At 42.1% G+C, this 72,089-nt stretch overlaps 2 pseudogenes; both read left to right on the plus strand.

Moving 5' to 3' along the window:
* The first annotated feature begins 25,000 nt into the window (after positions 1–25,000).
* LOC142427582 (COMM domain-containing protein 2-like) lies at positions 25,001–29,088 on the plus strand (annotated as a pseudogene).
* Positions 29,089–47,863: 18,775 nt separating this feature from the next.
* LOC142427583 (nicotinamide phosphoribosyltransferase pseudogene) lies at positions 47,864–57,617 on the plus strand (annotated as a pseudogene).
* The last annotated feature ends 14,472 nt before the right edge of the window (positions 57,618–72,089 follow it).

Below are 72,089 nucleotides of genomic sequence, written 5' to 3' on the forward strand. Positions count from 1 at the left end.
TCAGCACGCAGTTTACAGACGCTAAGATAAGCGTAAATTTTTAACTTTGTGAGGCAGAGTGGAATGGGGTATGGAAAATGTGCACATTCTGAGAACAGGAGGATATTGACATTTGAATAATAAAACATTGCGATGGCGCAAAACTGGGTGTGGTAGACAAAGAGGTTACATACTTTAGTGATGAAAGAGGCCAGAACAGCATTTTAAAAATTCTAAAATGGGGCATGAGTTAAGCTTAAGAGTTCTTTACATCAATTATGTAAAGCACATTTGTACATTCATTTCCCTCATCATTCTCAAAGCATTTGCTCTTCACTTAAGCCCCTGGCATCAGTTCCTCATTTTACCCCTCACTCTGCACTCCCCTTTACTCATGAACCCTTTACAATTTATAAATTATTGTCATTTATTACACAGTCCGATGTCTCCACCCACTTTTCTGTTGTCCCTGGCCCAGGGAGGAGGTTATATGTAGATCCTTGTAATCGATCCCCATTCCCACCCTCACCCCTGCCACTCTCCACCCTCCTGGTATTGCCACTCTCACCACTGGTCCTGAAGGAATCTTCCGCCCTGGATTCCCCGTGTTTCCAGTTCCTATCTGTACCAGTGTACATCTTTTGGTCTAGGCAGATTTGTAAGGTAGAATAGTGATCATGATAGTGGGTGGGGAGGAAGCATTTAGGAACTAGAGGAAAGTTGTATCATCTTTCCTACCCTGCACCCTGACTGGCTGATCTCCCCGCGATCCTTCTCTAAGGGGTTGATGTCCAATTGCCTACAGTGGGCTTTGGGTTCCCACTCTGCACTCCCCCTCATTCACAATGACATGATTTTTTTGGTTTGGAGGAGAAAACAATGGGACTGACAGTTCCAGGGGGACATGGGAGAGGGGGAGGTTGGGGGAAAAGAAGTGGTGTTAACAAACCCAGGGACAAGGGAACAAGTGATCCAAATCGGTGAAGAGGGTGTAGGAGGCCTGGTAGGGCATGACCAAGGATAGTAACAGAGAGGAATTACTGAAACCAAAATGAAGGCTGAACATGAGGATCGTTGGATAAGAAGAATGTAAAAGGAAATAGATGAAAGAGCTAGGAGGCAAAGGGCATATAGATTGGTCTAAATAAAAGCATGTACATATGTAATTATATGTATGAGTATGTGGAGATAGATCTGTGTGCATATATGTATAGGTTTAGTATTAAGGTAGCAGATGGGCATTGGGCCTCCACTCAAGCACTCCCTCAATGCAAGAATACTTTGTTCTATTAAACTGGCATTCCATGATGCTCACCTTCCCGACACAATAGCTGAAGACAAAGCAGGTGCATAAGCAAATGTGAACAAAGCTTATGGTGCCCGGCTATCAAAAGCTATAATGAGTTCATTCTCAAAGGTCTTAGCCTTTCAAATGGGAATGCAGTTCTACACTGCACAACGGGACACAGTGAATCAGAATCACCTCTATGGAATCCAAAACAGTTCTAGATTGGTTTTGTTTTGTTAAATTGTTATGAGCATATAGAAACCCTGGGTGCACGGTGGGTAAGGCATTGACCACCTGAAATCCAGCATCTGGGAAGAATGATTAAAGGGTCTGCCTCCAAAAAATGTACAATCCAGACTCTACAATGCCCCTGAGTTAGAATTGACTCGGTGATTGTGTTTGTGGCCTAATTGTATGATTTGAGTCTAGAGAATGTTTCCTCCAATTTTGTGGAGCTGGTTTAACAGCCCAAAACTGAAACGATTTTCAGGAAATAAAAGCTTTTTTTCACAAAGCTTTAACCACTAAGTGAAAGAAGGAGGGGAAAGGACAGCAAATGAATTGTCAACGTCATTCCCTCTGTCCTGGGTGTGTGGCATTTTCAGGATGTGAGTTTTCATTGTTTCCTGCATAGTCATAGGTGACCGTGTCCTCAGACTACAGTTTGATAGATGGATGTGTTGACGGAAATGACCATGAAGGAGACATTTCCTTCTCTCAAGTCCTCAAGGAAGTGCATTGATACAGTGACTGCAATACCAGTCTCAAACATAGCAAATAATGTTTTGATAATCCTTTGTAATTGTTAGGGGTCCTGTAGTCAGTTCTGATTCCCTGTGAACCTGCATAGAACATTCATAAACGCTGCTTGGAGTTAGATTTGGTCAGTAATCCTCAAGGTGCACTAAACCTCCCAATATTCTGAAATGTGGAAATTGTTACGGAGTCGCGCCCAACATAGACCACTGACCCACAAGCAACTGCAAAGTAACAAAGCAAAATATTATTACAGAAAGACAAAAATACAAATAGACAAATCCGGATTTGGGCTACAGCATGGCCACACAGGGTCCAAAGCTGAAGCGTCCGGCAAAATTTTTCTTTCCCTTTTATACACTTAAAACCAGCAAGGCGAGGGGGGTAGAGCAAGGAATGGGAAAGGGTGTGTACACAAGATAAGAGGGATGTGGGTAGTTCCACACGTCCTGCTCAGCTACCTTAGACCAGATGATCTTGCAAAACTTTTTGCTTATATTTACAAGCGAATATAAGCAAGGTCACAGTGACTTGCTTTTCTAAAATAACATATCTCTCTTAGAATGGGGGATGGCACTTAAGCTTTTCAAAATGGAGTAACTTATTTTACTCTATTAAGCCTTAACATTCCCTCCTCTTCTAGTAACTAAATCAAATCCTTCATTCCCTAACTTTTTTATTTGCTAAAACCTGATAATTGGTTTTAAGAACCATCAACTTGATATCTTGTAGCGAGTTCCGATTAACTTGAGAAGGACGTTGAACACAAACAGGCCCACAGTGAGGGCAAGTACGAACAGAATAAGGGGCCCAGCAATGGCACTAAGTAAAGATGTGAGCCAGGGATAGGCTGAAAACATTCGTTGCTACCAGTTTTCTTGACTGGTTAGGGCCTTTTCTCTATCTTGCAGTCGTTTTCGGAGGTGACTTATACTTTTTCTAATTATACCGGAGTGATTTACATAAAACAGCATGCTTCTCCTAATGCCATACACAAAACCCCTTGTTTATGAAACAGCAAGTCTAGGCCTCTTCTATTTTGTAGCACCACTTCGGCTAGGGAGCTTAGGGAGGTTTTAAGAGCAGTTACTGACTTTTCTAGAGCCTGGAGATCATGATTAACTTGCAGGCTGAGGGAAGTAAAGTCAGCCCCTTCTTTAGTCTGGGGTGATGAATCCAATGCTGCTTTCCAGCAACCTTTGACGCAGTCGGGGTACTCAGGGCAACAGGGTAGGGTCCTTCCCAGCATGGTTCTAGTTTACTTAATGCATCTCAGAACTTGGGAAAGCATAAAGACACAGTATCTTCAGAGAGTTACCAATATACTTCAGTTAAAACTCAGTGATTTTCTATAATTCCCCCCTTTTTATTTTCTAGCTAACACTGAAGAGTTTAAAGGCAGCTATCTGCTGAAGCTGTAGTTTTTCCCAAAAGCTGCAGGGCACAGAAGCAGAACATTTGGTTAAGCTGAACTTTATGCAAGGTTGGGATCATCCTGCTTTTTATGTTTGTTTCTTTTGCAAACCTAGAACAGTTTTACCCAGAACAATCGCACCTTGCTTACCACCTAGAACATTCTCAGTTTCGTTATCACTCAGAATAATTTCAACTCCTTTATTACCTTCTCCATCACATCACATCCTCATCACATGCTCTTCACATCCTTATCACATACTCTTTACATTCTTATCACATACTTTATCATTCTTTACTGGTCTGGGGGCATACTCAGTTTTTCTGACTCAGTTTGACTTGACCTTGCACAAACTTTAACTTTTTCCTTATTTCTGCTTGGATTTTCCTAACAATTTTAGTTTTGTTTGCAATAAAAGTAACCTTAGGCCTAGTCGGTGGGTTTTAGAAATAGGGAACTGCGGTCGGTTGGGGTTGAAGAGGGGCTTTCGGCTTTCCTTGTCACGGGCTGGAGTCTGGTCGGACGGCACGTTGTTTCTGATTGCAAGGCCTGTAATGACTTAACCATGTTATGCAATTTGATTTCGCTTAACACTTCACTTCCAATCTTAGGTAACAATGAGGGTGGAAACCCATACATTATTTCAAATGGAGAATAACCATGCTTTTGAGGTGTACATCTCACCTGAAGCAAGGCAAAAGGTAGGAGGCTAACCCAATCTCCGCCAGGTTCTAACTTTAATTTAGTGAGAACTTCCTTAATTGTTCTATTTGCTCTTTCTACCTGTCCAGAGCTTTGTGGTCGGTAACTACAATGCAACTTCCAATTGGTTTTTAGCACCCCAGTTAGTAATTTTGTTAACAGGGCGGTGAACGCCGGGCCATTGTCAGATCCTATGAACATGGGGAGTCCGAATCTGGGAATAATTTCAAAGACTAACTTTTTAACTGCAATGAGGGCAGTCTCTCTCTTTGTTGGATAGGCCTCTGTACAGCCAGAAAAAAGTGTCCACAAAAACAAGGAGATACCTGTAGTTGCCTGGTGCTCGTGGGACTTCAGTAAAATCTACTTTCCAGTGTTCACCTGGAGCTTTTCCTCGGTATCTTTGTCCTGGGTGATGAACTGGGACAGGATTAGCATTTACCTGGGCACAAACGGGCACCTTGCAGCTTCACTTCTGGTTAGCTGGTACAGTCCTTTAATTACATAATCCTTGTGCAGGAGCTCTGCTAATTTTGGCCAGTTCTTGTTCAGCTTGTGAGTAATGGGGAGGCTCGAGGCTGTTAGAGGGTTCTAGCAGAGGCAGGATGGTTTCGGAGCTGGCTGCTTGGCACGCAGCCTGATCAGCCAGTCTGTTGCTGTTAGATACTTGGTACTGGGTGATTCTGGAATTTGAGAGCCATCTGTCTTGAGGAGCCCGGAGGAGTTGCTCTACATTGTGAGGAGCAGTGATGACGAGGTTCTGGTCAAAAGTGTGCTTTGAGGCTTCTTTCACCAGCAGGGCGGTGGTTGCAATTGCCCTCAAGCAGTTAGGCCATCCAACAGCCTCTGGTTCGAGTCTTTTGGAGAGGTACGCTAAGGGCCGTTTTCAGGGCCTGAGAGCCTGTACCAACACATCTTTTGCTACTCCATTTGCTTCTGCAACAAAAAGGTGAAAGGGCTTTTCGAGGTTAGAAAGGGCTAGGGCAGGAGCACTTACCAGTGCAGTCTTCAGCTTCTGGAAAGCCTTTTCTTCTACCTCTGTTCATATTAGTTCAGCCTTTGCTCCTCCAGTAGCTGCATAGAGTGGTTTGGCTATTTCTGCAAAACCCAGGATCCACAGGCGGCAGTATCCTACTGCTCCTAGAAATTCACGTACCTGTTTTTTTGGTGGTGGGTTTGGGTAGAGCTTGGATGGCCTGGATTCTGCTATTGGACAAAGTCCGATTGCCATCCTTTAACTCATACCCTAGGTAGGTGACGATTTTTGCACACAGCTGGGCCTTTTTGGCAGAAACCTTATAGCCTAGTTGGCTTATTGGGTATTGTTTTTCTCGAATTGGAGTGGCAGAGCTCTGTAATTGAACTACAATGGGTGCCCGATGTTTAGCCAGCCCCGGGGGGTTTGTTTCTGCCCACACATTACAGATTGTGGCTTTCCATCTTTCCAGGAGTCCCCCAGGGTCTTGGTATTTCTTTTCGGCGTCTGCTGCAAGGAAGAGGCGAGACTCTTCTTCAATTGGAAACGAAACCAGCAGAGCCCTGACCCCGTTTGTACCTGCATGGAGTCTTCTTTGAAGGAAATAGTGGCCTTCAGCTTGCTGAGCAAGGTCTTGTCCCAGGAGGGGGGTAGGGCATTCTGGAATGACTAAGAAAGAGTGAGTCACAGTTCCTTTTCCCAGGTTAGAAATTCTAGCTGACGACCATGGGTATGTCTTCACTTTTCCCGTGGCTCCAATAATTTTAGCAGTGTCCTTGGAATGGGTTGCTCCGGTGTCTACTAAAAAATTGATTGGTTTGTTTTCCACCATGAGAGTTACCCTGGGTTTAGGTGGGGGGATGCTGAACCCCGGTCCCGTCACTCCAGCTCCTCCACTAAGACAGGGGTGGAGGGTTTCTTGGGTTTCCTTTGTCCTCGGTTAGGGCACTCGTTTTTCCAGTGTCCTTCTTCCTTGCACACAGCACACTGATCCTTTCCTAAACGCGGCTGGGTGGGCTTTCGCTGTCTTTGGCCGAAATCTCTTTTTTTTTTTTTTTTGGTGGGGCGAGGCTCCAGGGGCGGCGGACCCCAACTTCTGTGGCTAGAAGCACCTTTGCCATTTTTTGAGTAAGAGCTCGGGATGCCTCAGCTGGATCTTCTCTGTTGTCAAAAACTTTTTGGGACACCGCCAGGAGCTCAGAGAGAGATTTACCCTCAAAGCCTTCTAATTTTTGTAACTTTTTTCTAATATCAGGAGCTGACTGTGCGACAAACTGCATAACTAGAGCCGCCTGATTAGCCGGGACGCTGGGGTCTATGGGTGTGTACACCCTGTAAGCCTCTTGCAGCCTTTCAGGAAAGGCAGTAGGGCTTTCTTTAGGCCCCTGTTTAACCTCAGTGACTTTAGACAAATTGGTAGGCTTTTTCCCTGCACCTTTCAGATCCTTTAATAGAGTTGAGCGGTATTGGGTGAGGCTCCTATCTCCTGCAGAAGTATTAGGGTCCCAATCTGGTCTCGTTCTGGGGAACACTTCCTCTGGCCAAATATATTTCACACAATAATCAACATTTTATCAGTCAGATAGCATTCTGCAGTGAAGAGGTTCACCAGCCTTTTTCACTATCCTGTGAATAAGTCCACCACCACTGATCTACTCTGTAAAGATTTCACAACACCTCATCGCCTCTTTCCATACGCAGTATTTGCTGGTATTGAAAACAAAGGCAAATCAAGTTCACTTCCCCTCAAACATTCTACAACTTACCACATCCCCTCAAGTTGAGCTTTACTATCGTTCACATTCTGGCACAACCAGACATTCTACTTTAAGACAAAACTACTCTCTTTTCCCCTCTTTTAAAACAAAACAAAACAAAAAACCTATTACCAATCATCCTGTTTTCCCCCTTGCTTTTCAACCCATGCTACGACTTTCAACTCAGTTCTTAAAATGGTTTTCGTTCAGTTGTCTAGAATATACTAAAGTCATTTAGAGACTTAGGTGTCCTGGGTTTCAGAACGAAAAGGTTCTGGGGAGGCAAAGGCAAACGTTTAAAACCACAGGGTGTTGGGATGCAGGTAGTTCGGCAAGTCCTGCTCAGCTTATCTTGAACCAGATGATCTTGCAAAACTTTTTGCTTACATTTACAAGCGAATATAAGCAAGTTTCTAAAATAACATACCTCTCTTAGAACGGGGGATGGCACTTAAGCTTTTCAAAATGGAGTAACTTAAGACAACTTATTTTACTCTATCAAGCCTTAACATAAATGATGGCAGAAAATATGATTCCAAGGAAAATACAATCCAATTGGATGCAGTTGTGTTCTGTTAATTGGCAAACAAGAATAAAAGTTTGCAGGATAAAATTCTAACTACTGTGTTAGTTTGGTTTTTCTGATCTTAACTAGTGCCTGATTGAAAAGCTCTACAGATGAATAGAGCCTTTTCTTCCAAGGTTGCTTTGTTTTAAGTCTGGCATGCTGTCCTGACTGTAATCTAGGAATGCATACAGGGCTGAGGGCCAGGACCTTGATCTAGAACCTGAATCTCTCCTTTGGACTGAGATTCCACCCAACATGGTCCCTGAGTGTTTCCTGAAAGTCACGAGATAAAGAAAGTGAAAGTTATATTAAAAGTTACTGATTTAAATTAAAATTATGAAATAAAATTATTTCGGTTAACATGGTCTACAACAGTGGTTCTCAACTTGTGAGTCACAACCCTTTTGGGGGTCGAACAACCCTTTCACAGGGATCTCATGATTCATAACAGTAGTAAAATTACAGTTATGAACTAGTAACTAAAACAAGTTGAACTGTGTTAAAGGTTTGCGGCATTAGGCAGGTTGAGAACCACTGCTCTAAGCGATGTGTAATGACAATGCAATTCTGAACAAGATTCCAGCATCCATCGTTAAGGACATGGAAATTATCAAGTTTAAAAAGAGAAATCAAATAGACCCAGGATAAGCAAGGTCACAACAAGCATTAAAGGATCCATGGGTCTTTGAATCTGCTGTAACCCCCTGCATCTGCCTGCCACTGACCTGATGGGAGACCCAGCACCATCAGGAGGACGAGAAAGGAGGCAGACATTTCTGTATCAAAGACTCTGACTCAGAAGTCTCTGGGATCCCCTGATTGCAGGGTGGTGAAGGTGGTGGCCTCATTTAAGTAACAAACTACAACAGGCATTTGCCTATGAGTGTTCCTGGCTGTGATAAGAGTGAGGGACTATGAATAGTGTGCTAATGCGCAGGCACCACAGCTCCACCAGAAAGTGTCTCCAGAGCTGGTTGTTGAAACAAGTTGGGTGACAGAGATGGGAGTGATGTGACCCACAGGCATGCCTTGAATTAGTAGGCTCCATAGAGTCCAGTATTTTCAATTAGAAAATTATATGTTTGGTAAAGTGGAGGGGCAGTGAAAAAAAAGAATCCCTCTCCTAAATGGATTAAAAAAGTGACGGCTACAATGGGTTCATTCTAAATTGTGAGGATGGCACAGGAGAGTGCAGTGCTTTGTTCTGTTGTGTGCTCGGTTCCTGTCGGGTAGGGCTGACTCAATGACAACTAACATGACAACAGCCTTAGAAGCCACGAGTAAACACTAAACACAAGCGTTTTTATTTTAATAAAAAAGGGAAGAGGTTTCTTAAAAGTTAAAAAAAAAACTCAGAACAGACAAAAGTGTCAACAAGATCACTTAGGAATTCCTACCCCTCATTTTTTTTTTACATTTTATTAGAGGCTCATATAACTCTTGTCACAATCCATACCTACCCCTCATTTTATCGTTCTTTTGGAGGTGAGCTGGAGGGAATTCTGTAAGGTCCACACAGCATGCCATATGGCAGAGTACTCTCACGAATGTGGACTCTAGTATAAGAGAAACACACTCAATTGTGCGTGGCCTTTTGTCTTTCAAGGAAGTGAAAATCATCTAGTTCTCTACACTGAGAGCTCAGCTGGAAGATCACAGAGGATCCAACAGAGCAAGGCATTGATGACAGTTGAGTGGGTTTCAGACTACTTTGAAGGTCTATAATCGATTGAATGAAAATAAAATTTCATGAGATAGATGAAAACTAAAAATAAAATTTCATGAGAGAGGATGAATAAACACCTTTTTACTGTTCTGTTGTTTAAATTCAAGTTATTGGGTTCAAACGTAACAATAGGGGCCCCAAGGAGGCTGAAGCTAAGGCTCAGAGGAAGCACAGCAAGAAATGCCAGTGCAGCAGCAAGGAGACCTGACTCCGTGTGTGTGTACAAGGTGCTCAAGTAGGTCCACCTGGACTCCAGCATCTCGTCCAGGGTCATGGGCACCGTGAACTTGCTGCTCAACAACCCACTGGAGCGCATCACCTGCCAGGCATCTCAACTGGCACATTCCAAACAGCACTCCACCATCATCACTGCCCAGCACATCCAGGGGGTCGTGCACCGACTGCTGCCTGGCCAACTGGCCAAGAATGTAGTGGCCAAAGGCCACCAGCTCCAAATAAACTGTCCTTCAGCCACATAGTACTCAAAACCCACTTCTGTTTTCATGCCACAGAAAGGTCGAAAAATTTGGCACTATCTAGTTTTGGGTTTGTTTGTTTCAGTTTGGTTGTTTGACTCTTTGGCACACAGTTTATTTAGTTAGTTTTTGTGATGGAGATCTTTTCTTTTTGAACACATTTTGGGGCACTTGATCCATACATTCCACAATTGAACAGTTCAAACAAAAATTGTACAATCATTAGAATTATTTCATACCATTGTCTTCTTTCCCACCACGATTAAATCGCCTTTCAAATGACCTGTGTAGTCACCTTCTGTTCTAGTGCTCAGTTTCCTCCTTCCCTCATTCTTTACTCCCCAAATCCCCTCCTCCTCCCCAACTCAGCAACCCCATCCCCACCTCACAGCTGACATGCCTATAAGCCCTCCCATCATTTCTTATCTGTAGGCATCCACTCCTTCGGTGCTCCACCAACTGATAAACCCAACAGAAACTAACGAAAAGAAACAGTGTGGGAAGGATAAAACCATAGTAATGTACCGACAAAAATACAACCAGTAAAAATAGGGCCACCCTCAACATCTTAAAAGCCAGGGAAGACGTCTTTGTCATAATAGATCTTGCACCTAGAACAGACTCTGGTCGGGTCCAGAGGGAGGTCACAGAAGCAAGACCCCGGGGCTCACATCTGAGATGAAGAGGTGCCAGGAATCTCAGGGAGGAGGCGGCGCGGTGTGGAAAGGAAACAATGGGGGGGGGGGGGTTAGGAGACCCGCAAAGCGACGAATCTGGGAAACCCGAAACCCAAAATCCCAGACTGGGATTTTCTCCTTTCTCCAACAGGGATTCCCACCATGAACCCCAAGCAACCCAAAAGCTGACAAATAGGACCGGCCTCGGGGACACCGCCCACCTCTGCCCATGAGCGGGGCGCAGGCAGCGGTTGGGGGGAGGAGACAAAGGGTCCTCGCAGACCGCTATGTGCAGCAGGGTCACCCTAAAATGGCCTACGCCCACACGCACGTCCCCGGAACCCCCTACCTGGGAGGGCTGGCAACAGGGTGCTCAGGCCGTGGGCGCTTCTCGGCACCACGTGCAGCATCCAGGTCAGCAGAATCTGCGATGTGAGCTGCAGTCCCGGCGAGGACACTGCCACTTCCGGCCCTGTCTGGGCATGACCCGGGGTGGGAGGAGCTTGCAGGGTCAGGGAGGAGTAGGGTCTCCGCCTTCACTTCCTCTCAAGGCAGCTCTTGTCCCGCCCATTTCTACCGCTGCACAAACCCCAGTGCCTGGCGAGCGATGGGCGGGGCCGGGCCGGGCGGGGCGCGGCGCAAAGGTGAGGAGGTCCAGCGCAAATGGGCTCAAGGCAGCACCCAGCGGTCGGAAACGATAGAGATCTACATTTGTTTTATGAAAAATAAAATTAACCAAATATGTAGAAATTATCAACTAATTAAGTTAAAACCACATGCAAGTAAAATTTTGCAGAAGATAATTTAATAATGATTGCAGCAGTACATCAACAAGGAGCCTCCAGAAATGCAGTGTGGATTCACAAGAGAATGTGAAACAAGATATCATTGCTGACATCAGGTGGGTATTGACTGAAAGCTACCAGTTTTATTGTTGGGTTTTGTTGACTACGCAAAAGCATTTGACTGTGTGGGTCTCTGACAGGTATACTTATGTCACTTAAATCTGTCATAGATTTATGTCAACTTGAAGGTGTATGAAAATATAGTGGTGGAATACAACCCGTCGATCAGGTCACAGCCTGGTGATGCCTCCTGGGGGGTGTGCCCTTCTAATAATTAGAGAAACTTGGAACGTCCCTCTCTGCCACTCCATCTTCCTGCCAGATAGAACTCTGCCCCCCCCCACACACAGGGTGGCCCCACGTGGGCTGCTCAGCCTGAGAGCTATTTGTTTGATAAAGTGCTATCATGCCTTAGATCATTCACCTTCATGTCTTTTTATTCCTATCCTTAGTAATTAACATATCTAAAGTGCACAAGTATATGTATATAGTTCAATAAATTTTAGCTCTGTATACACATAAGTTTTCTATTGTTATGAAGAGTTACAGTTTTGGAAATTCACAGGGACAGTTCAACCTTGTCTCATAGGGTCACTATGAGACAAAACTGACTTGATGACAGTAATTCTTTTTTTGTGTACACATGTATGTATCATACAGTTCAGCACACCAAGTCCCCATGCATGTTTGAGCACTCTCCACAACCCCTCCCCATATTGATTATCTTCATCTGATAATGGTGTTATTCTGGGTTGCCTAGAGAAACAAATTCAGAGACTCATGTGTATAAGAGCTTTATGCAATGGAGATCCCCTCATAGAGGGGTTTAGGAGAGGAGACGGGTTAAATAGGGTGCGAGGTAGTACCGATGAAGAACATAGCTTTCCCCCAGATCCTGGATGCTTCCTCCCCCCAACTACCATGATCCGAATTCTACCTTGCAGGGCTGGATAGGGCAGAGGTTGTACACTGGTGCATATGGGAGCTGGAGACACAGGGAATCCAGGGTGGATGATACCTTCAGGACCAAGGGTGTGAGGGGCGATGCTGGGAGAATGGAGGGTGAGTGGGTTGGAAAGGGGGAACTGATTACAAGGATCCACGTGACCTCTTCCCTGGGAGAGGGACAGCAGAGAAGGGGGCGAGGGGAGACTCCGGATAGGGCAAGATATGACAAAATAACGATGTATATATTACCAAGGGCACATGAGGGAGGGGGGAGAGGGGAGGGAGGGGAAAAAAAGAGGACCTGATGCAATGGGCTTAAGTGGAGAGCAAATGCTTTGAGAATAATTGGGGCAGGGAATGTATGGGTGTGCTTTATACAATTGATGTATGTATATGTATGGATTGTGATAAGAGTTGTATGAGCCCCTAATAAATTGTTTAAAAAAAGAGCTTTATGTACTATACAATTTGTATATTAAGAAAACATTCCAGCCCCATGCAAATGAAGACCATAAGTCCGATATTAGCCCGTATGTCCAGTAGCAGACTGTAAATTCCTCTTTAGACTCATGCAAAGCATGGAATGACGCTGAGTGCAAGAAGATTACAGGCCAGTGGGTTGAAAGTCTCCGAGATCCATGTCAGTGGAAGCATCTCAACGCTGGCACATGGCTCCTCCAGCTCCCGGACTCTACAGTAGGTCCATATGTCCTGTCAGTAGGAAAGTCTAGCAGGAATTGGGTGTGTGCCCCACTTCCAGTGAGCTATTTATCTCTAGCTCCTCCAAATGAGGTCATCAAGCTGCGACCCTTCACTCTTTAAGAGTCTCAAGTTGACAACAGATTAGGTAACTACCACACGCATTAATCAAGCTCAAGGTGGAGTTACCTCACCTTACCACCTGTGGCAATGACAAGGTCACAGTCCATGTATGAATGATCTATACAAGCATCCCCAGCTGTCCACACCATAGTATCCCTTTTACCTTGTGAACAGAAGACAAAACAGTAACAAAGCTAGAAAAACTAACCCAGCAAGTTGAAACATGAGTGCTAGTTCTTCAAACACCTGTGAGTAGAGCTCAGGGTGAGATCAACACAAACATCTCATTCAGAAGGGGCAAGTCTGCAGGGTGCACAGGATGGTTGAAACATACGAACCAACCCAGTCGAAGTAGCAGAGGGCAAGATCGTTATTGATAGTTCACTGAACTTGGAGTTATTCCCAGAAAGCAAGTATTAACATAGATTTATTTCCTATTTATTTCTGGAGTTTTCTTAACTTTTAACCAATAAGCTTTCATTACAACTTTATTAAGACATCATGCTTCCACCAGTAGACTGTTGTTAGCTTTCATTGAACGGGTTGCGAATCATAGAGACTCTACGTACAATAGAATGAAACAGTGCCTTGTCCTGCACCATCCTCAGTCTTTACAATGTCTGATACCATTGTTATAGTCACAGGGTTCGTCCACCTTGGTGACCCTGTACTTCAACATCTATGAGGTCCTTTTCCCAAGAATAGTCCCTCCTGATATTGTGTCCAAAGTCTGTGTGAAAGAACCTTGTCTCTTAACTCCCAATGAGAATTCTGGTTGTCCTGCTTCTGCAACAAGTCTTTTTGAAGATATTATTATTATTTATTTTAAGAGGGACACCACTAACTTCCCTTTCAATCTCTCCATTCAGGAACATTATTACTTAACATGATCACTGTTTTTTATCCATCTTAACATACAGTTTGGTGGCACTTTTGAAGACATCAGAGAAGACCACATTTTATTTAGTCTGTTAATCCAAAGATGACAAATCTGGGATGATTTCCACGTTCAGCCCCTTCGAACGCCTTGTGAATAATTGCCAGCCTGCCTTTAGGAACACAAGTAAGGGATGATTCTGGTAGTATATATATTGAGCTTGTATTCAGTTAGTTTAACTAGTAAAATTCGGAATCATGAAAGTTCATCATGTGCTTCAGTATTCCCAATATTTATTCAATTCATGCTTGTCTCATTCATATGCAATCCTTTTATGAATATCCTCTGTGAGGCCTTTGTATGAATTTGTGTAAGTATGTTTTGCAGGATAGAATCAATGGATGTTGGTTTCAGCATATTGTGTTTGTTAGTCCAGGTAGATTAGAGAAACAAATTCATAGACACACATATGTGTATAAGAAAAAGCTTTATATACAAAACTAATTGGGTATTAAAGAAACATTCCAGCCCAGTCCAGATCAAGTCCATACACCCAATATTAACCCAGATGTCCAATACTAGTCCATAAATTTTTCATTACACTCATGCAGCTTAGCAATAATGCTGAATACAGGAAGATCACAAGCCAGTGGGTGGAAAGTCTTGTGGATCCAGTGGCGGTAGAAGCACCTCGGTGCTGGCAAGGGTCTCTACATGGCTCCTACATCTCCCAGGCCTCTGGCTCCATCAGCCTCTCTCCAAGGGGCGAAGTCTAGCAGGAAGTGTGTGTGTTCCACCCCCAGTGAGCTATTTATCTCTTTAGTGCCTACAAATGAGGTCATGAAGCTGCGACCTGATTGACAGGCTAACCTCCACCCCTTCACTCTTAAGTCTAAAATTGACAACAGATTATGTAACTACCACATTGAGTGTGCTTTTTTGGGTTAGGTCTGTTTATTCATTTCCAACTTGTAACAACCCTGTATACAAAAGAACAAAAATAATGTACATTATTGAGCCATCTTCAATATAATTCCTAAGTTTGAGCCCATTATTGAAGCTACTGTGTCAGTTCATCTCCTCATGGGCCTTACTCTATTTGACTGTCCTCTACTTTGCCAAGGATGATACCCTTTTCCAAGTACTGGTCTCTCTTGATATCATGTTAAAAAAAATGTGAGAGGAAGTACCATCATCTTGTTTCTAAGGAATATTCTGGATGTACTATTCCAAGAAAGATTTGCTTGTTCCTTTGGCCAAACCAAAACCACTAGCATTAAGTCAGTGCTGACTCATAGCGACCGCCCTGTGCGTTTCCAGGACTGTAAAGGTTTACAGGAGTAGAAAGCCCAGTCTTTCTCCTGAAAAGCGTCTGCTGCTGGTGGTTCATCAGTTAACCTTTACTCTGCGATCCTCATGGTTGGTTCCTTTAACAGTCCATGGTAATTCCAATATTCCTCAATAGCACCACAATTCACATGCAATGATTCTTTACTATTCTTTACTCAATGCTCAACTTTCACAAGCACATGAAGCAATTGAAAATACCATCACTTGAGTTAAACTTGGTATGACGACATATGGCAGTACATTTGATTTAAGTAAAGACATGGTTACCCAATTTAGCAATATTTTTGGTCATTTGTATGTTGTCTGGCCACACTAGAACATTCCATTGTTTAAATATAGACTAATGTAGGTGTCATGAATCAGAAGAGATATGGCCCTGGTTTGTGGTGAATATTTTCATTTCTTATCTATTTACATAGCCATTTATCCTCCTTTCTGTTTGGCTGTTTGTTTCTCTCTCTAGTGATGTCTCTACCTATCACTGGGAATAAAAATGTCCTCAATCTGTGGCTGCATATACCTCCCAGAACAGACTACACTCTTGTGTGGATTAAGAGAACGGGGCAGTGGATAAAGAGAAGACTTCAGAAAAACTCTGGATTATCCTAAAGGCACTGCCAGCAGCATTGAGTGGGAGGAGCACACCCAGGGTCCTCACTTCATCCTGTCCACCTTGATGAACAAATGCACCTCCAACATGCGAATTCCTCTTTGGCAGCCAGATGAAGCCACAGCACACATATGCTTAACAATGCGCAGTCCTCATCAGCCCGGAGAGCATTTTTTGGGTGTCATGAATCTTATCCACAAGAACATGAAGCATGTGCGGATTTTCCTCGTTCTAGTGGCAACTCTGGGTGGTGAGTGCTTCTGGGATTCCAACATCAAGTCTGTGGATGCAGCATCTGAGCACATGACTCACGGTGTTTCTCTTTATCCCCAGGTGTCCTGGCCCAGGTGCAGCTACAAGAGTCAGGCTCTGGACTGGTGAAGCCCTCACAGACCCGGTCTCTCACCTGTGCTGTCTCTGGATTCTTTTTAACTGGCTATTATGTGCACTGGATTGGCCAGGCTCCAGGAAAGGTCCTGGGGTGGGGCAGGGTATTAGCTTATGATGGGAAAACATACTATATATAATCCATCTCTCCAGTCAAGAGTCAGCATCACCAAGAACACCTCCAAGAGCCAAGTTTATTTAAAACTGAGCTCTGTGAATCACGAGAACACAGCCATGTATTACTGTGCTAGAGACACAGTAATGGGAAGTCAGTGTGAGCCCAGGCACAAACCTCCCTGCATCAGGCCATGGTTCCAGGCCACGCAAGAGAGGAGTCAGGGATGCTTTCCGCTCAGAAGCTGCAGTTTCCCCCACATTTTCAGCACATCTCTAGGGATTATCATGTATACACTCTGGGGAAACTTCATGCATCTGAATGTCTTCTTTTCATTGGAATGGGCTTTGTCTGTCTTTGACCATATATACAACAGAGTTCACAGTTATATGTCTTGATAAGATATGTCTGCAATTGACTGTACTAACTAGTATTTGTTGTCAAAGCCAGAGATATTCCAAAACACCAAACACCACCAGAGTCTATGCCAACTTACAGTGATGCTATTGTGAGTTTCCGAGACTATAACTGTTTACAGGAGTAAAAAGCCATGGAACGTCTGGTTGTTTTAAACTGTGTACGTGCAGATCTCAGCCCAAAGCATAACTACTTTACACAAGAGGGATCCTTAAAGAAACTTTAATGCTGGAAAAATCTCTCTTGTGAGTCCCAAATTTTCTCTAAGCAATCGGATGTATTCATTCATATATGCTCACACATGTATATTTATGCAATAATTTTAACTTACAGTGACCTGGATAATATTGTATGTGTTGATAGTCTTAGGTATGCTTGAATTGGCTTCAACTCACAGAGATCCTATGTGCAACACAATGAAATGCTGCCCGGACGTGCACTATGCGCACAATCATTCCTCTGTTTGGACTGATCACTGCAGCCATTGTGATAATCATCTCATTGATAGTCTCTCTCGTTTTCATTGACATTTTACTTCACCAAGCACAAGATCATTCTCCGGGGACTAGTTCCTCCTGATGACATGACCAAATGAGTGCAATGAAGTCTTGCTCGAATGCTTCCATGAAATATTCAAGATGTTGGACAACAGAAAAGTGGATAAAGGGAGATGTCAGTGTAAAATATAACAAAATAATCTACAAATTATTAAGGGTTCATGACGGAGGGCGGGAGCAGGGTTGGAGGGAAAAAAATGAGGAGCTGATACCAAGGGCTCAAGTAGAAAGCAATGATCAAGACAGTGTGTTCTGTTACAAATTTCCCGTTGTTGTGTTTCCCCACATAAAACATCTCCCCTTTCCCCCGGCATTGTTATCCGACCTGAGAAGAACCTTGTGTTTTGATTTGTTGTTGTTTTGTTTTTGATGCTGTTAAATGCCAGAGTGCATTCCAATTCTACGTGAGTCAATGGACAACAGAACTAAAGAATGCCTAGTTCAGCACCACAATCACAAGGACTCTTTTTGAGCCCATCGTTACAGCCACCGTGTCAGTCCAGCTCATGATGTAGCTTCTTCTTCACTGATCCCCTACTTTATCATGGAGGAGGTCTTTCTCAAGGGACTGGGAGGGATCATGATAATGTTGCATGAAACAAAGTCTCACTCTCCTTGATTCTAAGGAACTCTCTGGCTGTATTTCACTCGAAACAGATGTTTTTTTTATTGAAAGCCTGTCCACGGTACTTTCATCATTCTTTTTAACACCATAAGTCAAAGGTCATCATTTTTATGGCCTTCCTTATTCATATAATAATATTTAAAATTTTAACTTGGCTTCTAAAAGGGACATTTAAGAAGTCCTGTAATATGAGCCTGTTGGTGCAGATATAAAAAGGGCTATGGTGGTGCTGTGGGATAAGATTTGTTTGCTCACTACAAGGTCAGGGATTCAAACCAGCCAACGGTTCCCCGAGTAAGATGACATTGTTTATTGCTGTAAATAATTACAGTCAGAGAAAGCCTAATGAGTACTTCTTAGTCCTCTAAGGTTCCTATGAGGCAGAAAAGATGAAATCACAGTGGTTTGGTTTTAGAGAAAGAGCTTGTTCGTTTCCTAGCTCAGCTGCTTGCTCTATTGGTTTTCCCTCAATGCAGAAGAATGTCTGGGGTGTTTATAGCGCTCAGACCTCAGAAAGAATGAATTAATGCATACATTAGTGGATGCATATGTTCAAACCAAACAATAATGCTGCACTGGAACTCATAATTTTCTAATTGCAAATGTGGACTCTATGGAGCCTACTAATTCAAGGTATGCCTGTGGGTCACATCACTCCCATCTCTGTCACCCAACTTGTTTCAACAACCAGCTCTGGAGACACTTTCTGGTGGAGCTGTGGTGCCTGCGCATTAGCAAACTGTTCATAGTCCCTCACTCGTATCACAGCCAGGAACACTCATAGGCAAATGCCTGTTGTGGTTTGTTACTTAAATGAGGCCACCACCTTCACCACCCTGCAATCAGGGGATCCCAGAGACTTCTGAGTCAGTCTTTGATACAGAAATGTCTACCTCCTTTCTACTCCTCCTGATGTAGCTGGGTCTCCCATCAGGTCAGAGACCGGCAGATGCAGGTGGCCACAGCAGATTCAAAGACCCATGGATCCTTTAATGCTTGTTGTGACCTTGCTTATCCTGGGTCTATTTGATTTCTCTTTTTAAACTTGATAATTTCCATGTCCTTAACGATGGATGCTGGAATCTTGTTCAGAATTGCATTGTCATTACACATCGCTTAGAGCAGTGGTTCTCAACCTGCCTAATGCCGCAAACCTTTAACACAGTTCAACTTGTTTTAGTTACTAGTTCATAACTGTAATTTTACTACTGTTATGAATCATGAGATCCCTGTGAAAGGGTTGTTCGACCCCCAAAAGGGTTGTGACTCACAAGTTGAGAACCACTGTTGTAGACCACATTAACCGAAATAATTTTATTTCATAATTTTAATTTAAATCAGTAACTTTTAATATAACTTTCAATTTATCTCGTGACTTTCAGGAAACACTCAGGGATCATGTTGGGTGGAATCTCAGTCCAAAGGAGAGATTCAGGTTCTAGATCAAGGTCCTGGCCCTCAGCCTGTATGCATTCCTAGATTACAGCCAGGACAGCATGCCAGACTTAAGACAAAGCCATCTTGGGAGAAAAGGCTCCATTCATCTGTAGAGATTTTCAATCAGGCACTAGATAAGATCAGAAAAACCAAACAATAACATAGTAGTTAGAATTTTATCCTGTAAACTTTTATTCTTGTTTGCCAATTAACAGAACACAACTGCATCCAATTGGATTGTATTATCCTTGGAATCATATTTTCTGCCATCATTTCCACATTTCAGAATATTGGGAGGTTTAGTGCACCTTGAGGATGACTGACCAAATCTAACTCCAAGCAGCATTTATGACTGTTCTATGCAGGTTCACAGGGAATCAGAAATAACTACAGGACCCCTAACAATTACAAAGGATCATCAAAATATTATTTGCTATGTTTGAGACTGTTATTGCAGTCACTGTATCAATGCACCTCCTTGAGGGCTTGAGAGAAGGAAATGTCTCCTCCATGGTCATTTCAGTCAACACATCCTATCTTCAGATTATCAGACTGTAGTCTGAGGACACTGTCACCTATGACTATGCAAGAAACAATGAAAACTCACATCCTGAAAATGCCAGACACCCAGGACAAAGTGAATGACTTTGACAATTCATTTGCTGTCCTTTTTTCCTCTTCTTTCACTTAGTGGTTAAAGCTTTGTGAAAAAAAGCTTTTATTTCCTGAAAATAGTTTCAGTTTTGGGCTGTTAAATCAGCTCCACAAAATTGGAGGAAACATTCTCTAGGACTCAAATCATACAATTATGCCATAAACAAAATCAAAGTCAATTCTAACACATAGGAACATTGTAGACTCTGGATTGTACATTTTTTTGGAGGTAGACCCTTTAATCATGCTTCCCAGATGCTGGATTTCAGGTGGTCAATGCCCTACCCACCGTGAACCCAGGGTTTCTATATGCTCATAACAATTTAACAAAACAAAACCAATCTAGAACTGTTTTGGATTCCATGGAGGTGATTCTGATTCACTGTGTCCCGTTGTGCACAGAGTAGAATTGCATTCCCATTTGAAAGGCTAAGACCTTTGAGAACGAACTCACTATACCTTTTGATAGCCGGGCACCATAAGCTTTGTTCACATTTGCTTATGCACCTGCTTTGTCTTCAGCTATTGTGTCAGGAAGGCGAGCATCATGGAATGCCAGTTTAATAGAAGAAAGTATTCTTTCATTGAGGGAGTGCTTGAGTGGAGGCCCAATGTCTATCTGGTACCTTAATACTAAACCTATCCATATATGTACACAGATCTATCTCCACATACTCATACATATATTTACATACATGCATGCCTTTATTTAAACCTCTCCATATGCCATTTACCTCCTAGCTCCTTCCTCTATTTCCTTTTGCTTTCCTCTTATTCAACGATCATATTCAGCCTTCATTTTGGTTTCAGTAATTCTTCTCTGTTACAGTACCCTTGGTCATGCCCTACCAGGCCTCCTACACCCTCTTCACCACCGATTTGGATCACTTGTTCCCTTCTCCCTGAGTTTGTTAACACCACTTTCTTTCCCCCAACCTCCCCCTCTCCCATGTCCCCCTGGAACTGTCAGTCCCATTTGCTCCTCCAAACCAAAAAAATCTTGTCATTGTGAATGAGGGGGAGTGCAGAATGGGGACCCATAGCCCACTTGTAGGCAATTGGACATCCATCCCCTTAGAGAAGGGTCGCGGGGAGATCAGCCAGTCATGGTGCAGTGTAGTAAAAATGAAACATACAACTTTCCTCTAGTTCCTAAATGCTTCCTCCCCACCCACTATCATGACCACTATTCTACCTTACAAATCTGGCTAGACCAAAAGATATACACTGGTACAGGTAGGAACTGGAAACACAGGGAATCCAGGGTGGAAGATTCCTTCAGGACCAGTGGTAAGAGCGGCAATACCAGGAGGGTGGAGGGTGGCAGGGGTGAGGGTGGGAATGGGGATCGATTACAAGGATCTACATATAACCTCCTCCCTGGGGCAGGGACAACAGAAAAGTGGGTGGAGACATCGGACTGTGTAATAAATGACAAAATAATAATTTATAAATTGTCAAGGGTTCATGAGGAAGGGGGAGTGCAGAGTGAGGGGTAAAATGAGGAACTGATGCCAGGGGCTTAAGTGAAGAGCAAATGCTTTGAGAATGATGAGGGAAATGAATGTACAAATGTGCTTTACATAATTGATGTAAAGAACTTCTCTTAAGCTTGACTCATGCCCCATTTTAGAATTTTTAAAATGCTGTTCTGGCCTCTTTCATCACTAAAGTATGTAACCTCTTTGTCTACCACACCCAGTTTTGCGCCATCGCAATGTTTTATTATTCAAATGTCAATATCCTCCTGTTCTCAGAATGTGCACATTTTCCATACCCCATTCCACCCTGCCTCACAAAGTTAAAAAGATTACGCTTATCTTAGCTTCTGTAAACTGCTTGCTGAAAGGAATGTGGAATCCCCCAACCTTCCCTACATACACACTGAAAGCTTTATAATAGCTTCAACCACTCCTAATCGCCAAACCAACAGCGGTTTTTGCCCTTATAAACTCACCTGAATATAATTTTCAGCTTTGAGTAATTTAGCCGAGATTTGAATCCTCCCAAAGGCCACCAGCTATAATAAAGACTCCCAATTTGGACATAAATAAAAATTGCATTACTAATGCACATTAGAAGACTACATGAGAAAAGTAAAATGAGAGCCCGTGGACAGGGAAATTTTTTTTTTTTAATCAATGGCACATCAGCCAAAGGGACAATTACAAATACATACAGAACTCTATATCTCAATAAGAAAATAACAAGAAACCAAATAAAAAAATGGGGAAAAGATATGAAAAAATTGAAGTACAAATGATTAATAATGATAAGCAAATGAAGTTCACATGATTAACTTCACCAAAAATGAAATACAGATGGTTAACAAACATATAAAAAATGCTCATGCTCACTAGCCTTCAGATGCAAATTCAAACCACAATGAGATAGTACTTCACCCCTGCAATGCAAGCCCAAAACAAAGAAGCAAAACAACAAATGCTGGAGAGGATATGGAGTGATTGGGATTCATATATACTGGCGGTGGACTTAGAGATACATACAGCCACTGTGGAAATCAATGTGGCACTACTTAAAATAACCAAAGCTTGAAGTCCCATTTGATCCAACAATACCACAATTAGACACCATGGAATTCATACACAAAGCAATATATTTTTAAAAACAACATACTAAAACAGAGGTAAAGCTCAGTTGAAAATAAGAGGAATGTTTAAAACTGCAAGATTTAAAATGGGTGAAAAAGGTTCTCAAAAGATAAAGGGTCATATTTTAACTTAACTGCATCTGAATAATCCACCTTCCAAAGAATTCTGCATGGGAGCAAGGCCATTCACATTCCTGTTCTATGGTCACAGTATTTCTCCAGTTAATGTAGTTAATATGGGTCAAAGGAATGATCAAATGTAAAATGAAATATTGGTCTTGGTATCAAGGTACATATGCACACAGGATGAGTCTATCAGGCTTTCCCAGTAGCTGTATTCATGATTTCCTGCAGGATTTACATTGCAGTCATACACTGTGACAGACATTTTGTTCAGCCCTTCTGTCCAATCACTGCGTCAGTTTATCCTATGAGCTTTGGGGAACATCAAAGAAAATATAATTGGATACTGCAGTAACTGCCAATCACTAAATGCATACGCACTGCCACATGCCCTGTATTCATATGGTTTCTCTGCTGTACAAATCCTCTATTGTCACATGACTCCTTTCGGGCTAAAGGCCAGACAATCAGAACTACATTCGTTAAAATCCCAATGTAGTCTAGTGACACACTGAGAGAAACCAAAGAGGGTATTTGCAAAGTCACTATATTGCCAGAGCTTTCCTTCTTATTGAGATCACTGGTATGAGATGTCACATGACTTCCTGTAGTTTCCTATCTTGAGTGAATTTTGTATGTTTTCAGTTTTGTGTGTTTCTGTGAAGAAAACTTAGAAGCACAGGTAAAAGTTTTACCCACATTCAATGCAGTTTCATGGTAACTATCCTACCTGAAATCATTGATGAGACATAAGTGTTTAAATTTTTTTAATGTTTTTTTTATGATTTAAAACTTAACAGAGTAAATTGGTTTTCTATTCAACAGTTCATACATTGATTGCAGTCCCCAAGATACACCAGCTTTCTTCCCACTTCTGCCCACTCCCTGTGTTTTTATACTATTCATCCTTTTGTCATGTTTCTTCTAGCTTTTATAAGTTTTTAGCCATAAGCAAATGCTGTTCCTTTGATTTTGTATGGTTGATTTTCCAGGGAGTGTATGTTATTCTTCCCCTCCAAGTCTATATATAGTTGGGCTGAAAGCTGAGTCAGAGGAGTGAGTACAGGTCCAAGAGTGAAACATCGCTAAAGGCCACAATCTGTAGATTCCAAGTTTCCAGCAGACCAGTAAGCCTGATCTATTTTATGGTTTTGGTTTGTTCCAATTTCTTCCACTTTCTTCCCCACTCGACACAGGACTCTCTTTTGTGACCCTTTTCAGAGTAATTAGCACTGGAAGCCGAGCACCATCTAGTTCTTCTGGTCTCACGGTTGTGGAGTCTGAGGTTCACTGTGTTCCATTCATCCTTTGGAATAATTGTCCCCATACATCTTCTATTCTCTTTATTCTTATTTTATGGTACTTCTGTGCTGTCTCTGGTGGCTAACAAAGAGCATGCAGGTAGGGCAGGTACAAGTGTCATCTGGGTGGGCACTCTACTGCGTGATATAGCTGTGGATCCAGAAACACTAGGTTCTGTTCTCTTTCGGGTACTGAAAACTGGAAGAGCAATGAGGTACCTATGCACTCTGTGGAAGTCTGGAGGGTCTTCTCCCCACAAGGGTGGTCATGCCAATAGAGGGACAGCAATGCAGAACATGGATCCCCATATGGTCACAATTGTCTGTTCCCACGCTTGGCCCAGGCCAAACTCTAGCACCTCATCCTCTCTTTTGAAAGCTTTGTTACACTAACTCCAATGAAAGGTTTTCTTCTTGGAAACTGTCTAATGTTTAAGGAAACCTGACTTCCACATATAAGATTTTTTACATTTAACTCATGCAAAGAGCTTCTTTTCTTTGTGAAATCTCTGGTGTACTGTAAGGCATCACGTCTGCCTGAAAGCTTTACCACACTCAACACCTATTAAGGTTTTTCTCCACAAAGAATTCATAGATGAGTTATGAGATGTGCTTTCTGAATGAAGCCTTTGACACATTCACTACAAACAGGGTTTCTCTCTCTGCATGGTGAGTTTTCTGATGAACGATGAGCTTATTCTTCCTGAAAAAGGCTTCCCACATTCACCACATACATGGGGTTTAGCTTCTGTGTGAAGTTTCTGATATGCTATAAGCTATGTTTTCTGGCTGAAAGCTTTACCACACTCACCACATACATAGCGGTTTTCTCCTGTGAATTTGTAGCTGAGTTTTGAGATTTCCTTCCTGAATGAAGCTTTTGCCACATTCACTACACACATGGGGTTTCTCTCCAGTATGAGTTCCCTGATGAACACTGAGGTCCTTCTATCTGATAAAACCTTTTCCACATTCACCACATATATACAGTTTCTATCGAGTATGAGTCTGCTGGTGAACAGTGAGAGAAATCATCCAGGTAAAAGCCTTTCCACATTCACCACACACATAGGGTTTCTCTAGTATGAGTTCACTGATGAACCGTGAGAGCAGTCTTCCTGATATAGCCTTTGCAATAGGCACCACATACATAGGGGTTCTCTTCAGTATGAAATCGTAGAAGAGTTTTGAGGTGTGTTTTCCGGTTGAAACCTTTGCCACATTCACCACACACATAGGGTTTCTCTCCAGTATGAATTCGCTGATGAACAGTGAGAGAAGTCATCCAGGTAAAGGCTTTTCCACATTCACCACATATATGGGGTTTCTCTCTTGTATGAGTTAGTAGATGAGTTTTGAGATATGTTTTCCGAGTGAAGCCTTTTCCACATTCATCACACACATGGGGTTTCTCTCCAGTATGAGTTACTTGATGAGTTTTGAGCTGTTTTTTGAGAATGAAGCCTTTTCCACATTCATCACATACATGGGGTTTCTCGCCAGTGTGAATTCGTAGATGAGTTTTGAGATGTGTTTTCCAGTTGAAACCTTTGCCACATTCACCACATACATGGGGTTTCTCTCCAGTATGAGTTCACTGATGAACAGTGAGGTTTTTCTTCCCGATAAAAGCTTTTCCACATTCACCACATACATGGGGTTTCTCTCCTGTATGAGTTAGTAGATGAGTTTTGAGATTTGTTTTCCGAATGAAGCCTTTTCCACATTCACCACATACATGGGGTTTCCGCCCAGTATGAGTTCGCTGATGAACAGTGAGAGAAGTCTTCTTGATAAAGCCTTTTCCACATTCACCACACACATGGGGTTTCTCTCCAGTATGAGTTCGCTGATGAACAGTGACCTCAATCTTCTTGAATGTTTGCCCACACTGAGTACATTCATAGGTCTTACCTAGTGTATCAGTGATCCGGTGCTCATAGAACACAGACTCCTCGATGAAGGTTGTCCCACATTTATCACCTGTGTGCGGTTTCTCAATTTCATCAGATTTCTGATGCTGATGGCATTGTGACTTCATGAGCCTAGATTGTTCACACTCAGGGAATTCCTTTTCAGTACAACATTGCTCTTGTTCAACATGGAGAAAAGTTTCCTCATCTTCACTGAGCACAACTGACTTCTGTATTTTATTGCTTCTATTCTGATTTAATTCCAGGATGATTAAATATGATTTTACGATTTTTTCATGTAAGCCAAACATCTCATCATTTTCCTTTGGAGGAAAATTATTTTTGTGCTGAGAAACAATACTTTCCAATGCATTAAATTTATAACACCGTTCTGTTCTGTCTATGCAACTTTCATATTGCGAGTGCTCAAGCAAATGATCATCATCTTTGTGGATTTCTGTAAAGCAAAAGAACATTGACTCTTTTCACCATCTTGATTGACAACAGGTCTCTTAAAATATGCATTGATACAAAGTAGATCTTTAGTGACAACCCTTTTATATGAATAAAACACTATGCTTAATGTTTATTGCCCATTGGAGGTAACACAACAGTGCAAACAATCTAAATAGTTAACTTATTGTAGAAATCAGGTTGGCTATGAAAGTGATGAATGGACACAGATTTGGTATTTGCCTAAGAAGGAAGAAATTGAGACCAATAGACCACAGATGTGATAAGGCTTGCCAATTATTCAACTAAATAGACTGATACTGGCTCTTTTTAATTAGATAATCAAGTGGTTTATAAAGCTGAGATTGACAAATTAAAGAAGACTAAAATCATATTCTTCATCAAAAAGTATATGGGAAGATCTTCCCTTAAGTGTAATTCTGTCAGCAGATGGTTAACATTCATATGCCTGCAAGTAAGACCAGTTACCAAAAGTGTTATTTAGATTTGTGCACCAACTGTTTAGCAAACAAAGTGTGGGGTCCAGTCCCAGAGTCAAAAGGCTCGTAGGAATAGCATGTGCAAGTAAGAAAGATAAAGCAGACAGCAAAAACGGGGTAGAGTGGCTTCATCTCCGATGCTGTAATAAGATAGTGAGGTCATTTACCAGTGAGTTTATATTGCAGCGAGGTGTGCGAGCCTCCAGAAAGCATGGACAACAGAACAGACAGATGTGAATGTGGGAATATGTTGAACTCTTTTAGAACACTTCATGATAAGTATCAGGCTGTGGGAAACAAGATCAAGAAGAGATTGGAGGCAGACCAATTCTTTATTCTCAGAATTAAAGATAGAATTAAAGATTGCAAGGCCAGGTATCTGGTTGGAGGGAAGCATTCACATTTGTAAGTTGGAGAAGAGCCCCAATTACATTCTCCTAATTAAAAATCATCCCCACAATATCCTTTCATTACAGTGCTACCTTAATGATACCTCATACAACACATGACTATTACCATCTGCGAGCAGCTTTAACTATAAGAGCAGATATGTTGTTATTGTTCTCCCTGCTCAGTGGATAGTTACTTCCCTCACTTGCCCTCAGCCTCAGCACTGGTCTTTAGTTGCTCACCCAATCACTTCAGGGACCTTCAGGGTAAAGCCACTGCCTACCTTGTTAAGTAGGTAGGCATCACTGTGAGTAAGGAGTGGGGGCGGGGCTGCATGCCCTGACACTATAAAAATTGGTGAAAGAATACAAAGCCTTTTTATGTCTGCCCTTCAATTATACAACCATCCCTTAAGACCCATCCAGAGGGAATTTAAGAGACAAAGTGATAGTTGATTGCTTGAGTGATAGCAACAAAGGGAACCTGATTGCTTTTAAAGCTAGGCATCTTTTAGCTGAGTAGCAAGAAGTCAGGTCCCTGTAGGAGCTATATTCTAACATCTTACTGGAGAGCAGTTGTGGAGACCACTCTATCTGGAGATTGTGCATTTCAGCTCTAGCTTTATCCTTGGGGCTTGGAGGTTTTCTTCTAACACTAGTACTGGTCTCCCAAGCCATGAAGTCAGGAGTATAGAGGTAAGGTTGCTTACACTTTCATCCAGGTTCTGTTTTCCACGATAACGAAATTGAGGGTGGGAGAGGGAGGGAATACGGGCAGGTGATATCAAGGAATTCAAGAAGAAAATATTTTGAAACCATGGTAGTATCAATACAATTAACTAAATAAATATATATACATTAGAAAATTTTGCATACCTTTTGCAGCCTGACATTGATCAACCATACATACAATCATGTACACAGATGAATGTAAAATTTGGGAACAATATAAGTAATTGGAAAATGCAGCCTTAGTGACAGAAATGACACACAAGTTTACCGATAAAATTTTGAGACTAATGATGAATTCAAAGCAAATTTTTATTAAACAAAAGAAATGGAAACTATACATATGGATGAACAAACAAAAATCAAATCCACCATATCCATAGAAAGAAATGGTGGAGAAGCTCATTAGTCAAAACACACCCAAGGGTTAACTGTGGAACAGATCATCAATTGCTCAAATCCAAGTAGAAGTTAGGAAAAGTAGCTAGATCACAGAGCTGAGAGACTATGTAAAGAATAAACTTGAGGAATAAAAGACTGCTGACAGATCCAGCGCGCTGGCTTCCCTCACAGTGGTCACCGAGTTCGGGCGCATCGCGGTGGAATTCCTGCGGTGAGGGTCAAACCCCAAGATCGACGAAGGCGCCGCGAGGAAACTCAACGTGAGTAGGGACACCTTCCAGCATATTGTGGAAGGGTTAACATATCTCCTCAATGAGAGCTCGAAGCTCATGACTTCCGAACTGGATTTCCAGGACTCCGTGTTTGTTCTGGGATTCTCTGAAGAACTGAACAGATTGTTGCTTCAGCTTTACCTGGACAACCGAAAGGAGATCTGAACGATTCTGAGCGAATTGGCATCAAGGCTCCCCAGTTACCACAGCCTTGAATGGAGATTAGATGCACAGCTCGCAAGCAGAAGTCTCAGGCAACAGATTAAGTCATCAGTGACTATAAAGCTACACCTCATCAGAATAGAGATCACACCACCAGAGTTCTGCAGACTGTACCAAGTGACCCTGTTCCATTTGGTGCAGCAGCTGGAACAAGCACTGGGAGAGATGAAAACAAAGCACTGTCGGAGGGTTGTCCGAAACATCAAGTAGCACCATCAAGCTGAAGACACGGATCCCTCTGCATCGTCGGGGAATTGGGGATGACAGTAATTACTCTCCAGATTTTTTTTTAATTGTTGATGGTAATACATATCGATTAGATGAGATTTCTTTCTGTGCCAAGATACTGAGGACGTGGTAATGAACTAAAGTTCCTTTCCTGGTGCAAATTGTGTAAGATCCTTGACCAATTAAACTCTGTTTTGTATTTTAAATGTGTAAATAGGATTAAATCAAGTGGAAATGAATCTATACTGTTTATATCTTCTGTATATTTGAATGACTGTCCTGTTTTTGATACTTCTGTTGACTGGTTGATTTTCTTTATTATTTACATCCTCACTGACCAAAATTGAAAATAAATTCTGGGGATTTTTCTATTACTAAAAAAATAAAAAGACTGCTGAAAGAAGACTAATGACTGAGAAGAGATGAGATGTGGGACAACACGAAAGACATCTTACATATGAAAACCAAAAGGCTACTCAAAAGACAGAAGAGAGAGAGCAATATTGAATATACTATGCATTGTTTGAATAACAACAAAAAAATCTGTTGGAACATACAGAAAAAAATGTTCTTTAGAAGCATCAAAAGTCATCTTTCGGGGTGGGCCTAAGGAAGGCACACTGCACAGTAAGGAATATATAGTAGATATGTGTTTAATGAAGAAACCAACAACTCAGGATGTTAAAATGTCCTTTCCACTTAAAAATTATCGGAGGAACAGAAATGTTTTTAAAATCTTACAAGTAGATACTATGCTCATACTTATGATCACACTTGCTCCAATCCTTTTATCTTTAGTAGTTTGAGTTATTAATTTTTGGATGGTGTGATATGTGTCTGCAGTGAATAAACCGAGCATTCGAAAATGTAAAAAAATAAAATAAAATCTTCCAAGTAGAACAAAATTGGAGGTAGAGAGCTAAAGTATATCCTAAGCTGATAACAATTTTCTTGTTAGAAAGGTGATTTTAAAGACCTGAAAATAACAGAAGCCATAAACGTGTTTCACCAACAGGAGCAAAATATGGAGAAACATGTCTGTTGAAGAATTCCAACAGAGAAGGCAATTTGACCATCTCTATAGGAAAATAGAAAGAATTTATTTCACCAGAATGAAGAAAACTTTAAAGAAACAGGAAAACAAATGAGAAAATGGACACTAAAACCTTTAGAGAAACTCCAAGGGGGAAGCTAAGGAAGCCCAAAAGAGACGGACTCATTCATGGTGGGAGTTCAAGAACCTAGACTGTGTTGCGAACAACAAAAGGGCAAGCCATTCTTACTCAGTAGGGGAGGAATGTGCTGTATTCCGAGGCCAGTTACAAAATCAGAGTTCTCTGTTTGGAGAGAGGCTTGCAAGATGGATTTTCATAGTAAGATAGAAGCATATAAAAAAGGGTAGGTTTTGAGAATCTTAAAGACAGAAAATTAGGGAAGCAAACAAACAGTACTATAAATCAAATAAATGGAAATCTAATCTCAAGAGCTACAGGAGTACTTCTCTCAACTTCTAGGAAAAGTGAGTTCTCCTATTCAAAGAAGTACACACTTTTATGCATTTTCCGACACCTGTCTTGGATGTGAGGCCTTCTACTACTTGAATCAACGCCCCCAGCCAATTCCCCTTAAGGTATTTTGACCATGCACCTGAAAAAAATCCCACTACAGCTTGTTTCTAATACCGACCACAGTTCTCTTGTTCCATTTGAGAGAACGTTTCTGGGGTGACAACTAGATAACCTGTTCATGAGAAATTACAGAATCTTAGACACAGCAAAATTAACCTAAAGTTTGTAAAGCGTGCAGAATACAGTATTTCTACGAAAAGCATGTTCAAGGGAACAAAGCAAAGGGTGTTCTCTCAAGCATAGGAGACCTTACCTACTAACTTAGAACCAGAGAATGCAACAAGAATCTCCCTCTTTGAGAACACCACAGACACTACAAAGATTTGAACACATAAGCTAGGAAAAGCCAATGACTTCAGAATTTTCCTCACCGATGGAAACCAGATTGTGATAGTTCTCCAACATCACATCCTGATATAGGGTCTTCTGAGCAGGGTTCAGGAGCTGCCATTCCTCCCAGGTGAACTTTACAGCCACATCGTTGAATGTCAGTGATTCCTACAGTAAGAGGAGTCGATTTAATGGTGTACTTTCCATTTGAAGATTTTTTAAAACTATCTTACAGTAAAGAAAGCAAAACAGTAGTAAAAACTGTATATTCCATAATGTGTGGCAAACTGAGGACTTGGTAGAAAGTATTTAACTTTATTTCTACATTCGCAATTATGGGACGGAAAACTAGCCCTATTTTCAGAAAGATCTCCATTGTTCTGATAAATATTTTCAAATACACATTCTCCAGGCCAAATAATGTGCCCCACCCCCACCCCCTACAATAGCTCTCCATTAAGGAGCAGTCTTAAAGGAGATCTCATAGTAGATGAATCATTTCTGTGCCTGGCTACTTCACTGTGCCTGAAGGTTCTCTGTAGATCAGAGCAATCAGGTTCTGTAGCCAACCCACCATAAATGTAGCAAATGCCTGGGGAGGGCACAGGGTGGGTTTCAAGTCAACTAGCACTAGGTCAAGATGGTGAATCACAGTCTTGCTTATTATGTTACCCACTTACGATATTATTACCCATTGACTATGTATACACTAATTGCATGGCATGTACGCCTTATGGAAAGATCTGTAAACTCCAGTACATATACCCACTGGAAAATACATTCACTTTCTCAGTCCTGACATAGGATGAGGAGCCCCATGCCCCACTGCGCTGTCTTTAATATTTGCCACAATTGCAATGTCACTCCTGAGGATCACCGTTCAAGTCTTGGGGACCTCCATGCCCCAAAATAATGCACCCACTCATAAAATTAGAATTTTGAATACCAGTGAAATTACCTGAATGTGCTAGAAATAGCTGAGATTTATATTCACACAAAGTAGATTTATATTCACACACTTGTTTATATTAACAAACAAGTTTACAGTACATTGTGAAATGGAATTGGGAATTCTAGCAGTATCACCATTATAAAAGGCTCAGTATCTCCAGTGGCAATGATTATCAGGAACAGTTCATATGGGGGTGGTCGAACACACCTCAGTTCACCAATATTTTTAGTCAACTCTTACCCAAGTCATTCCTCCCACACCACTCTTTGTCTCACTTCTGGGTTTGAAAATCTGTTGCTATGGCCACACAAAACTAAATAGCTCAAAGGGGTCTATTAATGAACAGGTACACCTTGGGATCAGAAACAAGAAGCTCTATCTCCGAACCAAGAGCAGAATGTTCAGAGGCAATATCTCCCTTCCTGAATGCAGAATGACTTTCTAAGTTCTTAAGTTCTTAAGAGGAGCACAAGCTCCTCTTGACAACCTTAGGACAAATTCTTCTGAGTCACCTTCACACAGTTTTGCCTTAGCTTTAATTGCAAGGTCCTCTTGGACCTGCCATCTTTCACCACATGCTCTCCCTTGCAGTTCTCTTCCACTGGCTCGACCTCTGCAGCTCTCTTAACCTTGCCTAGGCAGGGAAGGCGCTAGGTTGACCCAAGAAGCCATCATATCAAGAGAGAGAGAGAACTGCCTGCAAGCATGGTTTGAGAAGAGACAGAGACATTGGCCTGTCATTTGATCTGTTGATTTGGTTTTGTTAGCCCCTATAGTCTCGGAGTTCAGAATGAACCCTTGGATTAGAGATTTGCCAGCTTCCAGAAATTCATGAGCCATTTCCTTGAATGGCAACTGCAAGCTGCCTACGTGACCTGACTTGAGAGCTCCCTCAACTCTATGAGCCAACAGCCTGCTGCCTGACATTCCCATTTGGATTCCTCAGCCGCTACAACTTATTATCTGACCAGATTCAATAACTTCACTTTGTGAGGCAGTGGACTGAGTTCTGCCCTGATGATCTGGTTCATCATCCATGGCAAGCACACGAATGAGGAGAACACTACAGACTGATCCCTGACCTCTATACAAATTTGGGACTCACCAGCTTCCACATCCTGAAGAGTTATTTACTTGATGGCTATTTAGTTTTCTGAGATACTGCAGGGAAAATCATAGAACAGCTTAAACCTCTACCTCCTAGGGACTGGTCTACTACTGCTCCTGCAAAATGAACTGTACTATTCATGGGTCAAGAGCTGTACCAATGCAGATACTGATCAGGGCAGAAAAGACACAGCAACGGAGCCAATGGTGGCAGGTCCAGAACAGATTTTCAGCCAACATAGTGGGGCAGGCAGGCAAGACGAAGAGGAGGATATCCTCAAGGAGCTGAGAGGAGCCTATACAGATGGAAGAAAGAAATGAGCCTAACTTCAGGGGGTAAAATGTCTGAGAGGGACAGAGAGAACAAACCTACCCTGAAGAAGATCAAATTTGCCTACATGGTTCTGTAATATGAATCCCAATGTGTAGCCTATTGATTCTGACACCAAATTATATTCTGGTACTGAATAAAACATGTACCTGTGACTCTGAGCTGCAATTAGGCCATGACCACTGGAAAAAATTAATGAGCTGAGTAGGAGAGGGCTGTGGCAAAGATACTGGTGTCAGAACTGGAAAACCACTGGAGAGTACAGGTATGTTTAAGCTCTCCCATATAGGAATCAGAGCTGCTGCTGATGGTTGATCCTCTCTCCTGCAGGTAATAGTTACAGGAGGTGAGAAGGTGTAAACCAATTTTAAACCAGTATCGCTACAAGGCCCATTTTAGATGAATTAATGAGAATGCTGCTGTTCAGGAAAATATGTAAATATCACCTTCAAAGAGAAGCGTTAAAGACACTTAATCAGACAAAAATCCGATGGAATAGGGAATTCTCCTAAAGACGTGGTTTTATTTCACCTTAAAAACTACGTACAGCATATCATTTGAAAGCTTCTCATGAGCTGGCCACAGAATGATGCATTATGAGTTGGAAGATAGTGTCATCCAAAGAATCGTCATTGATGTATTAATCCTATGATCAAAATATTCTCAATCTTCTCCATCCAAATGTTGAAGTCAGAGTCAAAGTTTATCTCTAATTTCAAATTTTGACTTTCCCACTGAGCGGAATCAGTATTATCCAGGCTTCTACATTCCTAGTAGTTAATACAGAAAAAGATAAAACACATCAGAATCACCTGGGCCTTGGTCATCTTCTTAGGTCCTTAGGACACTGCCGGCAACTGGGATGCTTTATGTTTGTCCCATCTGATCAGCTTCAATTATGTTCACAAATTACAATCTCTTATGAGGATCTCCCCAAAATAATAACATCTGAATCAGGCATTTCTTCCTCCTTTCTCTATGCTCCTGGTGATGCACAATCTGCCGGTTGATGAGAGAATACAATGTGAGTAATACATAACCTGTAGGTCCAGATGCAGTTACTTTTTTGTCCCTCTCCTTACACCAAGTCCCCAATAATGTTAATGATTCCCTTAGTGAGTGATGGAAAGCATGCTTATAACATGAGCCATGGGTCCTCAAACTTTTAAAACAGTTCACTGTCCCTCAGACCATTGGAAGGCCGGACTATAGTTTTAAAAAAACTTTGAACAAATTCCTATGCACACTGGGAGAGTCAGCTGCTAAGCAGGATAGGCAGCGGCAGCAAAAACACCTGGCGGGCCGGAAAAATGTCCTTGGCAGGCCACATGTGGCCCACGGGCTGTAGTGTGAGGACCCCTGAATGAGCAATAAATGTAAATCTCAAAATTTTCAAACATGTGAATATAAGATGACTTTATAACAAATAGAGATTGGGCAATCAAATATAAATGTCAAAAAGGAAGAAACCAAAAAGTTGGATACCTACCTCACCCCATACAGAACTACCAATTCCTTACTGTGTGACTCTCCAGGAGAATAACAAATCAATGAACTTTGAAGATGACTATGTTAAGTAAAGTATCTGGAAACATTTAAAATGGGATATATAAAGAGCTATTATAAATGAAAGATTATTTCATAGAAGAACTATAAATCGTAAAATCACTTTAGAAACACTTTAAAACTAACCATCAAGTAGAGTTAGACATATAATCTGCAGATAGGGCCCAGGCTTCCGAGACTCTAAAGCCAGGATAGGAAGCTAATGGCTGTGTACCTCTGACCTTGAGGATAGCAGTCCAACTGTTAACACATGTCAAAGCCAAGGCTCCATAATAAACACATGACATGTTAGACTGAAATTTATGTATATATTTTGAAATAAAGAAGTATACTTCCCCCAATAGTAAGTATACTTTGAATCCCAATAGAGATCAACGTTTTTAATGTAGCATTATTTGTAGTTCCTAATGCAGTGAGATCAGCGATTCTGAACCTGCGGGTACAGACTGCTTTGGGGGTGGAACGACTGTTTCACAGAGGTCGCCTGATTCATAACAGTGGCAAAATTAGTTATGAAGTAGCAACAGAAATAATTTTATTGTTGGAGGGTCACAACATGAGGAACTACATTAAAGGGGCACGGCATTAGGAAGGCTGAAAATCACTGAGTTAGACAGTTGGCCTATACAAGTATACAGTCTTTCTAGCTATGTCCCCTTAACTTCCTCCAAAGAAGCCCTGGTGGCATAGTGGTGACTGTCGGGCTGCCAACTGCAAGGTAGCAGTTGGAAACCACCAATTTCTCCTCAAAAGCAGGATGGGGCTTCCTTCTACCATGAGTGACATGGCTTTCTACTCCGCTGCAGAGTGTAGCTGTGGCCTGGGAAGAAACCCGAGTGCCTTTGGGCAGGAGGTTAGGAGGTGAACTGGGGGTACATCCGAGTACTTATCTGGGCAACTAGATTTGCCAACCCACATAGAGATGAGTGTGTTTGGTGTAAGGCTAATGTGCAGAGTGAACATTTATCCGCAGAACGAAAAGACCTTTGTAACATATGCCCATTCAGGACAGAAGCCAGGGGGTTGCAGGGCCTGACCTCACCTGCAGGGTGGCTGTCAAGATGCTGTCTCAAAGAACTGTACCTTGAGTCACTAATGACTAAATTGTGCTTTAGGGTAGAAAAGTAACCCCTTTGTCAAATATAATTTAAGGAGAACATTTACTAAACTTTAAGAGACAACAAAAGAAACACACACATACATCATATGGATAAGGGAGGCCATAAGCAGTTCAAATGCAACTGAGGATTCAGTCGAGACCCTGGATAAACAGGGCACAGAACAAAAGACCATGTCACAGATCATGATTGGTGGCAGATCAATACATCACAGCTACAGGCGGAGCAGTAGCAGCAGGAATGGGACCATAATTGGGACATGCACATTATTAGATAGAAGGACTTAAAAGATTGGTCCAGGGCCTTCAAACTGAGGCAATCAAGGCCAGACTCATAACAACGGCCCCTGTGCTGTCCTCAGTAAGGTGAGTTCCATCAAGGGTACATCTAGGCAGGCCCTGGGAAAGAACTGGCTGGAGAGGAGTGCAGACAATCTATTTTCTAAGGCATTCTCCCCAAGGGGAAGATGATCAACATTCTTGGTTAATGATCAGAAAGAATTCAATGGAGGTTGAATCAAAGTGGGGATGCAGCAAATGGACAGAGTTGTCACTGTCATCAGCAACAAAAACCTTAAGCCCAACTCAGTTCCAGCGAGTGGATTCTGATTACAGCGACCCTTTAAAAGGAGGTGTAACGTCTCCTTGTGGATTTCTGAGACTGTGACTCTTTACAAGATTGGAAACTCTGCCTTTCTCCCCAGGGTGACTTGTAATTCTGAACCGCTAACCTTGGAGTTAGCAGGGAAACAGGGCAAAAAAAAAAAAAAAGGGAAAGGGGCAAGAGTGAAAGGTAACAATAAAATATAGATATCACCTGTACACTGGAAACACAGGGAATCCAGGGCAGATGATCCATTCAGGATCAGTGGTGAGAGTCGAGATACCCGGAGGGTGGGGTGGAAATGGGGAACCGATTACAAGGATCTACATGTGACCTTCTCACTGGGGGAAGGACAACAGAAAAGGGGGTGAAGGGAGACTTCGGGCAGTGTAAGATGCCAAGGGTTTAAGTGGAGAGCAAATGTTTTGAGATTGAAGAGGGCAATGAATGTACAAATGTGCTTTACACATATGTTGTATGTATGGATTGTGATAAGAGTTCTATGAGCCCCTAATATACAGATTTTTTTTAAAAAAAAGAATCTCAACAAAAAGAATAAGTATCCTCCAAGTTTTCCCACTCTGAGACACAAAGCTACTGTCATGTAATTATTATGGACTGCTCCCCTCAAAAAACACTGGACATACACATAAATATACTCCAAGCTCACAGGATATACTGACAAAAGAGCACAATCTATGAAATATCATAATAGCATGTCCTTCTTTTTGCTGATTTGGAAAATATAGTTCGATTCCAATTTTCGCATAAGTAGACTGAACTTCAATGCATTTGACTGGTAAACTGTCTTAGGATCCTAGTACTCACACACCAGGCTTTGAGATGTTTTCACATTTTAGATTTTTTAAAGACTTTTTCACATTTGCAGGTCATGGAAGGCAGACTAGCTGAACATGATGACCACTAGCATTCTCTCAGCTGTGGGACTGGCCTCTTTGACTTGTCAGACTTTTGTTCCCACATTTTTTAAGGATAGACCAGTCCCTGGAGAAGGCCATCATGCTTGGTAAGGGAGAGAGAAGCAAAGAAGAGAAAGGACTTCAACAAAATGGATCGACACAGGGGCTGTCACAATGGGCTCAAACGTGGGTACATTTGTGAAGATGGTGCAGGACAGGACAGTGTTTCATGCTGTTAAATAGAGGGTTTAGGGGTTGGAATGGACATGATGCCACCTAAAAACAACATAGAAAAGGTTTCACTTTCATGATAAAATTTCACTGCATCGCCAACTAGCTATAACATAAAGTCACATGACCTGCCCCCGTCACTCTACAATTCTGCTACAACAGTGTAACCTAATGTCGATCCAATGAGCCTTTCAAAATCTCATCCACAGCAGTGCATCAGGTGCCATGTTTTAAAGCCTTCCCATTCCTTCATGATGAACCAAACCAAATGTAGTGCTGTCGAGTACATTCTAACTCATTTTGACCATTTAACAGGGAGTGAAACTGCTCGTTAGTGTTTCCCAGTCTGTACGTCATGCAGCCTCATTGTCTTATTTTGATGCGCCCTGTATGCTGGAGCCACAGAGGGTATGGCCTGCAACCAATCAATTCAACCAATGAACCACTAGAGTCTCTTCCACACAACATGTTCATGATAAAACACTGCATTTATTCCGCAACCACGATTTTGAAGCAATTTCCCCCAAAATATGGCCACATTGGCTCATTTAGTCTCTTGTCTCTTTTAAGTAGATGTTGCTTCCAATGGGATATAGCTGAAGAAAGTCACGAACCATTAAGTACATGTTCAGTACTGCTCAAATGGTAAGTTGTTGAATCGAGTCAGCATACAAGTTCCCATGTCTACGTACAACTAAGTGCCTGGCAACTACATTTCTGTTCATACACCGACAGTTTGTTATTCTGTCAGTCATCGGTTACAGAGATTATCTAGAGATCTGTGTAGTACGAGGAGGAGATGAAGAAAACATTGTATTCAGTTCAGATAACTGGAACTCATTTTCCTGTAAAAGCCATGAGTCTCAAACAATACTGCTTACCTCAGGCCCATGTAACTGGCTCTTGCATTTATTCAACTGATTGAAGAAATATAACACCCAGACAAAGCAGACACAGCATTGAGCAAATCAAAGCAAACCATGACCAATCATGATCACTTTAGGAAACTAGCCAGTGAACCTTGGCATGATGAGGAAATTCTAACAATGTAGGGGGGTTCTGTGATGAGTTTGCAAATACTTAGCTTGATTTCCTTTCTCAAACGTACAAGCAAAGGCGTCTCAGAGCACCCAGGTCTTCATGGCCAGGAGAGGGAAGTTCCATGATCACCCACCAAATGAAAAGCTCATTAGCAATAAGTATTCTTGGAAATCCCACACAGGAAAAATAAATGGAGCATGAAGAAGCACTAGCAAGAAAGTAAAACAAAAGAGGCGTTATTACAAGAAATGCAAATGAGGACTTTCAGGTTCATGACAAAATTGTGATGAGCCCAAACTCACCATTTCAGTCTCAGAGAAAAAAGCTGACCATGTTGAACTCAGAGTACGGAGGTCACAGGGCATGTTTTGTTGTTGTTTTGTTTTTCTGTTGTACATTAAAAATAAAAATCACTGTCATTGAGTCAATTCGGACTCAAATCATTCCTATAGAGCAGTGTAGAACAGGCCCAGTGCGTTTCTGAAACTGCGAGGCTTTAAGGGAGTAGTAAGCCTCATCTTTCTACTGTAGACCAGTTAGCAGTTTTGAATGTCTGAACATGTGGGTACCAACCCAACACATAGCACACTACACCACCATGGGTGCACAAGTTGAAAACAGAGGGGGGTTGAACATAGGCACTCTCTCAGCTGATTTCCATTGTGAAATCATTCTGCGTACCTGCCTATCGGGCCCTTTTTCTTAGTGGTGGTTTTCGTTATCTGCCCTCAGTAGTCTAATTAATTGAATTCATTGAAAACAGTGATTTGAAGGATATGATGGGAATTAACCAATGGATAGCCCAAAAGAGTTTGTTCCTAGAGGAGAAAATACCAGACCACAGGCTATCAGGAAGGAAAGTATTTATTTTGTTTTAAGGATAGTCAAACCCCAGGCTGATCTAATAAATTTAAATAAGGATAAAGGACGCCAGAAAGGTGTGTCATTGAGACTTCAATGAAGAAATAAAAAAAGACTGAAATAAATAAAAAAGTAGCATGTTCCAAAAAATCATACCATTATGTGCTCATCTTCCCAATACGATCACTGAAGACAAATCGATATATCATTAAAAGTGATGAAGAAAGTTAAAGGTGCCCAGCTATCAAAAGATACAGCATATGGAGTCTTAAAGGCTTGAAGGTAAACAAGTGGCCATCTAGCTCAGAAGCAACAAAGCCCCAAATTTGGAAGAAGCATACCAACCTGTGAAATCACGAGCTGTAGAAGGGATTAGCAATCAGGCATCATCGGAACAAAAAAATAAAATCATTGTGAATGAGGGTGAATGCAGATTGGGAACCAAGACCCATCTGTAGGGAACTGGACATCCCCGTACAGAAGAATTTCAGGGAGATGAGTCAGTCACAGTGCAGTGTAGTAACGATGAGACATACAACTTACCTCTAGTTCCTAAATGCTTCCTCTCCCCACCCCCACTATCATGATCCCAATTCTACTTTACAAATCTGGCTAGACCTGAGGATGTACACAGGTACAGATAGGAACCAGAAACACAGGGAATCCAGGACAGATGATGCCTTCAGGACCAGTGCTGAGAGTGGCAAAACTGGGAGGGTGGAGGGACGCTGGGGCGAAAAGGGGAACCAATTACATATATATTTATATCTAACCTTCTCCCTGGGGGATGGACAACAGAAAAGTGGGTGAAGGGAGACCTCGGACCAATGGATGTATGTATGGATTGTGATGAGTTGTATGAGCCCACAATAAATGATTTTTTTAAAAATAGCATATTCCACAACAACTATTCTTCACCAATAGATCAGTTCCCAAAACTGTCACCAAAAATTTTTTTTCGCACTTCACAACAGTCCACCAAAGGTGAATCTAATTGCATTTAGCCTCAAATAGCTAATAAGTGGTCAAGAACAAGGCCTGGCGCTGTCCACACATAACCCTCCCACCACATCCGGCCAACTCACAGCAGAGCTATCAGACAGTGTAGAACTCCCTGTAGGACTCCCACACCTGCCCATCTTTACTGCAGCAGGCAGACTCATCTTCTTCTGCACATTTTGGGTGAGTCTGCACAGCTGCCCTTGCAGTCAGCAGCCCAATATTTAACCCACTGGGACAAAAAAGTTCCCTTGTTCATATATCCCACATACAATAAAGTATCATTACAGGAACACATAAAAGACCAACAGAAAAAGAAAAGAAGCCCCAGAAAAGGCCCACCAATCTGTAAGGGACGTTAATTCCTGACACAGCACAGGGCTCTGACAGCAAGCACTCACACTTCAAGATGTAGGTCCTTAAAGGAGGTCCCTGAGTAGTGGGAACAACTGAGCGCTCAGCTACCAAATAAAATATTGGAGAATGAAGGCAACCTTAGAAGAAATCGACCAACTTCTGAAGTTAGCCAACGAAAATCTTACGGAGTATAGTTTTACTCTGAAACCACATACAGTCACCATATGAAATCCAATGATAGGCAAATGGTATTTATCAAGTATTATCTAATTGAGATTCAAGGAGCTCATTGGTAGCCAATCCTTTATGCCATGAATGCACAAGGGGCTTTCAAAAAGGTTAAGGAAAAATGGAATAAAAATGGACTTTATCCATGAACCTTTTAAGCCACTGCATATCTGTTCCTAATAGATTATGCTACACAGTACAGGATCATGCTAAATAGAATAATGTAATACATTTTTAATTCCTCAAATATTGTACATCTTAAAAAACTTTAGGATACCTGTTCATCTTCCATGAAAACTCAGGAAGAATATTAAGCTATTTACATATACCATCTCTCTTGAAGATCTATTAAAGTTGATATTGATTTTATTATCTAGCTATGGTAAAGAGATCAGTTAGGTTACAGTATATCTGTACAATTCACATAAAAACTTGATATCCGAAAATTAACGGAATGACTATTTTTCTGGGTCCTGCAAATTTTACAAATTCAACTGTGTGGTTTCTCATGTTATAGTTAGAAATTCAACCTCATTTTATAGTTTTTTATAGTCTGAGTTTTCCTTCTCTGAAAGATTTCCAACTTATATAGGTTCTGGGTTTTCTAAGTGTGTGTATTTGCACACGTGTCCCTTGCTTAGTTTTTGGTGTCCCTGAGCATTACAGATGGTTAACATGGATAGGTGTTCAAGAAGAGATTGGAAGTTTGTGTCTACTTAGGGTCTCCAGGGAAGAAAGCCTGGGTGATGCACTTTGAGAAACCAGTCACACAAACCCCTCTGCAATATCCCTGCACTCTGACTCACATGGAGTCTGCAGGAGCTGGTGTGGGTTTCAGGGCATCTGCTTGATTTGGTTCATTTCTAGGGGGGAAAATGAATGCTGGCTTCATTTGCTACCCTGAAAGCTGGCAGTTCAACCACACCAGCACATCTGCAAGAGGAAAATGAGGCTGGTTGCTTCTGTACAGATTTTGATCTCGCACACCTACAAAGGAACACTATGAGTGAGAATTGACTTTGGGGCAGTGAGTTTATTTTGGCGGGTTAGGGACAATGAAAGTTTCTAGGTGGCACAAATAGCTTGCACTAGACTGTTCCACTGAGGCTTGATGGGGTAAACAGCCCGCATTACTGTGGAAGCACAGGAGATCTGCTTCCACAAATATGATGCTCCAGAAACACTATGGAACTCACATGACATAGCCACGAGATGGAATTAACTTCATGGCACCTAACCAAAGGGGAAATTGAACATGATGATCGCATATTCATGTCTATGTATGCACATGGATAGTGTGTTGGAAATATGACTAAATCAGAATAACAAACATAATTCCCATTAAGAATCGCCATGTCTATAATGAAAAACATGTCAGAGTGGCCCATCTAAATTAGTCTGTGAAGAAGCCATCTTGCTCCAGTGGTTAGAGGACTGGCAGCTATATGAAATGAAAGCAGTTGTGTTCCATGAGGTGGCCATTGGTAACACATGGACTATAGCCTAGAAACCCTAAGGAGGAGTGTAAGGTGCTATGGCATCACTCACAGAACCCACTGTAGAGCAGTGGACAAAACAAGCCTCTTATCAAGAACACGTGGATAAAAGGCTAGAACATTCAAGCACTACCATGCAGTGGGGCACAGAGAAAATGGTAGATTTTAAATAAGATCCTTTCTTACTATATATGAGTTATATATATATATTTGGATGTTGCCTTTTATTAGAAATGATTATGACACAATTTTTAAAATGAGCTGCTATTAATAGGGCACAGTTCTTGCATAGTAAATTCAAAGAAAATGAAAAAAAAACAGTTAACATATGAAAAAATCCAACAGGATAAAAATCATTTACATACTTAGAATTTGGTCCCAAGAAACTGTTCTATGGAGGTCTGAGGATTAATCAGGACCACTCCGAAAAGGATCGAATGGAAAGTTTTACTGGAGCTGGCCGCACTCCAAAAACACTCTCCAAAGCCCTCTGTGACACTGTGCCCTGTAACAATAACAGGCAGGCCACCCCGGCTTAGTCAAGAATGGGTGCCATGTAACACTAACAGGCAGGACACCCCCCTCCCCTGTCAGAAATGGAAAATCTTTAAATTGCAGCCTGCCCAGGATGTTTACGCTCCAAGAAGCAGCCTAGCCTACCTACAGTATCGTTTGGCAGACCACTGGGTTCAAACTGACCTTAAATGTAAACTTATTTTGTTAGACTTAAAAACTGTTTTGTTTCACTTTTCTGAGAATGCTTTGCCAGTTTCACACAAGAACTGGCCTTCCCCCTCCCCTTGCTTGGCAAGACGCCCCACAAGGAAGTATAATAACTTCCCTTTGAAGCTGTTCGGTGCTCTCGCCTTACAGACTGAGCCTGCCTCAGTTGCTGGTGAGAGCCCAGATTCAAATTTGTCTGAATAAAGCCTTAACGTTTCCATCTCTGTTTCAGTGAGTGGACTGGGGAGGGTCTCGCTAGCTAACACCCTCTGCCTGAGGGTCAAGTTACCTACAACTTTGCTTCCTGGTCAGAAGGCATTCAATGAGGTTTACTCTATGTGGGACTCTGCAATTCCAGTGAGGACTCAGTCTGTGCGGGGATCTGGGGCCGTCACTGCTATGGTACCGTTTTTCAAAGGAAGGTGCTGAGAAGTTAAGCTCTAACACAGACCTCGGTCAGCAGTGGAGAGGCCTGATGACTGCAAGGCTGGCCTCTCCCTTCGGTAAAGGCCATTCCGGGGTCCCCTGCTCTCCTGCCCGAGACCTGACGTGGAGGGAAAGGGCCCAGGCAAGAACCCCACCCAATCGCACCTTTCTGGAGCCAGGGGTGAGGGTGCAGGAGGAGCTCTGAGCAAGAAAAGCGGCCAGCAGTCTCCAGACCCAAGTGAGGCCTGCACCCAATTCAGAAAGGGTTTCAACGGAAATGTCCCAGGGGGTAGCAGCGACCTAAAACACTGACCGACAGAGTGCGGGAAGCATAAAGTCCGGGGGAAGCCGGACACAGCTGGGGACGCCAGGCCTGCGGGGATTCCGCGCCCTGGATCCGCACAGAAACGCAGAAACTCACCCACTGGTAGAAACTCCTGGGGCGCTCACTGGGCTCCTTCTCAGGCAGAAGAAGTGAGGTCAGCAGGAAATTGCATCACCTGGGAGGGGGTGGGGTGGTGTCTGAGCGAAGGGGCGTGGCCTGGAGATAATGAGGGCGACCTGGAGGGTGGGGCCTGGAGGTGCGGCTCAGGGCCTGGAGTGGCAATGGATTCCTTCTCAGTGGTTTCCTCTTAGTCTGGAAACCCTGCTGAAACGTGTTCTCTTTGGGTGACCCTGCTTGCATTTGAAGCACATTTGCGTGTGTTTTGTGAGTTTGAGCAGGGCTTTGTAGACTGTTGTCGGACATAAGGGCTAATGGTCGGACTTGTGGGATTCGACTGACCTGAGTTGGGTTGCTTTCTTAATGTACACTCAGCTCTTATATAAAACTCTCTCTTATATACATATGAGTTTATGAGGATTTGTTTCTCTAGTCTACCCAGACTAACACAGTGCTCTCCTGTCAGGTCTGAATCACTGACCTTATGCTCACAGATTGACACACTGCCAAGTCCTGCATCATCCCGAACATTGTGGCTCAGTCTGAGCCTATTGTTGTAGCCAATGTGTCCATTCATCTTCTTAGGGGTTTTCCTCTTTGAGTTGCTGTACAGCTTTTCCGTCCATGTTGTCCTTTTCCAGGGACTTTCTCTCTCAAGAGCATGTCCAAGGTACATGAGACAAAGTCTTGCCATCCTTGAACCCAAAGATCATCTGTTTGTTATTCTGGAAATCCATAGTACTAGCAGCACCCTTTACTAGTACCTTCATTCACCTGAGCATAATGAGCCCACTAAATTCAGTTTGAATCTCCATGCTTTCAGCCTTGATGGCTTATTTCTGACCCCTGACCTGCAATGTAAAAAAGGTCATGTAAAGTTCTGAAGGGTATTGGTGAGTCTCTTCTGGATGGAAGAGGAGAGACTTACTCATTATAGCACTTTCTCTGGAGCTTACGTATCCTGGATTGCGTTTGACAGATATTGGAGTAGTAGGCTAACATTTCATGATTCACATCTGGAAAAGAGAAGGTTGTGATTCAATCCTGTGGGGTGTTAAAATTTCATTGTTGTCCCCATCCTAATCATGGTCCTTTGCTTCCTCTGGAAGTCAAACCTGAGGCCGTGTTTAGTTAACCTGCCACCAGCCATGATTTTGTGAGCCCCCTCTCCCCATCAACACTTTATTTTTCCTTGTTAAGAGAGCAAAAGAGCTCTCTTCAAACAAGGAAAGGCTTTTACAAAAGATGCAGGCAAGTTTCCAACTCTTTTTTAGTTATATATGATTACTGTTTATTTTGAACTGAGTTTTTAAATCAGCATAGCTCAGGAAACCTCCAGTCATCCTCCTTCCTTCCTCCCAGTTACTCTCACAACAGCAGTGAGGAAGAGCATTCATTCTCACCCCCAATATTAAAAAACAAAATAAATTAAAACGTTTCAAAGTACTCAATCTTTTTTCTATTTCCGACAAAAGTAATAAATATCAAACAATTGGAGTTTTCTTGGAAGTGTCAGGATCTTTTGGAATTTAAACTCTGAAAAAGTTCTTCACTGCAGTACTTTGTGGATCCTTACAATTATTATTGTCCATTCCAGGATTGCGTGGTTCCTGCAATAAACTGTTTGATTATTAACTCAAACTCCAGTTTGGTCTTTGGAAGGAGGAAGAGAAAAAGGAAATACTATGTACATTTCTTGAGAAATGATATTTACCAATCACTGCCAAATTCCTTAAAAAAAAAGAAAGAACGAGAGAGAGAAAAGGAACAATAACAATGGACTTACCATCTCTGGGAAAAGTTATCTTTATGCCTTCAACAACTAATCTTTTGTGGCAAGATTCTATTTATTGTAAATATAATAAATAGCTAGAGGGAATCTGACTACAGAATAAGAACAATCATGAACATTGAACAATCTGTTTGAGCCCATTCCCCAACCTGCTTAACTTTGTGTAAAAGTGCAGATCCCACAATTTGTTGAGCTTCCCCTTGGATATGGGATGTTGTCACAGAATGTCGGAATACCTCATTTATTGCCTAGAATTATTCTGCATTTTCTTTCCTGAGACTCTGCCTCTGTTGAGTCCTTTCCTCAGAAAAATATCCCTTTACACCACATACATATCAGTTTCACTATCCCTGCCCAGGCTAGCATGTCCACCTTCAGGTCACAGATCACATGGAAGAGAAGAACTTTGTTCAAGGAACCAAAAGTCACCATAGATACGTCACCAGACCAAATAAGACAACATTTGGAACCACGAACTACAAAGACCCTATCTTGTAAAGAATCGTAACCCCACCCTAATTTGTATTCACTGACCATCCCTGTGAAATGTGTTACACATTCATCATCCTATATATTACATCCTATAAATACCAATTTATTGGTATAGTTGCCTAAAACTGTAAACTTGGTCCACTGTCTTCTTCGGGAGCTTACCTTGGGGAATCTTCCTGCTCAGTCCTTGCTCGCTCCAAGGAAAGCAGACCCCTGTCACTGTCATGCAGCTCCTGTCTTTGTTTCTCAGCAAGAGTCATGTTGGTACCATGTCACACATTTCTTTTTTTAAAAAATTGTTTTATCAGGGGCTCCTACAACTCTTATCACAATCCATATATACATCAGTTGTGTAAAGTACATTTGTACAGTCATTGTCCTCATCATTCTCACAACACTTGCTCTCCTCCTAAGCCCCTGACATCAGCTCCTCATTTTTCCCCTCCCTACCCACCACCTTCCCTCATGAACCCTTGATAATTTATAAATTATTATTTTGTCATATCTTTCCCTGTCTGACTTCTCCCTTCACCCACTTTTCTGTCGTCCATCCCCCAGGGAGGATGTCACATGTAGATCCTTGTACTCAGCTCCCCCTTTCCTGCATGCTTTTCACACATTTCTTTTTCCTGAGTGCTTTTCAACATAAAATTATAATTTATCTTCTAGAGTCGCTATGAGTCAGAATCAGCTGTATGGCAGTGAACTTCACGTTGGTTTTATCCCAAAGAAGATGATGGGGTCATCCTTTCGCTTTTCAGTGTCTGAGAAGGCTAGGAACATCTGTACTTTATTCCATGGGCTTCTAATATGCAAAGTACCTCATCCATTTCCAGGTGAAATTTCAAGCATAGTGAAAAATGTTACATCACGAGCAGAGTTCTGTAGGATCCACTGACCTTGTCCATAAGTCATGAATTTCCTGTGGAAAGTCTTCTGCCTAGTGGTCACTTCTCACTAGTCGTGTCAAGATTCCAAAAATAGGTTGCCATAGGATTCCATTACTTGTCATCAGTGATTATTTTCCCTTTTCCCGGTTGTCCAAGATTTGGACCCAGGAGTGATGAATCCCTCACAGATCCTCTCCCTAAGCTTCACGGTGCCTGATGACTCCATGTTGCCAGAGCTGGAACTCCCAAAACCTGCAGAAGAGGTTTTAGTAGTTTGTGAGCGATATATTCTAGTAGAAGAAACCCCACCCATCCATAAGGAAGTGATGCTCAAGCTCCAGAATGCCCACCAAGCAGTTCTCGCTGCAGCTGAGCACAATGACCCCGAGGCCACAGCGGTCCATTGCTGTGTGAGAGCAACAGTGAGAGGACTCAGTGCCGTCACAAACACAATGTCCCTGACATAATGACAGTGATCTATAGGGATCACATGGTTTTAGAAAACACAGGGATAAGACTTCTGGAGCCAGAGCAATGGGGAGGCACAGGACCATCTTGCCAACCTCTAAGGTTTCCGTTCCCTCCAAAATATTTGCTCCAATAATGACCTCTTCCTTAATATTTATAAAAAACCCCAAAAATATTGTAATTTTCATTAATTTGTAGATTTTATTCATACACTAAATCGCATGTGTGCAAGTATACCTTTTTTATATATAAATGCTGTTTGCCTCATTGGTAGCTATGGCATGTATTTAAGGATTTTATATCCTGGATTGGTGTATGGGACTGAATGAACATGAAAGCACCCAATTCATAGAAACCCTATAAGACCCTGTGGATTGCCAAGATTGTAATAGTTTAAGCTGCAAAGAACTATGCCTGATTTCTCTACAACAGTAGAAAACTGGATAATTTTAATTGCCCTTTCATGGGCCCATATTTTTCTATAATTTCCAAGTTCCACAAATTTGAAAGTTCTGTGGGTACATTGATTAAATTACTGACCAAATATCACTTCATGATTTGGAGCAGTGGGACAAAAAGAAAACAACATATCGTGGATTATAGAGCCCAAGCCAAGTTTTTTTTTCAATGTGGAAGGAAACCGCCAACTTATATGGATAATTTGCAGCACGTGATTAAAAACGTCGTCTACAAAGGGATACTCCAGGAGTTATATAATCATTTATCAATTTGAGGATTAAGAATGTAGGAGTGGAGTCTAGCCTGTCAATCAGATCATAGCCAATGAGGCTTCTGTGTGGGCATGGCCTTCTCATGGGAATTCTGGGAAATCCAGTATTTCCTCCTTTGAGGCAGGAAAGACTCTCTCTCACTACTTCACACTTTGGGAGACATAGCAGCTGAGAGGACACATGAACCCATCCTGTGCAGCCCTGGGCACTGGGGAAGTCATTGGGAGACCCCTGCCAGAGCTGAGATGTTTCCAATGACACTGGATGCAAAGACTTGCTACCCACTGGCCTGTGATCTTCTACATTCGGCATCATTGCATGTGTTTCGTGAGTCTGAAGAGACTTTATAGATTGCTGTTGGACATATAGGCTAATATCAGACTTATGGACTTGATCTGGACTGGGCTGGGCCATTTTCTCAATGTTCAATTGTTCTTGTATATAAATCTACTTCTTATACACACAGAGATGAAAGTGACCTGGACTGAAAAAAAGAAAAGAAAGAAAGTGACCTGGACTAATGTGCAGAGATACACGCAGTCGGAATCTTATGTTGTTCAGACACCCACCAACCCCAGATGCCATGAGATGACAGGCAGTCTGCTGCAGTGACCAGGATCAAATGATTACATTCCAGCCTACATGGGAGAAAATACTCAATTCAGTGATCTCCAACTGGCAACTGGGAGACTGTCCTGTGCTTGAATCTCTGGATATTGACTAAACCTCTGGGTTGTTTTTGTAACCTTGCCATTACTTATCCCTTCAGCAGAATCTTCTCAAAAGAAGCCATTTGAGTACCACTCTTTAATTGTATTTCAACCTTAAAAATTAGAATATATTAGAGATTATACTGTGGTTACAAGTAAGAAGGAAAATACATGAGGTCAACTCTTAGTCTGGAACTTTTTGCAAACACTGATATGAGGGATAGACATGAAGGAGAAATCTAAATGGGAAATAAGCTTTAAAATGGCACTTTCAGAGATAGTGTCACTGCTTGCATTGTCAAAACTATGAATAATTTTCCAAACTGGATCAATCTGTGAGCTTGGTTAATTAATTCAAGGTGAGTTCTCTGAGCAGTTATTCAGTGGCCATGCACAGACCACAACTCGAGAGACTGAGCAGGAATATTCAGACTTAACAAGCACCCATTTCACCTGGGGTAAGGCCACTTCAGTGGCCATGACAAGCCCTAAATGTGGAGGTAACATTCCACCCTTGGTCTGTGAAAGCCAGCACATCTTCAGGCAGTGCTGTAACTCCTCTGAAAAAGCAGAGTTGTGGTCAAAGACGCTATTGCTCTGTGTTCTCCTGTGCCTGGTGACAGTTCCCCAAGGTGAGGGTCTCAGATAGCAAAGCTGGTTTATGGGGCCTGTGGTGAGTGCATGTGACTGACAGGAACTTATTCTCTTTATTTCTAGGTGTACTGTCCCAGGTGCTGCTTCAGGAGTCTTTTCTAGGTCTGGTCAAGCACAGCCTATTGTTCTCCCTCACCTGTATGGTCTCTGGTTACTCCATCACCAGTAGCTACTGCTGGAGCTGGCCCTTGGGGAAGAGTCTGCAGTGGTAGGGCCCCATATGCTATGGTGGTGATACATAGTATCACTCATCTTTCTGAAGTCCACTCTCTAATCACCAAAGACAATTACAAGAACCAGTTCTCCCTTTTGCTGAGTTCCCTGACTGTACATAACACAGCCCTGTGTTATTGTGCAAGGTACACATCCATTGTGGGGACTCAATGTGAGCCCAGACACAAACTTCCCCTGAAAGGGAGGCAAAGAGCAGCAGGAGGCACTAAAGACCCAAAACATCACAGGTCCCCACCCTAGACAGGCACTGAAGAGCGGGTCAGGAGGATTTCCTGTTGGAGTCTGCATGTTCTCTAACTGGCTCTCAGCATCTCCAGGGACAGTTTTCACTATTCATTTCTTCCCTACATTTTCTAATCATCACTGCTAACTTGAAAGGAGAAACTAGTAAACTCTGTTTGCAGTAGAAATATTAACATGACTCTGACCCTTAATTATCTTTCTATATGACCCATTTTATTTTTATTTTTGACAAGCAGATTATCTTTCTCATTCTCATACTACGTGTCACGTAAAAACGTCTAACAATGAATGGAAACACAGGCAGGTAAACACTCATGAGTGCAATGCATTGTTTAAAATTACTTGAGCTTAAAGGGTGACATTGATCTAAAGTGTTTATATTCCAGACCTGTTGTGAAGGCATTGTTTATTTGTTTTTGCCATTATTTTTGGACTTGTATGTAAGAATAGATGTTTTTCTTTTCTTAAAAATCATTTTGTTGGGGGCTTGTACAACCCTTATCACAATCTGAACATCCATCTATTGTGTCAAGCACATTTTTATATTTGTTGCCATCATCATTTTCAAAATCTTTTCTTTCTACTTGAGGCCGTGGTATCAGCTTCTCATTTCCCCCTCTCACTCCGCCAACCCCCTCCCTCATGAACCCTTAATAATTTATAAATTATTATTACTTTGACATGTCTTACACTGACTGATGTTTCCCTTTACTCACTTTTCTCTTGTTAGTCCCCTGGGAGGGGGTTATAGGTAGATCATTGTGATTGGTTCCCCGTCTCTTCCTACCTTCACCTTCCCCTCTTAGTATGGCTACTCTCAATATTGATCTGTGGGGTTTATCTGCCCTGGATTATCTGTGTTTCCAGCTCTTACCTGTACCCATGTACTTACTCTGGTCAAGCCAGATTTGTAAGGTAGAATTGGGGTCATCATATGGCGGAGGGGGGAAGAGAGAAAAATTTTTATGTTTCATTGGTGCTATACTGCACCCTGACTGGCTTGTCTGCTCCCAGCGACCCTTCTGTAAGTGGTTGTCCAGTTGGCTAGAGATGGGCTTTGGGTTTCTACTTTGCAGTCCCCCGCAGTCACAATGATATGATTTTTGTTCTTTGATGCCTGATACCTGATCCCTTTGACACCTTGTGATCACACAGGCTGGTGTGCTTCTTCCATGTGGACTTTGTTGCTTCTCATCTAGATGGTCACTTGCTTATCTTCAGGCCTTCAAGATCTCAGATGCTATATCTTTTGATAGCCAGGCAACAACTGCTCTCTTCACCACCTTTGCTTATGCACCTGATTTGTCTTCAGCAATCATGTTGGGAAGGTGAGCATCATGGAATGCCAATTTAATAGAACAAAGTGTTCTTACATTGAGGGAGTACTTGAGTAGAGCTCCAATGTCCATCTGCTACCTTAATACTAAACCTATAAATATACGTACATAGATCTATTTCCCTATCATCATAAATATATTTACATATGTACATGCCTGTATTTAGACATTTATAAATGACCTTTGCCTCCTAGCCCTTTCTTCTATTTCCTTTTACTTTCCTCTTGTCCCACTATCATGCTCAGCCTTCATTTGGGTTTCAGTAATTCTTCTCGGTTACATTGCTTGATCAAGCCCTACACCCTCAATGCCATCGATTTTAGATAACTTCTTGTTCCTTTGTCCCTGGCATTGATAACACCCATTTTCACTCCCTATGTCCCTCCTTATGTCCCTCCCTATGTCCCTCCCCTGGAATCATCGTTCCTGTTGTTTTCTCCTCCAGATTAGATGGTTTTCCTTAAAAAGTATAATTCAGTGCCACTTCACTTATGGGTAATGTTTCTTTAATAAACACTACATACACAAAATTTTGTATCTTATTTCTTCTTACGTGAACTTCTGGTAGTTTTTTTATCTTGCGGCATTGCATTTAATTATTTGAACTATAAATTTACTAGTAAACATTTGTTATACTCTTTTTAAAATTAAATGTATTAGGACAAATTAACATAAGTACGTTCTTTTTATCTGTTTTTCCCACCCATCAGTCAGTTCTAGTATTGTTATGAAAACAATCCTTAGTTTTTTCTGGTGACTTGAATACTGCTTTGATTCTGGAAGTTATAATATTGTTGAATATTGGAGAATTTTAATGGCTTTCCTTTAGTAAGACAGTCTAGGAAGAACTCATGATGATTTCTCTTCAAAAATTAGCTAATGGAAACTTTATGGGTAGCAATAGAACATTATCCAGTATGCTGCTGGAAGTTGAGCCACAAGTTCAGAATATTTTCAAAATATAACCTGGAAAGTGCTGATTCCTCAAGGTAAAGACATCCTTGGTGACATGGATGGAGAAACGGTTTCAGGACTTTCATTGCTGATGTGATAGGACTAAAGCGAGAAGCTGTAGTATGCATGACAAAATTATGGGCATTCCGTAGGCTTAGAGAAATACCAGAAAGAATGACCCACTCAGGGATCAGTCTCTGGGACATCAAGGTTAGTTGGCACAAAGAAGTCCACAGAGACAATGAGGTAAATTCTACATTATTGAACAGTGATAGAAGTCTTCAGAACTTGTGAGGATTCTTTTAAGGTGCAGCCATTCACCTGTCTCTTCCCCCGAACAAATAAGAGTCGAGATGACCACAGACTAAATCCAATGGAATAGCGTGGAAACACTAAATCCAATGAAATAATGCGCCATACAGAAATCAGCCTACAAAATCCTGAGGCCAGAAGAAGATGCCATCTGCCTACCATTATTGACCAATCTAAGAGGGGTCATGAGAAATAAATAAATAAGCAAAGGGGTATAGGTTCTACCATCACATTAGTGATGGGTTAAGTAAATGTTTGGTCAATTATAGCAGGCTAATTTTTAAGTTAATCATATTTTATGGCCCACAAATAATGTCATAAATATAAAAATGGCCCTTGGAAGGATAAAACAAAATCAACATTTCCCTACCCTTACCTTAGGAGGCCTGGATAAAGTGGTGAAATATGTAGAACACCATTTTAAAAGGACAGGGCTTACTGGTTGGATAGAGACTAGTGGAATCCGTGAGCGATTAGACCTCAGTAACCCTTCAGGCTTGGGACAATACTTATTCCAGTTGTTCAATGTTTCACTGAACTGTAGATAGCATGGTGAGAAAAAAAAACACAAGGGAGCACACACTCAGGATGATTGACCATTTGAAAAAAAATGGCAGCATTTATCCAAGTACAAAATACTCTGCCAGAAGAAGTAGTAAAAACAAAGTAATACAAATTGTAAACCAGGGGGTAAGTGGGAGAAGTGCTATTGTATTATGGGGATTGCAATCCATGACATATAAGAAAATGGGTATGGATTGTTGAGAGGAAAGCAGATTTGCTCTGTTAACATTCATCCAAGTCAAGGTAAAAACTAAATAACATAAGATGCTAAAGAAATTAATGTCTATAAAATAAGACTATGGAATTATGAAGTATGCTTCCAATACACTTGGAATTTTCATAAATCACTAGAATGCTGAATATTGATATCTTGAGTATGCAAAACTTTAAATGGATTGATGTTTTGGGAATCCATAAATCTATGGTTTACTGTTTCTGGAATGAAAAATTGAAGAAAAAATGATCTTGTAGTCATTGTCCAAATCATTTCATCCTGAAATACAACGTTCAAAGTCAGTGAAAGGTTAATATCCATAGACTGCCAAAGAAGACTAATTTAAAGTTTACTGAAGTTTAAGATGAAAAAATGAAAATTTTTAATGAACTGCTGCATTCTAATATTTAATCACATGAAAAATCAGGAGCCACTATAATTTCCATTAGTGATTGAAATACAAAGTTTTAAAAAAGTTGTCACAAAGATTCAAAAGTTTCAAAATGCAACTTTGTTGATTGAATTTTAGGGATTGCATGATAGATAGAATTCTTCATGACAAGTAATTTATTAATCACAAGCCTTACTTTTAAATACTCCACCACATGAATATGCAAATAATCAGAGATCTACTAGATCAAATATGAGTATGTTGTGTTTCCTGAAGGATCGTTTAACTAGCATACCCTCCCCGACAGAAACTCTGAGGAGACAGCTCTCACACCATGGACTGGATCTTGAGAATCCTCTTCTTGGTGGTGGAAGCTACCGGGCAAGAAGTCACCGGTCTCAGGGAGGAGGAAGTGGTTGTAGCTACTCTAGATTGATTTTGTCCACCTGTCTTCACTCAACAGGCAGTGACTCTGAGGTCCAGCTGGTCCAATCTGGTGCTGGATTGAAGAAGCGGGGTGCTTCAGTGAAGATCTCCTGCAAAATTTCTGGACACTCACTCACCAGTTACCTTATTGGCTGCGTGAGGCAGACCCCTGGACACAGGTTTGAGTGGATGGGAGAGATCTTCACTAGTAATGATGGAACAAGATACCCACCAAAGTTCCAGGGCAGAGTCACCATGACCAGGGAAACAGTCATAAGCACAGCCTGCATGGAGCTGAATGGTCTGAGTTCTGAGTTCTGAGTATTGTATGAAGGCACTCAGTGAGATAACCCAGTGAGACAGCTGTGCTGGGCTCACAGAAGATAGTCCACCAAGGTACAGGCTGCCAAATTTTTCAGTTGGGTAATCAAGAGGACAAAAAGAAAAAACAAACATGTATTTACTTAAGTTGTTTGAGACAGTTCCCAATGCATGTCGCCCAAAATAAAAATTTAGGGAGGCGGGAGGGGGACAAAGGTCCCTTACAGATTTATTTATTTTCCCATTGGGAAGAAGAGCCTAGGATCCAGTTGGAGCCAGTGAGCTTGGTAGCAAAGCAGATTCTGTATGCAAGGGTTTATTCCAAATAAAATGTATACGCATATGATTGGTTAATCAGTGGATTGCTGCAAACAAGTTCTCTAAGCAATACAGTTGTCTTAGTTTCCTTAGAGAGTCTTTAAAAAGAAAGAAAGAATGAAAAGCACGGTCTGTGTTTTGTACTGTGTGGAAGAAAAGTATTTTGAACCGAAGGCTATTATCGCGTATTTAAGAAACTCAAGGGGACATGAAACTTTGGCTGCTCGATATAAAATGGTGGTTTTTAGATGAATTGAGCATTTTAAGGAAGGTCTTGAAGATCTCAAAGATAGATTCCAAGTAGAGGTCAGATCAGAAGTTTATGGAGAATGGTGGGACTGCTTTTATTTTTGTTTGTTTACTTATTGTTGTACAGGTTATATCTTGTGTCATTTCTGGGTGGGCATATGGTTGTCATGGGGCTAAGGATTAATCCTGCTAAGAAAACTGAAAATTGCATTGGTAAGAAAAATGTCAATGATGATTGACTTTACATCACAACACAAAACATGTCAATGCTTTGAGAGTAGTAAAGGTTATCCTAGGAAATTTTATTGTAAAAGACTCTGCCATGTTGGGTGAGTTGAAAACTGTCCAAATACCTATTATTAGGAGACTAGATAAATAAACTCTGATACATACACATAGTGGAATATCATGCATTTCTGAAAAACAGGGATGGATGGCATTATGAAACACCACATGATGTGAAGGGACTTGGAAACCATTATGCTGAATGCAATTAGTTGATCACAAAAGGACAAATATAGTATGTGTCCACTATTGTTTGCTAAACACCAAGATGAAGGAAGGCTTTTACCCTCAGGCTGTGCAATATTCTGAGCTGGTCTCCCAAGCAACAAGGTAGAGAGCCTGCCAAGTGCTCATGGAACATAAATCACCTGCTTTATATGTACGTGTTAAAAATCTCTCTGACAGAGGATATTTCATCTAAACTGGGGTCAGATTTTCAAGCAGGGGCTAGAAGAACATTCAGTTGCTGCCATACAACATTGTACTAAGGTCACTCAGAATCAGTAGACACATCTACAATACTGGATTGAGACTATACTTGTGTAGTCTTGGGATCCAATCCCAGTAGCCACAAAGTCAAGGGAACAGAAAACAATATTGGCTAAATGTGTGTTAGAAACATCTGCAACTTAAATGGTCTTGAATAGAAATTATATGACTTTGACTACAAAGGATTATCTTCTGAAGTGACTGCTGGCATTGGAGCCTCTGCTCATTTGGTTAACTTTGCAGTGGTTCTCAACCTGTGGATCATGACCTCTTTGGCGGATCGAACGACCCTTTCACAGGGGTCACTTAAGACCATCGGAAAACACGTTATGATTTACATTATGATTCATAACAGTAGCAAAATTACAGTGATGATGTAGCAACAAAATAATTTTATGGTTGGGGTCAGCAACATCATGAGGAACTGTATTAAAGGTCGTGGCATTAGGAAGGTTGTGAACCACTGCTTTACAGGAGCACATCAAGTAGTGGGAATTTCTTTAAATAAAAAATACGATGGAACAAAAGGTCCTGTTCCAGGCTATTCTGTTCCAGCAGTAGTACATAGCTTTATAACAGCGTGGGGGAAAGACCATGAAAAAGATGCATTAAAAATCAGAGTAACGCAGTTTTCATCAGTGCCTGTATTTGCGGTCGGCGATAGCTATGACATTTTTAATGCATGTCAGAAAATATGGGGTGACGATTTCAGACATGTAATAATATCAAGAAGTACAGATGTGCCACTAAAAATCAGACCTGACTCTGGAAATCCTTTGACATTGTATTGAAGGTTTGGGATATTGAATTTCGTTCCATGTTATAGAGAATTCAAAGGGTTACAAGTTACTGCCACCTTACCTAAGAGTTATTTAAGAGAATGGAATAGATATTAATACCTTATAAGCAAATTGTATAAGGGGTGAAAGGAAAAAAGGGGAGTATTGAAAATATTTCCTTTGTTTCTGGTGGAACTTTGCTACAGAAGTTAACAAGAAATCTCTTAAAATATTCCTTCAAGTGTAGTTATGTGGCAGCTTATGTATTTAAATCTATAGTTCTATTGGATCAAACATAATTGTACAATTACTGCTATTATCAACTTCGATACCTTCATATCAGCTCCCCCTATCCACTCCCGCCCCAACCCTGGAACCACCCCCCCTGCAGAACCCTCAATATCTATCTATCTATCTATCTATCTATCTATCTATCTATCTATCTATCTATTTTTTGCTGTAACTTCCACCACCCCTTGCATCCTATCACCTGAAATTCTGATGTTTGTTCCCTTTGAGTGGTCTCATACAGTCACCATTGCTGTTAGTTTCTCCCTCCCCCAACTCCACACTTCCCCAGAAAAGACCTGCATGGGACTTCAATGAACCAGAAGGTAGGGAGAGGCTCCGAATTTATCGCCAGGTTCTCAAGGCTGGTTTCTGAGTGGCAGCAAAAAAGCCGCCTAATTTGGCCAAGGTAGGTAATGTAAGGCAAGGGCCCCAGGAAAGTCCAGCTGCATTCTTAGAACGCATCATGGAAGCTTTTAGGCTGTATACCCCCATAAATCTGACATCAGAGGAAAGTAGGGCTGCAGTAATAATGGCTTTTATTAATCAAGGTGCATCAGATGTCAAAAGAAAGTATAAAGGCTGGGAGAAAAACTTTGAAGGATTTGTTGGAAAGAAAGACAGCGGATGGAAGATCGATGGATCCAGGCAGGAGAAACTAGGAAGATGACTAGGGAAATTGCCCAAGTATTAGTGGCAGCTACTGCAAGTGAAGAGGGAGAACAAGGGAAGGCATTAATAGAAATGGGAGGCTAGAATAGGAAAAGATCAGTGCAGTTACTGCGAGGAAAGAGAGTACTGGGCCAGAGATTGACTCAAAAAAGAGCTTTTGAAAGGAATGATATGGTGCTGGCATTGCCAGGAGGATGGACACCAGTTTGACAGGTGCCGCAATCTTCATAAGACAGCATGTCCCCTATTTTTATGCGGGGAAAAAAAGGCAGAACCTAGAATGAGGAACTCGGGGTTCAGAATCCCTCCCTGAGCCTAGGGTACCATGATTGGTGGAGGGGAAAATGGTTGATTTCTTGGTTGACACAGAGGCAAAACACTCGGTCCTCACCCACGACAATGAAAAACTGTCATCTCGTACCACCTGGGTGCAAGGTGTCACGGAGACCACCTGTTACCGATGGACTTCTACGCACAAAATGGACCTCAGAGTGGGTCAAGTAAGTCACTCGTTCATGCTCATCCCAAAGTGCCCAACGCCCCTGCTAGGAAGAGACATTTTAACCTAGTTAAATGCCCAAATATACTTTAAAACGAACAAGTCTGCTTGACGGATTCAAAAAGACACCTTTTAACTACTCCACACCACCAACCAGGATGAATATCAGTACTCACAGTAAAAAGAAAGATTCATAACTGCTAAAAGAAAAGAAATAAAGAATAAGACTGAGGTGATGCAGCCACTGGAAGCTGTAACACTGCCAAAAGCGGTGACAGCTGTGCACACACCCGGCCATCAACAAGGAGACTCCATGGAAGCTAAGGGCAATCGTGCTGCAGACAAGGAGGTGCAAAAGGCTGCGGTCCAAGAAAAGGAAGGAGATGGACCTGGAGAACCAGGTGGGCAGGTATGCCTTGTTCCATTTTCTCTTCCAGGAAAGGGGTCCATTCCAATGTGCCTGGCTACACAGCTGAAGAACTGTGGGTCAAACAAGAGCTGTAAGCCCTAGTAGAAGAGGGCTCACCATGGCTAAAGGCCCAGGACAATCTTATCTTCCCCGCTGAGGTGGGACGCGAGATGCTGTACAATTTACATTGTACTACTCATTTAGGGGAAAAAAAGATGCTACAATTGTTGCAAACTGCCAAACTACAGTTCAAAGGCCAAAGACTGACTGCAGAACAGCTGGTGATCCCATGCCTTGTCTGCCAAGAATTGAAACCAGGTAAAATTATAAATATGCATCAAGGGGCTAGAGAAAGAAGTAAGCAACCTGGGCTACATTGGGGGGTGGATCTCACTGAGATCAAGCCAGGCAAATATGGTTACAAGTACTTGTTAGTCCTCGTTGAGACTTTTTCAGGTTGGGTAGAAGCTTTCCCAACTAAAAGAGAGACAGCCCTGATAATAGCAAAAAAGGTGTTAAAAGAAATAGCTCCAAGATATGGAATGCCTCAAACAATTGAATCTGATAATGGGCCTGCTTTTGTAACTGAGGTCGTTCAAAATTTAGCTCAGGCTCTGGGGACAAATTGAAAACTGCATTGTGCATACAACCCAAAAAGCTCTGGGCAAGTAGAGAGAATGAACAGAACTTTAAAGTAGACTTTGACCAAATCAGCCTACGAGACTGGCGAAAACTAGGTGACTCTCCTGCCGTTTGCTATATTCCGTGTGCGGAATTCCCCCATGCTTGAATTAACACCTTTTAAAATTGTGTATGGTAAACCACCTCCCATTATCCCTAGAGCGTTCAATCCACCCTATGCAGGCCTCCTGAGATATTAGGGGCTATACAAGCCTTGCAGGCGATACAGGCCAATGTTTGACCCACCATTCAGGCTGTTTACCAAAATGCCATTGAGCAGGCAAATGCAGCTGCAAGTCAACATCAGCATTTGCCTGGAGATTGGGTCTGGGTTCGAAGGTTCCGTAGCAAAAATCTAGAAATCAAATGGAAGGGGCCTTATCAGGTTGTTTTAACCTCTCCTACAGCCTTAAAGGTGGAGGACAGGATAGCTGCCTGGTTTCACAAAAGCCATACCCGCCTAGTGGAGCCTCCGGAAAAGGTGTGGAAGGTAACTCAGCATCCCACCAACCCCCTTTGGGTGTGCCTCAGTAGACCATCATGATCCTGTGGCTGGCAGCCCTCTGGGTGTTCCTCTCTGCGATTATCAAGGTAAACTGCGATTATAACCCACATGAACCTTGGATTCACACCTGGACTCTAAAAAATTTAGTCACCGGAGACATTCTGGCAACAGTAAGTAAGACACATCCAATATTTGCAATGCAGTATCCTGAAATATTTTTCAGCCTTGAACAGCTCTGGCAAGAAAGAAGGATTGGTCCCAGCCCCCGAGTGGCATGGCATGTCGGGTATAGCACACCTTTAAATAATAAACTGGTCATGAGGAAACAGGGGTTTCATGTGTGCCCTACGACCTGGCCTGAGGGCACTGACAGAGGAAAGTTGTGGGGACGTAGCCTGCAGCAGTTGTGGGGACGTAGCCAGGAAAGCATGATGGCCCTATTGTTCTGAATGGGCTTGTGTAACCACCAATGATGGTGACTGGAAATGGAGTTCTAAAGAAGACTCTGTGTCAATGAAATTTGTGTCAAGTAATAGTGCTGATGCCAATAATACCATAAAAATCACCATCCAGAGCCGGCATCATCATTGGGAGACCTTGATCCGAGGAATAACGTGGGCCTTCTGAAATAATAGCCACCCCAGTCCTAAAAGTCCTACATACTGTAACATCAACGGCTGGTCCAGAACACACGCAGAACAGGGTTCATCTCAGTTCTCCTTTGTTTGATTTAATAGTATCAACGTATAATGCTTTAAACAGTACTAACCCAAATGCTACCAAAAGTTGTTGGCTTTGTTATAGTATAGAACCCCCATATTATGATGCCTTAGCTATAAACAGAACTTTGGTTCAGGAGGCCGATGCAAGGTGCGACTGGAATAGCCGTAAGAAAAAAAGTTTCACAATAGAAAATGTTCAAGGAATTGGAGCGTGTGTGGGAAAAACTCCAAAAAAAATATGAGGCCTCATGTATACATATAAATTCTCAGGTCAGTCAAAGCAATAAGTGGATAATTCCTACTAAAGGTAGTTTGTGGATATGTTCAAATTCCTACCCTTCCCCTTGCCTGTATACCAAGTTGTTACACTCCACTAATGCTACAGAATTCTGTGTAAATATAATTCTTTTCCCGTGGGTTATTTACCATTCGTGGGAAGATGGATGCTTACAATGGTCAAACCAGCACTACCAGAAGGTTAAAAGAGAACCTGTCACTGATTTTTTTTAAACATTTTATTAGGGACTCATACAACTCTTATCACAATCCATACATATACATACATCAATTGTATAAAGCACATCCGCACATTCCCTGCCCCAATCATTCTCAAAGTATTTGCTCTCCACTTAAGCCCTTTGCATCAGGTCCTCTTTTCCTGTCACTGTTTTAACTGTCGCTCTGTTACTTGGAGTTAGCGCTGCTGGAACGGGCACAGAAATAGCTGCTCTAAGCAACCAAAATAATGGACTGACCCATCTCTAGAGTTTAACCAATGAGGATTTAGCCAGACTAGAAGATGCAATAACGCATCTAGAAAAATCTGTAAGCTCTCTTTCTGAGGTAGTCCTACAAAATCGTAGAGGGTTAGATATAATATTTCTACAGCAAGGAGCAGTGACCACCCCCCACCGATTGACCAGTCAAGAAAACACATGCGAAACTGCTTGCCAACCACCACTGGACAATGCTGGCACCAGAAGTTTTCTCTAATCAATTTAAAGAACAGCAACACTGGACTGCCCCCTGGCCCTGGCCCCATAAAAGCCCAGTGAACAAAGAACTCAGGGCTGATTCCCTTTGGCTGCTGGGTCCCCACTGTGTTGGGCAGTGGAGGGAGGGAAGCCCTAGCTTGAGCTAGCAAATAAACTCCTTTTGCAGCTTTTGCATCCCAACTGGTCACAATTCTTCCATGCGCCAAAGGTGAGCTCGCGTTCCCTCCCCCAATCCAACACTAGGGGATGAGAATTATATTACAGTTGAGTTTCAAGTACAGTTTACTCAACAGATAATAGGATAGATACGTGAGGTTTGCTTGAGTGCCTGGGAAAAGATAATTCCATCAGGAGAGAGAAAGCCGATTTGCATGGCTATAAGACAGTGGATTGATGAATCCTATGCTGACTTTGTGTTCCAAAAGTTCTATTTCCAAATATGTAAAGAATGTCCAGGCAGTAAGAGACTTAGTGCATAAGCTATCTTATGATTTCTCCAATAAACACTGTAAAAATACCTTCCACTGGGAACAGGGCACTCTGCTAGATTATCTCAGGATATGCAGGAATGTAGAGACAGAGGAATACAAGGCCGACCTCATGGCATCTGCACTGGCAAATTATATCAGACCTAGAAAAAAGTGTTTTAGTTGTGGGAAGACAGGTCATCTTCACAGAGAGTGTAGGCAGAGCAGGCTGCGGCCTATGTCAGAGCATGGGCCAGGGCCATCAAGATCGGGTTTAATGGAACCTGAACTCTGCCCCGCTGTAGGAAGGGAACTCATTAGCCAAGCCTTCCCAGCGGGAAAATATTGGAAGGAGCTTGATACAGACCCTGCCAAGCAAAGCGTGGGAGGCAAGGTGTCTGCCTGCCAGAGCAAAGAAGAGAGAAACTGCAGGTATCACCCAGCTTCACAGCAGGAGACCAGACCTAACAAAAGAGCAAAAGCCCAGCCTCTGTTCTCCCTGCAGTTGTTTTGACTAGCCAAGAGATGGCTCTCAGAAGCACTCACAACAGTTTGCTGATTCTAGAAGCAGGAACCTCTTATGGAAAAAGTAATACAATTGTTATCAGGAAGTTTTAACCTAAGTACTCAAGAAATTCGAATTGATACTGGAGTTGATAAAAGTTGGGAGGAAAAGCGAAAAGCTGTGATTAAATTAGAAATTATTAAGAGCTGTAATTGGTGTTCACTACCAAAGAACTAATTGTGATTGTTAGCCTAAATAGAACCATTTTATTATTTTTTTAACAATGTATTGGGTCTCATACAATTCTTTTCACAGTTCATACATATACATACATCAATTGTATAAAGCACATCTGTACAGTCTTTGCCCTAATCATTTTTTTCTCTTTTCTTCTTTTACATTTTATTAGGGACTCATACAACTCTTACCACAATCCATACATATACATACATCAATTGTATAAAGCACATCCATACATTCCCTGCCCCAATCATTCTCAAGGCATTTGCTCTCCACTTAAGCCCCTTGCATCAGGTCCTCTTTTTTTTTTCTTCCTCCCTCCCCATTCCCCCTCCCTCATATGCCCTTGGTAATTTATACATCGTTGTTTTGTCATATCTTGCCCTATCCGGAGTCTCCCTTCCCCCCTTCTCTGCTGTCCCTCTCCCAGGGAAGAGGTCACATGTGGATCCTTGTAATCAGTTCCCCCTTTCCAACCCACTCACCCTCCACTCTCCCAGCATCGTCCCTCACACCCTTGGTCCTGAAGGTATCATCCACCCTGGATTCCCTGTACCTCCAACCCTCATATGCACCAGTGTACAGCCTCTGTCCTATCCAGCCCTGCAAGGTAGAATTCAGATCATGGTAGTTGGGGGGAGGAAACATCCAGGATCCGGGGGAAAGCTGTGTTCTTCATCGATACTACCTCACACCCTAATTAACCCATCTCCTCTCCTAAACCCCTCTATGAGGGGATCTCCATTGGTCGACACTTGGGCCTTGGGTCTCCACTCTGCACTTCCCCCTTCATTTAATATGATATATATATACATATATACATATACACACATATACACATACATACACACACTTATATCTTTTTTTTTTGCATGATGCCTTATACCTGGTCCCTTGGGCACCTCGTGATCGCACTGGCCGGTGTGCTTCTTCCATGTGGGCTAATTTGTAGAACCATTTTATATTAAGCAATCATTCTGCACCAGTCCTAAAGTGCAACCTCAGGCCTTATAACATTTTCAAAAAAAGAAAAGGCCGACTAGCCCCTTGTTCTTAAAAGCCAGCAAAAGGCTATCCTGTGCCAGGAAATTGTGCAACCTCAAAGTCTGCTTGCTCAGTTACGCTGCTTAACGGCCAGTTTTGCTTCCATACCAGCCTGCTTAGTCGCGCTGTTCAACCCCAATTTCTGCTTGTGTACCAGCCTGCTTGCACAGTATAGCAATCTAATGAAGCCTTATAAAAACCCAAGTCTGTAAGTGAAAGGGACCAGCCAATGGCCGCATTTTGTCTAGGGCTGGCTGGTCCCTGCGCAGGTTTCTTTTGTTATTAAAACTTTTATTTCTTTCAATCTCACATCTCAGTTATTCTTGTCTGGCTCATGTACAACAAATTAAGATGTTTATTAGGAAAGTCCAACCTAAATTCTCAAGGTGTTGCTGGAGTTATTGGTCAAGATTATAAAGAAGAAATAAAGGTAGTTATGAATTCTGATATACCATGGTTTGCAGAGTGAAGACCCAAAGCCCATATGTCAGCCACTGGAGATCCCCTATAGGGGAGGGTAGGAGCCAGTCAAGGTGCGGTGTAGCATCGATGAAAAACACAATTTTCCTCTAGTTCTTAAATGCTTTCTCCCCACCCCCCACATCATGATCTGAATTCTACCTTGCAAGTTTGGCTAGATCAGAGGATGTAGACTGGTACAGACAGGAACTGGAAGCACAGGGAATCCAGGGTGGATGATATCGTTAAGACCAGTGGTGTGAGTGGTGATACTGGGAGGGTAGAGGGAGAGTGGTTTGAAAAGAGGGAACTGATTACAAGGATCTACATGTGACCTCCTCCCTGGGGGACAGACAATGGGAAAGTAGGTGAAGGGAGACATCAGGCAGTGCAAGATATGACAAAATAATAATTTATAAGTCATCAAGGGCTCATGAGGGAGGGGATTAAGTGGAGAGCAAATGTATTAAGAATGATGAAGGCAATGAATGTAAAGATGTGCTTTACACAATTGATGTATATATGAATTGTGATAGGAGTTGTATGAGCCCCTAATAAAACAATTTTAAAATATTTCAAAACTATAAATTATAAAAATCTAGGATCAAAATATAATGGAGAGCCAAAAACTTAAAAAAAAGGGAAGATCGCTTAAGCCAATTTTTGCTTCCTTGCATTTCTAGAGTTAAAAGTTATGGTTGGCAGGAAAGAGTGCTTGAGAAATCTGACCATCCTTTAAATCAAGGGGTCTTCTGGAATGCTCTTGTGGTGAAACAATAGCGCCACCACATGGAATTAGAAATTGAAGCAAAAAGGCTTTTAAACTTTGGATGGGGGGTAATTTCTTTTTTTTTTGCATGTGGGGTGCAGTGGGCTGAACCCCAAAGAATCACTTTGAAGGTCTGAAACAGAGGCAGGCATACAAGCCTTCACTCAACTGCAAATCACCACCCCATACACCCATGTACACACACGCTTCCTGCCCCATGGGGCGCCCCCCAGAGCCACATGTCCCCCACTGACTCATATACACGCTGTCCTGCTCCATGCACAGCTGATACCCGGGGATCATTTCTTTAGTGCAGTCAGGTGGGCCTAAAACTGTCCCATTAACTTCCCCTAAAGCCAGCGTGGAGGGAATGAGTGAAGTTAAGTAAGAGAGATGATTGCAAGATGGTAAAATCATACAGTGTGAGAAGCCTGAAGAGCAAAAGGCTTAATTAAGCCTGTAACCTTACCGGTAAACTTGGAGGAAAAAAAAGTCTGATTAGTAAGTTACTTCAGGAACAGCTGAATAAATTTATTGAGAATTTTTTCAGTCTTTGAAAGTATGGTAATTAGTCAGTTCTCTTAATTCTCTGAGGGCTGGGAGCCAGTATTTACATAACAACGAAGGCTGTCTAACTAGTTGTTTCACTGGTTCAAGACCAAGCAAGGTAACTGAGATTGCCAGCAATACTTTAAAAGCTGCATTGTTAAAACAGAAGGAGGAGAAGAGGAATCTTATGTGCAACAAATTTCATTTGGTCAATTTAACAAAAAAAGTTCTCCTTACTAAAAGCTTGAAACAAAGGTAGGGCAGAGAAACACATTTTCACTTCTACAGAGAAAACTGATCCTAAGAAATCCCAGGATGAAGGAAACCACGTTTGGGAACCGGGTCCATCTCTCACTGGGAGAAAGGGCAGTGCATTTATGTTTCTGTAGAATAAAGCTGATGGGCTTCCCTCAGAAGGACACAGCCACGTTGGGAGAAAGATGGACATGAAGGACACGAAGGAACCCCAAAAGCTTAATCATAATTCTTTCTCCAGGTCACTGACACCCTGAAGAGAGGGGCTATTTGTTTATATTTTCACAGGCCAAGGAGATCGGTGGATTTCTCTTCAGCCAGCAAGGCCCAGAAGAAAGCAGGGAATCTGGTGTGTGACCTCCCTGTCCTGTTACTGAAGTTATCCAAAATGTCAAGAAGACTTGGCAGATTCCTGAGAATGGCGATTGCTGACTGTTGAGACATTTTTTTCCATTGTTGATGCTGTCTAAGAGAAACTCTGAGACTCTCATCAAAGAGGAACATTATATACAATAGTGACTGGACTATTACTCCAGACTGTTGTTTTGCTGAAAGATCAAGATTTTGGACTTGTAAATTAATGTTATAATGTGATTGGAATGTAACTGATTTCTGTGTAACTCCCTACCTATATAATGTAACATTGCGTGACAAGGATTTGATTAAGAAACATTAGCAAGGGTTTAAGGGAAACATTTCATTAGATGTTGATCAGCTTAAAGAGGATATTTTCTATACATTCAAAGACAGACTTGAGGCATCTCCTGACTCTGATGTGATTAAGCAGTTGGTGAGGGCATGGAAGGGTTGGATCCTCCATCTTGGGCTCAAAGTATCTCACATAGCTTAAGTTCCAGTCTGACTGTATTATTTACTCATCATATATTTTATGCTTGCAGTTTAGTGCTGCTTCTATAGGAAGCTAAGAGATATGAAGAGAGACCATGTTGCTCCCGTGACGCTATTAAATCTCAAACATAATGCAGACAGGGGAAATGTGGGATACTAGCACTGTAGGGAAATAAAACTGGGACTGTTAGGTTTCTCTCTCTGGGACTAGATCCCAACCTCAGTCCTTGGCTCCACGCGAGAAAGATTTCACGCTGAAGCCGGGCTCGTGATCCAAGTGAATTTAATGAAAGTTCAAAGAAGCATCAGGTTTTACACGGCACCCATTAGGATTCCTTTGACCATGCGGCCTGGCAGAGACTGCCCCAAGTCACGCAAGAATCTCTCTCCTCCCACGAAGACCAGACCAAAATGCCCCTCTCCCTTCTGGTCCCTGCCTTTTCAAGGGTTCCCAGGGGAGGTGTGGTGAAAGATCCCAGGTTGATCCCATTGGCAGAATTGCAGTCACCTGGCCCAGGTGGGATGCTCCAGGTGTAACGCCCATGTGGGCACATCGGCGGGAAAATCCAGCTTTTGTCCTTTGCTGGCTCTCTTGGGCATGCGTAAATGGACTTCCCAATTCCCTAGGCTAAGCTACCTAACAGGAATTACTCCCTGACTGGTGTGGAGGGAATCTGGAAGACTAGTATTCCATGGCTGGAAGACCGCCACTCGGGTAGTTGGAGATATGGTCCAGGGATACGTTCCTGCGGTTGTCTATCATTTCCATAGTTTCTCCCTTAAAGCTGTGCTGTCTTAAAGTGAGCACATGGTTGATTCATTCTCCCTATAGAAGCAGACATTCCTGTTTGCTCGTTTTCTTCCCGCCATGATATCCAGCCTCTATCATACCTTCCTCCAACAGCAGATGGGCATTAGGGGACATTACCCCCAGTGCCTGGATTCAAAATGTTAGGTGTAAGCCTGAATTTTTGGCTGCATCAATTGGACCATTAAGTTTTGTCTGGACAACTTTTAATGTATAGAAAATAACCATATAGCCCATGTGGCTTTTGAATTTTTTATATAAAACAAAGGGGGAATTGTGGAGGGAGGTCAGCTTCTAAGACATCCTCCCTGGAGGTAGACTGCTGTCTCCCCAAACCACAGGATGGGCCTGCTCCCTGCTGTAGGAGAAAATGGGTTACTTCTCCTTGAAGCTTACAACCATTAGCTTGGTTCCTCTAGGTGGGGTTTATACCCTACGGATAAAGGTTCCTATGGAGATCCAGAGAACAGGTCAAATTTAAGCTGCCATCCTGACTCTAGGATCTGCCCATCTTGTCACATGTATAGTCCCTATCCCTCCCTTTCCTGTTGCATGCATGCCCCTAGACCACCCCCTCCCATTACTGTATAACCTATAGTGCAGTCCCTTCCTGTGACGTATGTCTTTACCTGTAATCAAGGGGCTTGCATGCCTCCAAAAGTTATATAGGCCTGGGTTAGCTATAGAGAGCCATCTCTCTCTGGTCTCTCCCCACCTCTCTCCTCGGCTCCCTCTCCTCCCTTGTTTCCCTTTCCCCCTTTCCTCTTTACCTTCCCCCTCTTTCCACGTGGGCCACCAAGTGGGGCTGAGGTGAGCAATGTTACCATGAAATGTGTCTGACCCCTTGAGTGCAATATCCCCTATGCCTCTTCTATCTCATGCTCTCGATGACTTTATGTATTTATCTCAACCGTACAATTGTGCTTACTGAACCCACAACTAGTGGTGGGGGGCTGCCCCCCTACCTCATACTACACTCCTGGAGCCTTATTTTTTGCTAATATCTTCAGTACCCTTTGGATTTCTTCCTTCAGTACCACTGGTTCTTGATCATAAGCTACCTCTTGCTTTGTGTATTCCTTCCATCCTCTTTTGATACCTCCTGCATCATTTGAATTATTGTTTGGCGAAGAAGATTGAAAGAACTATGGACTTCAAGAAGAATTAACAAATCTGTCTCAGAAGAAGTACATCGAGAATGCTCCTGAAAAGTGAGCATGGTGAGATGTTTTCTCATGTGCTTTGGATGGGTTATCAGGAGAAACCAGTCCCTGGAAAAGCATATCGTGCTTGAGAAAGTAGAAGGGCAGTGAAAAAGAGGAAGACCCTTGTGAGAGATTGAATCATTGACTGCAACAATGAGCACAAACAGAAAAACTACTGTGAGATGGAGCAGGACTTGGCAGTGTTTCATTCTGTTGTACATGGGTTCTCTGGGAGCTGGAACCTAATTGAGGGAATCTATCAACAACAAGAGTACATGATCACTCATCTCAATCTCGTCAAGGCTTTCCTGTTTCTGTTCCTCCACATTTCCTAAATCTCTTCTTGGGTGTGTACTGTCCTTTTGATCTTAATTACATGGATGGTTAGTCTATCAACAGGGTGAGTTCAGTTCCGGACTGTGGGAAAATAAGACTTACAGAAATATGACCAGGACTATATTCCCTAAATCATCACAGAGGGAATCTGGAAAGCTAGTATTCCACAGTAGGAAAGTCACCACTTCGGTATGTTAGAGATTAAGCCCAAGTACATTATCCTGCTTTAAATATCATTCTCACAGATTCTCCCCTAACAGCTATGCTGCCTTAAAGTGAGCTTCTATCTCTATATAGAAGTAAACATTCTTGATGTCTCCTCCCACTGCAGAACCCATCCCACCTCAGGCCTTTCCCCAGTGCAGGTATTAGGTTTCCTCCCCTGTGAGCTCAGAGACTTTACTGTGGTTACCACCCACCTTGTGATGTATGTAAGTACTGAATATGCATGTATTATGGCTACCTACAAATATCCCAAGACAGTAAAGATTTACTCTCTCTTCCTCCCTTTCTCTTAGTAGACCTGGCTGCTGAGATCATGGCTGTCCCAGAGGAAAGCATGCTACCATAACATGTGTCTGAGTCCTTTATTTTATTTTCTCTCTCCTATCTTCTATGACTTTACTATGCTCTTTGTATATCATAGCCATACAATTTCAACTACAAACCCCGTGATTGTCACAGGCTTGTTTACACAAAGATTGGACTTGAAAGGTGACTAAAGACCATTATGTTGAGGGTCTCTTTGGTGATTTGACTTTTGGCCCACATTTTCCTCCTACTCTATCTATGATCTTCTAATGGGATTCCTTTTCGAGCCCTTGGTAGTGGTAGTTGGGCACATCTGGTTCTGATAAATCACTAACATTAGGTTAACAATTCAATGGAAAGTAGCTTGCATAACTGAGGGGGCCTTTTGGACTCTACTTGCATGCTATCAGGGGTAGAGCTACATTGATAGATAAGAGGCCCTGTTTGTGTAGTGCTTACGAGTTGGGCTGCTAACTGTATGACTAGCACCATTCACGCCACAGGAAAAGATGGAGCTTTTTACCTCAGCAAAGATTTAGTCTTGGAAACTCACAGGGGGACTGTACCCTGTCCTACAGCATCACTGAGTTCACATTGACTTGACTGTAGTGGGTTGGTTTTTTGTTTGCTTGTTTTTATTTATTTATTTATTTATTTATTTATTTATTTATTCAGTCATTTATTTATTTATTTATTTATAAAATTCATGATTTATCCATGGGGGAAAAAATCATAGTCTTATGGTCTTCATCTGGGCTGGGTTGGTATGTTTTCTTGATATCCAATTACTCTTTGATATAAAGCTCCTCCTTACACATTGAGTGTCCCTGCATTTGTTTCTCTAGCCTACCCAGTGTAACAGGGCAGGTATTTTAAGAGATGTCCCCTTTTAGTTGCAAAATCTAGCCTCTGTTTCCCAAGATCTAAGGATAAGGTGGCTCCACCAGAACTGGGACCATAAATCAGTAAATATTTGTTGATAAATGACACAGAGTTTTCCGTATCGTCTGTGGAACTATCTGACCATATTGGAAAATGTAATAAAGTGTTGCAATTATCATATCTCCATTTTCAAAAGCAACTTTGGAATCTGACTAGAACTTTCATAAAGGAATTTTCTAATGTATCAGACATAAAAGAAGCATAATCCTTATGATTGCAAATTCATAGGGAAACACTTCACTTTGAGCTGTCCCATCAGCACTTGTTCTCAGAGACCCACCCGCCAAGAGTTACTTGGAGGAAGTAAATTTAAATTCCACACCTCTCAATTTGGAAGAGTCTCTATGAACATTGTGCCCATGCACTTGAAACCATTAGATTGATAGAACCTCTTTTGAGTGATAAATTAGCAGAGTGTAGAAATCATGATAAGCATCATTGAACTGAACTATCATGTTTAACTGCCTCAATAGCACTCAAGCAAAATAAAACAAGATAAAAATACAAACTCCAACTCTAAGAATAGTCAAGCTTAACAACCAACACCCCCCCCTCTCCCATCACTTTTTAGGGTACCTATCCTGCTTAAGTTTCATTTTTAAATTTTGTTACGCAGACATAGTTTACCTAGACCATATGATGCCAGTTACTTCTCTTTTCCTAAAGGCAGTCATATATGTCAGTACTTTGAGCCGCAGAGTGGTCCTTCGCCTCAAAGGTCATTAGTTTCGGTTCTTGCTTCAGCCCCATTAACACTGTGGCAGGGTTGGATGGCTGGATGGTTCCCGTTAGTTAAGAGGATGCCCCACCCGGGGAGTCTGATCACAAGCTCACACAAGTACATTGTACGTCATTTTATGTCCCCCACGAACGCTCTCGGCGCTGGGGAAAGTACCGTTTCTGCCCGCACGTGCCTCAGCCATCATTACCTGAGCCTTCGCAGCTGCAGACTTAGCCAGGGCTGAGGGCCCATTGTTGCCTGACCTCCCTCTCCCTTCCTCCTTCCCGCGCTGCCCCAGGCTCCGCCCCCGGCCCAAACAG

Source organism: Tenrec ecaudatus, chromosome 15 (genome assembly GCF_050624435.1).
Source record: "Tenrec ecaudatus isolate mTenEca1 chromosome 15, mTenEca1.hap1, whole genome shotgun sequence".
Taxonomy (NCBI): Eukaryota; Metazoa; Chordata; class Mammalia; order Afrosoricida; family Tenrecidae; genus Tenrec; species Tenrec ecaudatus.